The sequence below is a fragment of the Muscardinus avellanarius genome, assembly GCF_963383645.1.
Source record: "Muscardinus avellanarius genome assembly, chromosome: 13".
Taxonomy (NCBI): Eukaryota; Metazoa; Chordata; class Mammalia; order Rodentia; family Gliridae; genus Muscardinus; species Muscardinus avellanarius.
Window position 1 is genome coordinate 60,660,597 of NC_137799.1, and position 72,089 is coordinate 60,732,685.

The 72,089-nt window shown below is 36.9% G+C and overlaps 1 protein-coding gene across 1 annotated transcript; it reads right to left on the reverse strand.

The window, feature by feature from the left end:
- Nucleotides 1–1,653: 1,653 nt before the first annotated feature.
- Nucleotides 1,654–48,562, reverse strand: LURAP1L (leucine rich adaptor protein 1 like; the record flags this gene model as incomplete). The annotated part of the gene is made up of 2 exons (XM_080709107.1): nucleotides 1,654–2,028; nucleotides 48,269–48,562. The coding sequence occupies 2 exons, from the start codon at nucleotides 48,560–48,562 to the stop codon at nucleotides 1,654–1,656; spliced, it is 669 nt and encodes a 222-aa protein (XP_080565233.1).
- Between the last annotated feature and the right edge of the window lie 23,527 nt (nucleotides 48,563–72,089).

A 72,089-nucleotide genomic window follows, 5' to 3' on the forward strand; every position in this document is an offset into this window, starting at 1 on the left:
AAGAAAAGACTCAATAAACTTACTACTAGAAAACACAGACACAGATGTCACTCATTAGAGAGAAATTAGTTTATATTTTTATCATGAGCTTAAATTTGCATTCTCATCACATTTCATTATTTTATGTAGAAATTAGCAAAGAAGTTATTGAGTATAAGTGTTAGGAATAAGACAGACTCAAGTTCACATTATAGCTTGGACACTTACTGGGATATTTGCCACAGTTTGTGTGTGTGTGTGTGTGTGTGTGTGTGTGTGTGTGTCTCAGTTTCTTTAAACATAGAATACTGACAATCCTATGAGATTATTGTGATGGAATTATACCCAGCAATGTATGGAAAAAATTAATAAAATATATACCCTGATAGATTTTAATTGGAAATTAAATAATTTATGTCTTGGAAATAATAAGTTGACAAGTGTGAAATGAGTATATAGTAACAGAGGAAATTTGGAGAAAACACTACTTGAGAATGGACATTTCTCATAAGAAAGAACACTCTGATTCATAGTGGAAAGTGTTTAGTGTACGAACATAAATCATAACAAGGAATAGTTTGAAATCCTAATTAAGTTGCCCCACTAGGAATTATCAAGATAAAAGAAATGGAGAGTATTGAAAACAGCATATCAAAATTAAATGTTTTCACTCACTACATGAGTAAACTGACACATTTCTAGTATCATTTTAAAGAAACTAAGATTATTTATCTACTTCAGGATGAAAAATAATTCATATTGGACTTCATAAATGAATAATGATTCTGCTTCCCTACAGTAAGAATGTTTTTTATCTAGACCATCTACCATCCATTATCTAGATCAATCCATTTATTTGCATATATGCATCTATGGTTTACACATCCTATCAGAATTGCAAAACATATATAAAAATATTTAAAAAATCTAAAAATACACTTAAAATTAGAGAATATTTGCCTCTAATTACCTTCATATCTAATCTCAATTATTTCTTTAAATTTATAAGAAAAATACATATTATCATTCAAATAAGTCTAAGATTTTAGTTTTAATGACTGATGTCAAAATCCTAATCTACAGAAATAAAAAAATGTGAGTTGAACAGATTTCACATAGCTGGAGGCTTCCAAATGACTGTCATGTAGAAGTGTGTGACTAACAGTACTGTTAATTATACATTAGGCTGTAATGGCCTAGAAATAATGCCTAATTTTGTTCCAAGCATACAAACAGTAATATAAGTCAGTATCTTCCAGAAGATAAAATATTTTATCATTTAAGAACACAACAACAAAATAAATAGTTATCAGACTTTGGTTTATTGTAAAATTTAGCAAAGTATTTATTGTAATCCCTGACCCCTTGCTCTGGAAAAAAAAAGCAAAACCATAATTATTGCTTATTCTTTTCTCCCTACTTTGTTTGTGCTACTGTAAAAGAAGGGAGGAAAGTTATTGTAATAAATAAAAATAGAGACGCAACAGAGAAAAATAAATCAGTTTAAATGAGAAATATTAGGAGCAACAGAATATCATTAAGCAGTTTTAAAAATAAGCTTCTATTAAAAGGTTGCCATATTAAAAAAAATCACAGCAAAAATATAGCAGCGAAGAAGAAAGATACATACATACAAGTTAATTGCACACCAGTCCCATGCAAAAAACTGCATTATTAGCTAAAGCAGTAGTACTCAGAATCCAGTTTAGGGTGTTTGTGCATGGCCTGTGAGTCCTCTATTATGGACCCATCACTGAACTGGTCCAAGTCTGAAGGGGTCTGATGGCCTGGGACATCGTCTGCCAAAGTGTCCAGATAGCTGCCCACTGAAATTCCATCCAGCCCATCACTGCCATCATGTAAGCTGTTGTAGCTGCCGTGTAAGGAGGTGCTCTGACTCTCCAGTAAACTGCAGAGGCTGCCGCTGAGGCTGCTACCTCGGCTGGTGATGGTGGCCTTCTCGTCAATTATCCACTTGATGGACTCGATGCTCTCATTGATATGGAGCAGCTGGCGCATGAGCCTGACATCGATAGCTCGAAGGTTAACCTAGGGGAAAAAAGAAAAAAAAAGTGCCGGTGATTTTATATCCTCATAAAATTTCCTTAAGTCATTTGGATCCACAATTTTAAATTCACAGAATAAAACAGAAGTTTTCTTGATCTCAGGACCGCTTTGGAAATTGGTGACCAATGGTAGGAATCATCACGAAAAAATTTAATTCCTGCCAAATTTATCAGGATCTGAAATGGTCAAACTCGTACTGAATATCTGACCCTAACCAAGCTACCCCAAATGATCATATTGAATTGCAAGTTCTCTGTTAAGAAATGTATTCTGTTTCTGGCCTCATCAAGAGTTTCTCCACATATATATTCAGACATGTGTGTGGATCCTGAGAGATGAAGAGAAGAGGAAATAGTAAAAATTCATCAGCATTATAGATGTCCATATTGAATGATAATGTACCAGGCATCATTATAAAGCTCAGCATTCAATAGTAAAATCTAATAATACTGTATTATAGGCATTATTGTTTTTAATCCTCACTTTTCAGATAATCAAAATAAAACAATCTACTGAAAAGAGTTAAGATTAACAAAAGGCCTATGCTGTTTACCGACTATATTAACATGAACAATGCTTTTACTTTTAAGAAGAAAAAAATTGCTCTAATATTTTTTAATTCAAAAAGTTCTGATAATCTTTGATGATTCAACACAAAGTATATAAATATTTCTGTAGCTCTGATTATTTATTTCAGATATGCTAGTGGGTACCGTGATCAAAACTCGAATATGAGAAAGCTCTAGAATTCCCCTAAGAGCCATCTAAGTGTGTGGTCCTTTTGACAATTCTAAGTTATTTTAGAGAAATCTGTTTCCATAGCCACAACTCAGGATAGATGTCTTTGTCCTACAGTTGAAATGGAACATTTTGTAACATTAAGAGTACAGTGGCCTAAGGAAGTATATGGTTGTAAGAACTCTTATGAATGTCCCTGTTCTTGTTGGAAATAAAAAGAGGTGGATCTTATGAAGATCCCAGTGCCTGGACTGAGAGACAGGGACATTTGTGGCCAGTAGAGGTCCTACTTACATTCTATGTGGTTTTAAAATGAATTCCTGTAACTTCATCAGGGTTAAAACTCAAAAGGCTGGGCCATGCCAATTCTCTCTTTAAGATCCAAGGCTGATTCAGATTTGTGGGTTTATAGAATTATCAAAGGCGCTCATTCTTGAACGAGTCAAGCCACAAGAAGAAAAGGAGCCCATTGTGTTCAAAAGCATGCATTCACGTAAAAGTATTTCCTGGTGAAGAGTTAATCCATAACTGAAGGTGAACTTTGGATTGAGTGAACATGATGAACAAACATTAGGAGAGATGAAATTCTCACTAATGACTCCAATAGATGTGAGATTACAGATCTCAAAAAAAAAAAATCCAAATCTAAGCATAAATAAAAGCAGCATAAAGTACACTTTTAAAAAACTTAAATGTGATGGGATAAGAAGTGGCCTCAGTGATTGTCTCATCTCCTATGAGAAAAGCATTAAGAATTAATTGCCTAAAGAATAACAATAAAAATAAATTTTCTCTATGGTATTCATGAACAGAAGAATGTTAGAATGTTAAGAAACTTAGCAAGCCTTGGGATAGTTCTTAGTTTATGACGGTGCCTCTAGGACTGTGCTGGGGAAGGTTTTCCAGCAGCCATCATTTTCAGATTCACCCACACACTCCAGGTACCATCAAAATACTGTTCAAGTTGCACATAATACAAATACTTACAAATCTCCAGCAATGTGCTTAGGACTACCACAGAGCATAGGAAATAAATATGTGTCAAATGCAAAATTTTTGAGCATACATCTGTAGTTGATAAGCCTTGCTGTGCCCATTATAGGCCTGGTACAATAGCAATCTGACCATTTCTCAACAGCTCCCCAAATGAACCACAGCTGCTTAGGTTCACATCTCCACTCTCTCCCATGAAAATTCTTCAGCCAGTCTCAGCTCTGAGCACGCCCCCAGAAGTCCCCTCGCGTAAAATACTTTCTTCTTATTCTTTCCAAATCCTCCACACTTTTTCAGCCCCACTTCTTCAAGCAGTGCTTACTGACAAGCCTTCTTTGCTGGTCCATTTAACCACTACATTTCTTTCAGATTGTAATTTAAAATGCAGGTTACCATCTTATACTCCTATCAATCATTACATCTTTTAGCCTTTCTCTAAAGAAAAGAGTATCTTGCATTTCTTCCAAATCTTAAGGTCTGTCCTAGGCACTGATTAAGCTTTTGAAATTGTCCTCATTTTATCATCTGTGAAAGTTTAGTCTTTTATAAAAAATAATTATTACAAGTCCCCAGAAACTGCGTTAACTCTTGGGGTTAAGTGTGCTTAGAGCAGTTTTCTGTCATCAATTTTTGTTTTACTTACACTGTAGCTACATCTATTATAAGTTTTTTGTTGTTTTATTGATCCATAAGAATAAAAGAAGAGTGAGGCTATGAAGCAACAAAAGCTTCCTTTGGCCATGAAATAACATATTTAAATGAGAAAATCTCTTGCTTCTGAAGGCAAAGCATTCACAGGCCATTGAACCATTGTTGGGAGGAAGGGGGATGATGAAATAAAATCAGTTAGAATGTGTTGATCTGGCTGATAATGATTATAGATTTGTCTAACCCCATGTCCTCTGGGAAGAGTAAACAGCCTTCCTCCCTGGGAGTGCTGGATGTGGTGGTTCACATGGCTGCTTGCCTACTATCTCACTCTCCAGGTATGGAGCACAGAGTGCCCTCACCTGCTGTACAGGGCTTTCTCCAAGAACTAAGATGCAGTTATTTAACTGATGAAAGCGTGAACAATCCACCAAAGACTTAAACCACAAGTTGCTTCTGTTTCCAGTCTCTGTCCCACCTTTTCACAGTGTTACTCATTTCGGTCTTTGTGAAGTTGGGCCATCAATTAAGAGTAGAGTGCCCTTGCACTGGTGGCATGAAACTTTGCGGTTTTTTCAGCAGGGGTCTTATGAGGTCCCTGAGGATATTGGGAATTGGAACCTTCTTCAGGATCTGAGCTTAAATGCTACCTCTTTGGAGAATCCATTCCTGGTTAATCACGGCATCTGATCCTAATGCCCAGTTTTATGTTATGCTTCAGTGTCTACTGTTTTCTTCATAATGTTGATGACTAGTTGAAATCCTTCTGCTTTTTAATTGTTTACTTTTTTTCTGTCCCTGCCCTACCTCTACTCCTGTGAGCTTGGAGGAGTTACAGAACACAGGGGACTTGGTCTGTTTGAGCCACCACTTTGTGTCAAGACCCAGAAAAGTATCTGAGATCTGTCTAACAGCCAAATTACCAACTTCAATCCAGACTAAGCCATCTGTCAAAAATCTGGGGTTCTGCAATGGGCCAGCAATACGTGGCTGAAGAGGGAGGAAAGCAGTAGTTCAGGAAAGAACATTCCAGTATTGAAACATTCCCATCATACAACCCAATTTCTGTTCACTCACAGCATTTAGACACAAGCAACTAGTATAAGATTCTCCCTAGCTTCAATGTACAGAGTTCAAGATAGGATCTCTAAACGGAAGTGGACTTCAAGGCATGAGTCATACTCCAAACACTACTCTGTTTGCTCAGAGGTGATAATGGGTTCTACCACAGCACAGGTGTTCTGTAAATACTTGGTGAGATGACTGGAAGAACAGGAACAAACAAACAGGACACGTACTCCTCTCCCCAAAAGGTTTGGACTTCCCTTACCCACATCTGGTCCTTATAGTTTTTTCAACCTAACTCTCATGCTTCCAGAGTGTTGCATAGGAAGTATTTTATTAGCTGAAATTTTATGTCATTTTTTTAATAAGTGATGAATGGGGTCTTTGGGAGAATTTGAAATGAGTGAATACAGGTTATGAATTTGTATGATGGAATCCAGGAAAGAGTGTGGTCAAACTTTTGTGATCTTTGGGCAAACTGGTTCAGCATATAGGACTTCAGTTTCCTTATGAGGTATGATCAAAGAAATAAGGCATTAAGTAAAAAGGAGATGAATTGGGAAGGAAAGGGAAAGTACAGTTTTTAAATCTAGAAACTTTATGATCCTTAACCTTACCTTACAGAGTCTGGGCTCTTTCTTAGACAAAAGCCATTAATATGCCACATTTTAATTATAATAGCCCATCTGGCCTGTCCTTTTCTTATGTCCTTAACAAGCTAGGCCTACACTTTTTAGTCCTAATGAAAAATTTTTACATATGAACTTCTGGGATTCTTGACAAGCCAAAAAAAAAAAAATCTCCAAAAAAATTCTCACATTTGTCAAACCTAGCACTCTGTCTTCATATCTCAATTTCTTGGAATCCTTGGCAAAGAAAAAAATTCCAAAGAAGTCTTACCTTCTGTCAAATCCAGGCATCACCCAACACCCACCAATGAAACCCACTCCATGTTACCTCACCCCTTCAACGTGCCCCCTGCTACCTCTTCTAGTAGTCTCATATAAGAAAAGGATTGGCAAAAACCTCAAGGGCCTCTCACACCCTTGAGGAGGCCTGTGTTATCCCTTGAATGTGTATCCCCACTTTTCCTTAATAAAACTTGCCTTTGTCTGAGTAGCATGTGCTGGAATTATTTTTGACACAAGATCCAAGGACCTCGAAGGTCCTGAGGTGAATTTCTCATTCCCAAACCTGGGACCTCCTCAGGACTCTCCAGAGATGATTGTATTTTCCCATAACACTTATGCATGAAGAAAAACCATGATTTAAATTTGAGCTGTAATAAACCAGAGGGCTCAATGAAGATGGTGAGGCTGTTCTATGAACAAAGATAAATTCTGCTCAGTGAAGAGTAAATTCAACTCAGGAGCTCACTACATATACTGTCTGCATTTCATAATGAGGTTTGATATTGGATATTATTTGAGAAGATTCAACAGATGAGATAATCTTAGGATTTCCTTATATTCTGACATATTCTCTGATACTTTGTTTTTCCTGTGGATATTTGATTACTAAATTATTTCTGCTATAAGAAAATTACTCATACTTTTAGGAGACAGAAAAATCAATTTTGCTGACCAATAGTTTCAAGAAAAGATGTAGATAGTGGAATATTTTGGCAAAAGCTAGAAGTTGGCGCTCTGTGTGAATTTTAATGACCTTATCAGAAATTATTTGGTAATAATAATAATTTGTGCTCTCACTATTGGGTTTAAATAAAAGACATGTTTGTGATCCAAGACAAACATGCATATCATCTTTAATATGTCTATAAATTAACTGAAAATATGCACATGACCTACTGAATGTATCTTCCAAATAGGGACATTTTTTCACTCTCTCTTGTTATACTGGAGACTTGGCTAGCACTATGTAATAATAACTCTCATAATATCTTCTCCCATTATTTTTTATCCTTATATTATAAATATAAACTAAACAGATAAAAGCAAGACATCCCCCAGTTATGCATTTCTACTACAAAATTCACAGGATCTATGGTATAAATTCTAAGTGTCCTGAAAATTGTATTATGAATTAGAAGAAAGAAAGATTTCTTTGCAAGTCTATAATAAAGTAAATGAAGATAGGGGAAAAGATTAGATTTGCCTCTTACTGTGACATTTTAACTCTAGTTTCTGATTAGGAGAAACCAGCAATTATTTTCTTTTAGTGTTTATTTTCTACTTTGTAGTTAGGGAGAGTCTAATTATGTCAGGATCTCTTTTCTGGACATATGTACTTCCCACTTTTCTAATCATACCTAATATATATATTTCAAAGCATCTATATAAACTGTAAAGATGCTTGTAATACTATTTTTCCCAGTTTACTTGCTCTTCTTTCCCATAACCTCCTCATGGCCAAATCTGCTTCCTCTCCAAATTCAATACATCCTCAATTTGATGATCACAGAAGATTTTCTGTCTACCCATCCTGAAAATTTCTGGCAGTTTTAGTAATAGCTATATTTACAAAGCACTCCTCTGGTGTCTCGGAGGATCCATAAGGATATTATCATCTTTCTGCAGTAGGAGAGCCATTATACAACATTTCTACCTACTGCTTTTGATTTGGAATCTTTGGGAGAAAAGCCTGCAGCCATATACAAGTCAGCCCTCCTCCTTTTGGAAAACTTTCCTTTGCTATCTCAGTCGGTTTAAAGTTTACAGCAAAATGTCTTTCAAATTGGACAACAGAGGATTCCATTTTTATATCAGTCAGCTTTGTCTTCCTCCATTGGTGTTGTTTATAGGTGAAATCGAGCAATAACTAAAATAGTTTGCTCTTTCCCCAAAACTATATAGAAGAGTAATTTCCTCAAAGACTAAATTACACACATAAAACTACTGTCAGCAGCACAGCTCACTGATGGATGTTGTTTTGAACACATAGAAAGCCGCATCTGCTTTATTAGAAAGGGGCCCATACTCCCCTGAATTTTAAACCCAATTTCCTGCCACCAGGCCTATTCCTGAGTTCCATAAGTCTTTGGATTATTAAAGTAAGACATGCAGATTTTTAATCTCATCTATGAGGTTCTAGGTTGACTTTTTTCTTAGATACCTATAATGCTAATTCTATATTCTAATACAGTAAAAGTTAGTTCCCTGAGTGCTTCAAGAAGCATATGCAGCTGGGCGTGGTGGCGCACGCTTGTAATCCCCGTGCTTGGGAGGCAGAGACAGGAGGATCGCGCAGGTTCGAAGCCAGCCGCACTGGCGTAAGAGACCCTGTTTCCAAAAATAAAATAGGTCTGGGAGTGTAGCCCGGAGATAGACAGGCTTCCAGGAACCCCAGTACCACAAAAAAAAAGAGATGCATATGCAAAGTATAACTGAGGCTAATGTGATAGACTATGAATCTCCTGAACTGAGATTCACTTAGGATGTTATAACAAAAATGTGGACTCCCCAAGTTCATAGCTGGGACCTAATAGGTGTAGAACACAGAGCAGATAATTGTGTCCACTGATTCACCGTAAGTATTCTGCATGTACATATTTCCAATTAAGAACTTAAAGTAGAGTCGGGAGGCTGAGAGAGGAGAATTGCAGGTTCATGGCCAGCCTCAGCTGCTCAGTGAGGCCCTCTGGAACTTAATGAGTGGTACTTAAAAAAAAAAAAGGAAAAACATAGGGCTGGAGGTTTAGGTTGGTGGCAGAATGGCCCTAGATTCCGTTCTTAGTAATGCAAAAGAAAAAAAATTAAAGTAGTACTTTCACATGGAAGACGAGGGCATGATAATATGCTTCTCGCGGATCTGTAGTGGCCACATTTACTTTGTAAGGAAAGGTTTCAGGGTAATATGTTGATTATATATTCACCAACCAGATCCTGAGGAAGAATATATATACACATATGCGCACATACTTATATACTGTGTTAATGAGCTTTCTGTCACTGTGACAAAATACCTGTCCAGTAGGAGATAACTGAATTGCAAGAAACACTGACCATTGCATTTGCTAAAAAGTAACTGAGCTGGGCTTGGTGGCACATGCTTGTAATCCCAGTACTTGGGAGGCTGAGACAAGTGCATCACGAGTTCAAGCCAGTCTCAGCAATTTAGCAAGGTTCTCAGCAACCTAGTGAGGCCCTGTTTCCAGATAAGATATTAAATCAGTCTGGGGGTATAACTTGAAGGTAAAATGTCTCTGGGTTCAATCCCCAGTGCCAAAAAAAAAAATGTAACCAAGAAGCAAATAAAGTTAAGTGAGAAAGCAGCTCTGCAATAGAATTAAGCTTTAGGGCCCTGCTCCAAGAATAGGGATCTCTAATCTTGACCAGTAGACGGATAATCTAGAAATTTTATTATAATTCAGATTTTGATGCCTACTTCCATTACTTCTTTGCATTTCTAACAAGTTTCCAACTGACAACCAATTGGATAGGCAGCCTCTAAAATATCTCCCAGTTACCTTCTTCTCTTGATATTTATATCTTCATGTAGTCTCCTGCTTTTCATTGCAGACTGACTCTTTTGATTCATTTCTTTTTAAAAAACTTATAATTTTTTATTGGTGCATGATAGTCTCACATCATAATGTGGATCATGTTGACAGGGCATATATTCACATAGTATTTGGTGTCCCCCCACTTCCCCTTTTCCCTCTCTCCCAATACTGACTGTCCAGGTTAACAATGTTATATTCACATGTATACACACATTCAAATGTAGTTTTTCCATTCATAAACATCAACCTTCTTCCTCCCCTACCCTTTCTTTCTGGCTTTGCTGAGGTTTCCCCTCCATTATCTGGAGTTCCTCTGGTATCCCAAATACTCACTAGCTTGAGCATATTAGAGAAAACCTATGTCCCTTCTCTTTCTGTGCTTGGCTAATCTCACTTAACATAATGTTCTCTAGGTCTTTCCATCTTCTTGTGAATGACATGATTTTGTTCTTTTTTATAGCTGAGTAGAATCCCATTGTGTGTATTTCCCATAATTTTGCAATCCATTCATCTGTTGATGTAGACCTAGCTTGGTTTTATATTTTGACTATTGCGAATTGTGCTGTTATGAACATATTAATTCCTTTGTCAAGAACATAATATGGCAAAAGTGATGGGATGCCACTTCTGAAAAAGATTAAAATAAGACTGTAGGTTCTGTCTGGTTTTCTGTCTGTCTGTCTGTCTGTCTGTCTGTCTGTCTGTCTGTCTCTCTTTCTCTCTGTCTTCCTCTCTTTCTTTAGCCCCCACCCTATTCTTTCTCTGGGAAGACAACCCACATACTGTGAACTACCCTACTGCAAGATCCATATGGTAAGAAACCAAATCTCCACGCAACGGCTAGGAAGGAAAACAACCCACAATCTGTAACTGGGCACTAAAGTGAGCTTGAAAGTAGATAGATGGATCCTCCCTGAATTGGGCCTTGAGGTGACTCCAGTACCAACTGGCACTTCTGTACCTAGACTTCTGACTCAGAGCAGGTGTGAAATAATATATACTTATTGTTCCAGGTGGCTAAATTTTGTGGTCCTTGTTACACAGCATGAATAGCTAATACAGTAATACTATTGCTAAATTGATTACATTATGACTTTGTAAGGGCCTAAAGATGTTCTCCTAGATAATTTACAGTGGTGTATCCTAGACTACTGTGTCTTTGGAATGCTACTCTTCTGATACATTGCATTGTACTTTGAAAACGGTCATAAATAAATAGTTAAGTATTTATTGATGGAAACAAAGAATGTTCAAAGGAAGTCAAGGTGGCTTCTTTTTCTTTCTTTTCTTTCTTTCTTTCTTTCTTTCTTTCTTTCTTTCTTTCTTTCTTTCTTTCTTTCATACTGCAGACTGAACCCAGGAACATTCTACATCTGAGCTATTTTATTTTTAAATTTTGAAACAGGGTCTCACTAGGTTGATGAGAGTCTTACTACTTGCTAAGTCTGTCCTAGAATCTGTGATTCTCCTGTCTCAACCTCCCAAGTACTGTGATTATAGGCATATGTCGCCATGGCTTCTTACACTGACAAGAAAATGAGAGATGATATGTTTGGTGATTGGTGATAAAAATGCTGCTTACAATGGATGTCATTTATAAATAATTTGAGGGTCATGAAATAGGCCTGATAAGCTACATTTAGATAATAACAGAACAAACCTGAAAAGTTTAGAACACACTAAGATATACTGATACTACTGTACTTTCAACATTCACAACTTTATTAAATTATAATCATGCTTTTAAAAATTTCTCATGTAATTTGAAAATCTTCTTTAACTTGACTTCAGTAGAGGCAGAAAGAAAAATAAGATGGGAATAAGAATTACATTTACTGAGTTGCCTCCTATGAGCCAGATTTTCCCTATAAATAAACTCATTTTCTTAAAAAAATGATCCTCTGTAAAATATTTATTTTGAATAGAAAAATATATATGAAGCATTGGTACTTTTTGCAATCTCTTATTTTGACTTGCTCTCAATAATTTGATTATTATAAATAATCAAATTATTATAAATTAAAATGCCTTTATGGTGTTAGGATCCATTTTTTTTGTATGATGCCTAAACACTGAATAAATATATACATTTGGGAACCTTTGGGTTGGACTCTCCAGATGCGAGAGTTTCTCTAGTGGTGAGCAGTGAGCTAATTCTCACTAACTGGAAGCAGTGATGTGCAGAGCAGCCAATAAGTACCATTTCTATATTCCAACACTCGATAACTCCCTTTCTAGTCTAATGATTTATTTAGTCTCTACTTTTAAAGATAGCTTTGGAAAAACGAAAATATCTGCCAATTTATTGTGCGCTTCCCATGTGTCATACATCTAGCTAGGTGCCTTCAATATTAACTTATCTAATACATTCAATGCCATTATCACAACAAATCTATGCTGAAACTGATTGCTATTCTCATTTTGTTTCTCGTCTGACATGGAAAAGGCTTGGAAGTGATTGCTTCTATCTTCTATGCAAGAAAAGAGCTGAACAAACTGAAAAATCCACAACTATTCTTAAAATAGAAAAGCTACATCACAGGGCAAATTGCAGCCCTGGAAGATGGCAGGACAATCAGAGAATCACAGCCTACTGGAAATGGAAGCCCAGAAGCAGAGGCCCCTGGTAGAGCCACTAGGGACACAATAAACTGCAACTGATACATTGCTGGGGGATCAGTGTGGACTCAGAGATCGTAAGTTAGAAAGGAGCCCATTTCAGGCGGACCTCCTTTCTTCCATGAGTTTTAACTCCAGAACCCCTGGTAGGTTCCATTATCCCATGTGTTTCTAGTAGAAGGAAAGAAGTTCTGAAATACACTCAGATCTCATGGTTTTCCTTAGCAACCCTGCCATTAAGGGAAACAGCCAATTCCAGGGACTAAAAGGCACAGTGTAATTCACATGTATTTATTAAAAGTGTCTGAGTAAATTTAGATATTTGTTGTAAACACTATCATATGTTCCTCAAAACAATGAGTGCTTATAGTTTGGAGTTTGGTTTTAGGAACCTTTTTTGGGGGGGATTACTAGAGGTTGAACACAGGGGCATTGTACTGCTAAGATTTTTTTAATTATTAATTTGAAACAGCGTCTCACTAAATTGCTTAGTGAGGCTGGCCTTGAACCTGTAATTCTCCTGTCTCAGCCTCTTAAGTACTGGAATTGCAGGTTTGTACCACCATACCTAGCTAGAAACATTTTTTTATGAAACTTTTCTTTTTTAAGGACATGCCAAAGTCACCACAAATCTCAGAAAAAACTTTTAGATTAGATAAGTAATCTTTGCTATCTGGCCAGATTACATAGAACAACATTTTTTTGCTTGTAAAAGCAAATTAAATTATTTTATACCAATTATTTGTTACAACATGAAAAAATAATTCAAATTTTATATTAATATATTTAGCATTAATTTATTTTCAATAGTCTTTGATATTTAACTTTTAATTAAATTATCAAAACTGAGTAAACTTTACTAACATGTTACATATTTCAATCATTTATTTTTGTAATTACTAACATATAATATAAATCAAATAAAAGTGGATTTTTTTTGCATGTTTACTGTTTTCCATATCAGTTCAAGTTGCTTTTATTATCTTTATTCACATTCTAGAACTAACAGACTTTTTAATTAAGAACAAAACCACTCTCCTCTTTATCTTAACTATGCTTTGGGGGTCTCCACAAGGGCCATTGGATGTTTGCCTTAGATGAAGATTGCTAGATGGCAACCATGCAGCAATCTTAGGTGATGAGTGAGAAAACAAAGAGAAGCATTTGCAAATCCAGGTGAGCTGGATTTAGGAAATAGGTTGTACTTGTCACAGTCTCACGGGTGTTAAGATGAAAAAAGAGAGAGAGAAGAAAGAAAGAGAAAGGAAGGAAGGGAGGGAGGGAGGGAGGAAGGAAGGAAGGAAGGAAGGAAGGAAGGAAGGAAGGAAGGAAGGAAGGAAGGAGAAAAATCTTCCAGGTGAACTGAACTCAGTATTTTTCCTAATGGACTAGTTTACCTCTGAATTTCTATTTCTATCACTACCCTTTTTATCCTGATGGTTTCTTCAGGAGTGGAATAAATCTTTAGCTGAAAATTTTATATTTGTATGTAATTTTTAACCTTTCTTTAAAATGTACTGGTTAGAGTCAACAAACAAAACCACAGACATAAATCTTAGAACTGATACAATCGCAGATGGGCTCAGTACAGTGTAGGCACTTAATCACAGCAGAGTTGCATTTTCAAACTCCTTTGTATCATCTGCATTCCTTCTAGCTGTTGCTAGACATTCAACTCCTTGTTAATCTTTATTGGTTCACTTCTTATATGGTATTCATTAAAAATATCACCCGAATTACATAAGACAAGGTCATACACTAAATTTCATTTTTCAAGTATGACAACATAAGCTTTGTCTTTCCAGTGGGAGCCACTATGAATTCCATGAGGAAGGACTGGATTTGGACTTTATTTCTAATGGATTTATGTCTCTGATGATCTGTGTCTGAAAATATAGATGGGAAAGAAATCTTAAAAACCACACCAAAGTGATTTTCCTATTCTCTTAACAACCAAAACAATATATATGTGACTTAATGTATGGGGTGGAGGTTTCTCCATACTCCAGGCAAGCAGCCATTCTGCAGTACACACCAGCTGGGTGTCCTCCAATTCAAATGAATTCTGATACTATCTTTCTGGAGATAGCATCATATCTTGCCAGTTAAGGGCCAAGTCTCCCACATCCTATGCCAAGCTCCAGGCTGTTTTACCTATGCTTCTGACCAACCAGCTACAAATCAGGGTTTCAACTTCCCTCTCTTTGAGTTGATTAATTTTCTAGAAAAACATAAGGATCTCAGGGAAATACTTCACTTACATTTATCAGTTTATTACAAAAAAAATGCTACAAAAGATTCATGAAGAGATTCATAGGGCAGGGCATGTGGGAAGAAGCATGGCCTCTCCAGGTGTGCCAAGCTCTAGGAATCTCCACATATGAACCACATATAAGTTCTCTGAACCCTGTCCTTTGAGGCTTTTATAGGGGCTTTACTACATAGGCATAACTGGTTAAATCCCTGGCTAATCTACCCTCATCCCTAACCAGAGTGAGGGTTTGAAAGTCCTAACCTAATTCTTTTTTTCTTTAATTGGTACATTGTATTCATACATCTGGATGGGATGCAAGATGGTGAAGACATACATATACATATCACTCAATTAGCCCTTACTCAGTTCCCACCCCATTTTCTTCCCCTCCCTCCTTCCCATGTTTGGGTTGATGATTGGCATTGATATCTTTGTTAAAGCACATCATGTGCATTAGAGAATTTCCCTAACCCTCTAATTCTGCACTGGTCCTGCCATGGTGACTAATCCGCATGCCAAAGCCACCTAGGGGATGCTAGCCATCAGTCAAATTCACAGCATTTGCTATTTTGGTGATTTCAAGGATTTTAGGAGTTGTATGCCAGAAAGCAGTGCATTATTTCATAACATCACACTGATTCAGCATATACCAAATATTAACTATTGTGGTGATGCAGTGCAAATAATCTTACTTCACTGTTTACATTTTATTCCTACAGCCTAATGATATATCTGGCACCACAGATTATGAATGACCAAAAATCTATATGCTTTTATTTTTTCCTTTAGAAATTGTCTTTTTTTTTTATTTTTATTTTTAAAGCTGGGCATGGTGGTGCAGGCTTGTAATCCCAGCATTCGGGAGGCTGAGACCAGAGGATCGTGGTTCATGGACACCCTCAGCTACTTAGTGAGGCCCTCTGCAACTCAGTGAGACCCTGTTTCAAAAGTAAAGAATAAAAAATAGGGAAGGGGGTGTAGCTTAGAGGTCGGATGCTCCTGGGTTCCATCCCCAGACCCGCAAAAAAAAAAAAAAAAAAAAAAAAAATTGTCTTTATTCATGTGACTGTTCTGAACAATTATATTTTATTTATTTATTTATTTATTTATTTATTTATTTAACCCTGGGGATTAAACCCAGTTGCATTCTATCTCTGAGCTACAACCCCAGCCTGATTTTATTTCTTATTTAGAAATAGGGTCTCACTAAGTTGCCGAGGGCCTGCTAAGTGGCCGAGGCTGGCTTCAAACCTGTGTTCCTCCTGTCTCAGCCTCCCAAGTACTGGGATTACAAGTATACACCACCACACTCAGCTACAAGTATATTTATTTTAAATGAAAATACATTAGTCAAGATGGCAATGCCTAAAATATATTCTTTATTCCAATTTAGTATTCACTTAGGTTTTCACTTGAATTGCAGACAGTTTCACCTGGACACGTGAGAGTGTGCACTTTTGAATGTGATGTAAATTGTCATGTTTACATCTGCACTGATTCAGTTCAAGCAAAAATAATATGCAAAAAACTTTAATTCAGAAATAATAGGAAATTTATTGCTTATTTTTCCCTATGGTCTCCTGTTACCCAACTACCCTTTTATTGTGTAGTTTAATGGGAATGGCAAGGCAACCTAAAACTGGTTTTCATCTTGGTTGCATCAGTAACATAACCTGTGATTTATAACACGTCTCCTTATGTCCTCATGCTTCCATTTTTCTGCCAGATGAGAATATTGGGGATCATCTTCAAAATTCCTTTGAGTCCTAAAATGCCTTGGCTTACTAACACAGCATGGGAGAAATACACGACAGCTTACAGTCCCCAAAGGGGAAAAAAAAAAAAAAAGGTAAGAGTCACCCATGTGCCCAATAGGACACATTTGGAATGGTCTCAGAGTTTGATTCTGGAAGATAACCATATTGGTATAAAAGGTATCATTAATATGGACTTTTCAAGATAGGGAAGTTTTCAAGATAGGAGAATGGATATGTTGGTGACAATCAAATCAAATGACAAAAAAGTTTACATAACCTCTTTCAGTGCAGTGATTCTACCCTGTCCAATAATGTTAATTTCTTTCTTTCTTTCTTTTTTTTTCATGTTTCTTGAAGATAATTTTTCTTTTTTTTTCTATTGGTGCACTGTATTCATACATCATAGTGGGATACAAACTTTTGTAGACATACATGCACACATCGCCCAGTCAGCCCCCACCCGATCCCCACCCCATTCCCTCCCCCTCCCTCCTTCCCATGCTTGGCTTAGTGGTTGACATCTAGTATTATAGCAATTTATCCAAAATTAAAAATGATAATCTCACATAACAGTTTCATTTGTCTGATACCAAGCTTTTGATGACTTAAAGATAACATTTCAATATTTCTTTTTACTTTCTTTCTTACCAGAGAATTTTTTTTTCTATTTTTTTAGGTGAAACTATCATATATTTATATATTTATTTTTCAGAAAAAAAATCTATCCTAATATGGAATATGGACTCTAGATACCCAAAACAATCTTGAAAAAGAACAAAGCTACAAGATATATATTTTCTGATTTCAAACCATATAAAGCTACAATAATTGAAACAGTGTAGTACTGTTCTAAAGGCAGATATATAAACCATTGGAGTTAAATACAAGCCTAGAGCTAAATTCTTCCCTATATTATCAAGTTATTTTTGACAAGGTTTCCACAAACATTTGGTGGTGGAAATAATAATCTTTTAACTAAATATTGTTGAAAAATAATAATTACATGGAAAAGAATAAAATTGGACCCGTACCTAATCCCATATACAAGTATTAACTCAAAATAGATAAAAGACCTAAATATAAATCTTAAGACTATAAACTTTTAGAAGAAAATCTGGGTCATAAAAACCTCACAACATTGAAATTGGCAGTGATTTCTTGGATATGATTTCAATGGCACAGGCAACAGAAGAGTATACAAACTCCCTAAAAAATAAAAAAAATATTGTATATCCAAAGACAATGTAAACAGAGTTAACAGTTACTAATAGAATTGGATAAAATATTTCCAAATGCTATATCTGAAGGTATATTAATATTCCAACTAGAAATCCTAAAAATTAACAACAATAAAGGTGAACAATACAATTTAGAGATAGGTAAAAGACTAACATAAATAATGAATCTCCACAGATAACCAATCTTAGTTGTCTGTTGGATGGAAAATCTTGTTTCTCTGGTTCTGGTGTGTGTTACCTATTTCTTCTTTGTAGTTAATCTCTTTGAGTATTTTCTCTAGTGCTGGTTTTGAAGACATAAATTCCTTCAGTTTCTGTTTGTCATGGAAGCTTCTTATTTTTCCATCTAATTTGATAGAAAGTTTTGCTGGGCAGGAAATTTTTGGCTGGAAGTTGTTTTCTTTCAGAGTTTGGAATATGTTACTCCAAGCCCTTCTGGCTCTTATGACTTGGTTTGGGAAATCTGGAGTGATTCTAATTGGTTTCCCTCTGAATGTCACTTGGCCCTTTGTTTTTGTTGCCTTTAAGATTCTCTGCTTGGCTTCCACATTGGTCATTTTGACAATTATGTGGCGTGGGGATCCTCTTCTCTGATCCTGTCTAAAGGGAGTTCTATAAGTTTCCTGGACCTGTGTATCAACCTCTTGCTCTATGTTTGGAAAATTTTCTGCTATTACTTCCTTGAGGAGATTGTTGATCCCTTTGGTATCACTTTCTTTTCCCTCCTCTATTCCAATTATTCTTAGGTTAGATCTCTTAAAATGAGCCCATTTTTCTTCAATGTCAGATTCCTGCTGTTGGATTTTTTTTTTTTTGTAGATTAGAAACTATGCATTCATTTTTGGAAGGATCATCTTCTAAGAGCGAGATTCTGTTCTCCATGTGGTCTAATCGGTTGTTTGTGCTTTGAATTGAGGCCTTTACTTCATTAATTGCATCCTTTATCTCTTTTTGGCTTTCTCTGAGTTCTTTTCGAAGTACCTCTATCATTTCTACAATTATTTTCCTGATTTGATCTTCTAGAAATCTCTGATTTTCTGTTTTATCGGGTTCTGATGTTGTGGGGTTGTGGGCATTCATTGCTCCAGTGTTATTCCTCTTTCCCATGATTTCGGAAGTTTGTGCCTTCTCTGGGTTCTTCTCTTGGGTCACTATGACTTCACTTAAGGTGCTCTGGATCTCGAGTCTGTAGTATCTCAGACCCCACTACTCCTTTACTGGGTAGTATCACAGAGTCTCCGACCCAGGGAGTCGATAGAGGCTGCTTTAAACTATGGGGGGTGCCAGGTTGCACGTTCTCCTATGGTGTGATATCTCTGCCACCACCACTCCCCCACTGGGTCAAGTCCCAGGGAGTACAGTACTGGGATTTCTCCTCTGTGGCCCGCAATTTGACTCACTGTTCTTGAGGTCACAGATGTAGCTGTACTGGATTCGTTGAATTTGGTGCTGCTGCCGCCGGTGACAATATCGTGCTGTTGCTACGCCCTCAGCTGTGAGGCTGGCTTATTTCTTCTTGGTTTTGAATTCCACTTGAGTCCTTGCAGGATGTGCTGAGCTCAGCCAATGGGAGCTTTAGATGTTCCCTGCGCTGAAAAATCCCGCCTGGCTGTTCCACAGCGGCTCACCTCGGCTTGCTGTAGCGGTCAGGTGAATTCGTCGCTGCCGCCGGCAGTATGGCGCTGCTGCCTAGTCCTCGGGCGTGAGGCCGGTGTATCTCCTCTGTGGCTCTGAGCTCTGTTCTCAGTCCGCTTTCTCTCCGGAGCCTGGTGATTTTTTTGTTTCTCTGGTGATGGTGTTTTCTGGCTATGAAAGGCGCTGATTTTGTGGTACTGGAGATTGGTTGTTAGCGGGGCTCTTAAGCCCCGCTTTTCTTGGTTGCCATCTTCCCGGAAGTCTCTTTCTTTCTTTCTTTTTTTTTTGGTGGTACTGGGGTTCCTGGAAATCCTTCTACTTCCGGGCTACACTCCCAGACCTATTTTTACATTTTTATTTGGAAACAGGGTCTCCTTAGCCAGCGCTCGCAGCTGGCTTCGAACCTACACGATCCTCCTGTCTCTGCCTCACAAGCGCGGGGATTACAAGCATGTGCTACCACGCCAGGCCTTAAAAATCCTAATTTCTAAGGTGACACAAGAATGAGTAATAAAGGTATGCTGAATAAGCAAATGAGTGAGAGAAAGGGAGAGTGGGTACATAGAGTATATATATTGTAATGCAGGAGAGAGTAAGTATGGATTCATTTTTGCTGAGGAAAGAAATCCTCTGTCAGTGAAATGAATGTGGATTGTTCATATCAAAAAGAACATTATCACTGGTGTCCAGAGTGAGGAAAATAGTCAAAGTTCCAAAGATGTGAACGTGCATTTTGTGCTTATAAGGTGGCAAGCTAACTAGAAGGGCCAGGGTCCTAGTGTGTGGTGAGAAGCAAAGGCAAAAATGGAATTTCTGGGCATGACATCAAGAGTCCAAAGTGATGAGCAAGGACAACCCTGAGAAATGGTGTGACAGTCCATTCTGTGAGCGAGCTCTCCACATTATCCTAAACAGAAACTCTTTTTTAAATAATTTCCACTTTTATGTCTAGTTTTTAATGGTTTCTTACTCTTTTTTCATATTTTTATTGGTGTGTTGTAATTATACATAATAGTGAGGCTCAAAGTGATACAGACATATGTGCATGCAGCACGTGGTCTATTTGCTTCTGCATTTCACCGCATTCTCCTCTTCTACCTCCTCCTACATGCACATTTTAGTGAGCTTGGAAGGGATATCTTCAGACATTACCACTCAACGTGTTGATTTACAGCTGTGCTGTAGGGTACTGACTGAGTTGCACTTACAAAAGCTTAGGGGTTTTTATTAGCAGCTCAGACCCATTCTTTTGTTGTTGTTGTTGTTCTAGGTAAAAAAGCACTTCTAACAACAACAAAAGATAACAGAGAAAAATAATTTGGTTTTAACAGGAAATTAGATGAGGACTACAGCTTAGATTGATACATACAGGCCACCTTTATTATATAAATCTCTTTCTGAAATGATTGCTAACTTTTCTAGTACTGAATTTTTTTAAAAAGTAAGTACTATTTCATTCCTCTGAGTCCAGAGAGACAGGTTCATTCTCAGAAAGAATCAAACTGGGAATACAAAAAGAGTTAATTTGTATATAAGAAGCATGGCTCTTTTCCGTTTCTCAGTCAAAGAAGAAATGAAGGAGAGTGCTTTTCAAGTATATGACACAGAAAGGCCCAGAGGGCTTGACTCCAAATTCTTATTCTGATCTCCCATTTCCTTCTCATAAACCCAGTCTTACTGTTCTTAAAATTCTCATGGCAAATATGTTCTTCCTCTTGCATTTTGAGTTGTTCTCACTATTTGGGGATATTCTTAAATATCTGTGAAGTTTGTTTATGTCTACTTGTTTTTAATGGATACAAAGGAACTTTGCTGCATGATTTTCAAATGCAGTAAAACTCACTGTTCCTAATTTTAATTTCTAAAAGTACTTTATGTTTTAAATGAATCCATTTTGAAGTGTTCTTAAAATAAGATTTCCCTGTTAAATCATATCCTCAAAACAATTTAGTAAAATTAGTTTAGGAAAAAACATTAAGTGACAAGTGATTTTAGAAGCACATGTTTACCATTAGGAAAAATATATACATGTATATATGAATTGGTACCCTAATATAAGAAACAAGAATACACATTCATAAGATATACTTTAAATAATTGCTAATCCACAAATACCCATGAGCAATTTTCTTAATATACTTAATCATATTTAAAGTAATATTCTAATTCTGGGCTACTTTAAAGAGTAGCTAGATCAAATTAGTTATAGTTGTGGAATGGTTAGATATTCTTGGGTTAATGAGGGTATGAGATTTTTAAGATAATTATTATAGATACCACATTCTCTCCTTATGCAACTCACTGGAAAAAATAGTTTTATACTAGAGATAAAAATTTTGATATTTATCAGTTTGTAAGTGCCCTAAATATTTTAGTTGATTTTATTCCTTAAAAATCAAAATTTACCCAGGCGTGGTGGTGCACGCTTGTAATCCCCATGCTTGGGAGGCAGAGACAGGAGGGTTGTGCAGGTTCTAAGCTAGCCGGGCTGGTTTAAGAGACTCTGTTTCCAAATAAAAATAAAGTATAAAATGGGTCTGGGAGTATAGCCCGGAGGTAGAAGGGTTTCCAGGAACCCCAGTACCACCAAAAAAAAAATCAAAATTTAATATATGCCTAGTAAAAATTGGAATAGGAGGCTTAAGTGTTTGTTTAGGCTTGGTAAAAGAGACTACCATACAGATATTATTTTTCCATAATAGAAATTACTAAAATATCAAATATACATGTAATCTTACAGAAAGAGTTCACTCAAAGCTTGCTCTAAATCTAAATTGAACTAAGGAATAAGTATTTTTTTCCTTTTGAGTCATTATGTTTGGGCATTATTATTATTAGTCATAGTAGTAGTAGAATTAGATAAACCCTTATGAAGTTCCAAATGTAAACAATGTGGTAAAATGGTAACCCCAACAGCTTAGGATCCTATTAAAAAAACAAGATTTTTCTCTCTAACAACTGGGATTAAAATGCTTTTTCTTCCCATTAATTAGTTCTTTGATATTTATCAGTTGGATACGTTACTTAACATTTTCTTTACATCAGTTTTCTAATACACAGAAAGATGTATATCATCTACTCAACAATGTTGTTGAGAGAACTGCATGAGAAAATGTGTGCAGGTATCATAGAGCCTGGCCTAACAGTACCCAATTAAATTTAGTTGTACCCTTTACTTTTAAAATGATTTAATATAGTCAAAAGGCACACAATAGTATTATGTCAAATTAAATAATCTACTGATCTAGTATATAAGCTGGGCGTATATTCAGCATTCAGGAAGCTGAGACAGGAGGATCATGGTTGACAGCCCACCTTAGCTACTTAGTGAGGCCCTTTGCAACTCTGTTTCAAAGTGAAGAATTAAAAAAAAATAGGTCTAGAGTATAGCTAAAAGGTAAAATTTCCCTGGATTCCATTCCCAGTACCACAGAAATAAATAAAATAAATAGATAAATAGAGATCTAGTATACAGCATAAGGACTATAGTTAATATTGTATTAAGTAATTTGATGGGACTGTTTCAAAATAAAAAGCAAAATAGAGCTGAGAGTATAGCTCAGTGGTTCAAATGTCCCTGGGTTCAATCTTCATTATCACATACATAAAATTTTTGCATGTCCTTGATAGTATTTTGCTCTGAAGAATACATGCATACATTGAACAATTGGAATCGATAAGTTCATAAGTGATAATTTATATGCAACAATGAAAATATTGCCTAGAGCCGGGCGTGGTGGCACATGCTTGTAATCCCAGCATTAGGGAGGCTGAGACCAGAGGATCGTGGTTCACGGACAGCCTCAGCTACTTAGTGAGGCTCTCTGCAACTCAGTGAGACCCAATTTCAAAATAAAGAATAAAAAATAGTGCAGGGGTTGTAGCTTGGAGGTTGAATGCCCCCTGTGTTTCCTCCGCAGACCCGCAAAAAAAAAAAAAAAAAAAAAAGAAAAAAAAGAAAGAAAGAAAAAAGAAAAAAGAAAACATCGCCTAGAGATAAGCATAATAATTGCAAATTTCTAGTGCTAAAAGAAGCTATGATTAATGATGGAGTCCGACTATCACATTTAATGGAATATATGGACACCCAAGATTGATGACTTCCCCAAATGTTATAGTCACTTAGTGCTAGAAATAAGACTAATTCCTCAGTCTTCTGATTCCAAACTGATATTTCTCTAATAATAAAAAACTAAAAATTTTATTATGGTAAGATTTTTGTAGTACTAATGTTAATATTTTTCAACACTATCTGATGACAGTTTAGGATTGGATTAAAATTAATATCTTTTTAAAGAAAGAAACAATTGTACAACATGGATTAACCAGTGACTGGCATGAGCACGCATGCATGAATCAACCCTATTATTTTTATGTCATGTACACTGAGACACAGACTTAAATATTTTACAAGCAAGAATCATTCTTAACATTTAACTAATAAAGAAATGATATCTGAAGATGTTACTGTTAGCCAAAGATATGCACTGATTAAAAAACGGTGGCTGAAATACAAATAGATTTCTGATTTTTATTCTTATTTTTTAATATTCCTTATATTAGAAAATTACTGCTGACAAATTAAATGGTTTGCAAATAGCTGTTCTAGCACTCCAAATTACCATAGATTTTATGTTAATTTATCACTTTTGGCTTTGAAGGGTCACATAAAAGGATGATAAAAGCAGATGTCTGGCATATGGCAACAGATGGGTCACTACATTTAAGAAAAACTACTGGGAATAGCATAACTCAATTTTCTCAATTTCTATCAAAAAGGTAAAAAGGATAGAGAAGTCTAGGCAATGCAAACTTAATTGGGTCCTAATTTCCCCGTTTTTAAGTGTCCTGTTAAAATACTGGATTTACAGTTTGCTAGTATATTTCCTGTCAGAGTGTCATTCATAGCCTGGTAGAAAAATTCAGAAACAAAAATCAAAGACCTGTATGTAGGATCCTCTACTATCACTGGCAAATATAACCACTGGTGGCAAGAATTATTGAAGCAGATGGTACATGATGAATTCATCGGGACATGTCCAGACACCAGACTTCTAATACCAGATTTTATTATTCTTCCTCATATGATGCCCTTTCCTAACATTACACGGAACATTTCACCTATGAAACATTCATAATTGTATATTATTATTACACACACCTTTTACTGAAAATTAGAAATAAGAATGATGCTTAAGTTAAAGCTTTAAGTCAAAATCCATAAAACGCTGCAGGGATATCTTTTTTTTCCCCCAGAGATATCTTAAGATGGGATGCTGGACCTCAGACCTAGCACACATTTTTAAGGACTATTACATTATTATTTGGAGGTGTTTCTATAAATGAAATGCATAAAATCATGAGACAAAAGTGAAAAGAAAAAGTATATATATTTACATGTATGTCAAACTAATAGCTCAATTTTATTCAATATAACTGTCATAAATTTAGCAAGGTGATACCAAATTACATGCTTTCCTTAGTTATGAATTTTCTAAATACAGTTCTACTTTGGTTGATTTGATTACTCTCTCTAGGAAGGTATATATAACTCTTAAATAAAGCATTATAGAACTTGCTATATGAAAACAAAACTCAAAAGCTTTCCCTGAGTTATAGTATAAAAAAGATAATCAACCGGGCCTGGTGGCGCATGCTTGTAATCCCAGCATTGGGAAGGCTGAGACCTGAGTGAGGATTGTGGTTCGTGGACAGCCTCAGGTACTTAGTGAGGCCCTTTGCAACTCAGTGAGACCTGGTTTCAAATAAAGAATTAAAAAAAAATTAGGCCTTGGGGTATAGCTCAGAAGTAGAATGCCCCTGGGTTCATCCCAGTACCGAAAAAAATAAAAGACAAAGTTATAACAACAAAAACTTAATATTTAGCACAAACCATCACCAGTATTTGAAATGATTTGAATTAAAATCCTATTGGATATAGCTTAAAAAATATTATCTGTGCTGTACCTAAATTCCTCTTATACTGAACCTGTTTTTTCTTCTGTAGTGTCTACCCCCTGATTCAGAAACAGATGTTTTACAAACAACTAAAACTTGACATTCATATTTCCTAACATTTTGTATCTGTTACTTTATTTGATTCCCATTGCTGCTCATCAATAAGAGCAGCAGCATCTTTTTAGGCTGGTTTGGCAACTCTAGTTCACTCCTCAGGAAATAAGGTAAGGAGCAGCTAGAGGTGATGTACTAAATTCTGGAAAATAAGTGCAGCTCTCCCAACTAAAGCCCTCTGGTTGATGGGAGAAATAGAAGAGATCTGGCAGCAGTGTGTTTCAGAGATAGTGAAGGTTTATGTCATTGATAAGATATGCTGTTTTGACTTTTTCTTTATTGTTTCTGTTTTGTAATTTCACATAGGAAATTTGAACTAACCCAAGTTGGCTTCCCGAGTGACAGTAAAGAATGCAAATAATAACAATAGTCTAAGTAATAATAGCCAGTCATTAATAAAGCTTTAATAAAGCTGTAGTGGAAGACTTGAGGACAAATATTTTGCTATACTTTCTTTAATGCAATCTTAATAGAACCCCTAAATGCAGGGGGATATTATTATATTCAAACTGCAATTTAGAGAAATTCAAGCTACTAGGAAATGATGGAGCCATGATTCAGGCCTTGATACACCTGCTCTGAAGCCCATATGTCCCCCTGCTTCCTTGCCTTCATGTAAGAGCTTAGAAAACACAGCATTCACCCACTCATTAAAAAAAAAAAAAAAACTACTAGAGCTTTAAGTCTGGCAAAAGAAAGATAAATAAAAAATTGGAAAATCATATTGTAAAATAAATATTTTTTCCTTAGAAAAATTATGAAAATAATCTGAAATGTGAGAGAGATACAGTAACATATAAGAAACAAGATAAATATACAATCTTAGCAAAATATATATAAAATAGGATATTATTATGGCAATGCAACTTCATTGTAGCAAAATCACATAGGAAAAATTTATAATTCAATGTCAATCAGAAGGGTAGGCTTTATACAAAGTAAGATCTAGTTACAAAGTATAATTTGACAATGTAAAAAAATTATGGAAGAAAAACACTTAAATAAAATATAAAGGTATAATAGCCTCTGGGCAGTGAAGTCATGGTTTTTGTTCCCTCTTTTATTAAATCTTATGTACTTTCTCAATATTTATCAAAAATTTTATTGTCTTAATGAGAAAATATTTTTAATTGATACAAATTTTAAAAATAAGAGATTTTTATCAATGGGTAATCATACATAAGTGTCATTTGGTTGTCTAAAACATTTACTTTCTTTGTTGTTTAGAAAATTTCAACATAATAATAAAGGCAACTTTAATTTATTGACATCATATTGTGAAATCATAAAATCTGCTTAATAATGAAATTATATCTGGTAGGGATAAAACAAACATTTTTGAAATATTTATATCATAAGCAAGCTTAATGTTCTTACTCTCATTCTATTCTTGTTTCAAAAGCATTTTTGTCATTTTTTTTATTTTACTGCGTGTTTTCATTCCTCAGTAATCAACAGTATGCTTTCTTGTTTATGACTAGTTCAAAAGTACAACATCATTTAAGGATACTATAATAGAAAACACATGAAAATTATTTGGTTCTCAAGAGAAGAATTATATGAAAAAGCAAAAGAGTAAGTTTACTAAAACATAACACATGTAATACAACTTTCATTAGATAACTTCCCTAAATAAAAAATGCAATTGATCATTACTATTAAACCATATTCAAACTTCTAAGCTTGGCATTCAATATTCTCTATTAAATAGAATTATTTTACCTTTTTAATTTTTGTGTGTGTGTGTGTGTGTGTGTGTGTGTGTGTGTGTGTGTGTGCGCAGTACTGGGGATGCCATCCAGGAGCATTCTACCTTTGAGCGACACCCTCAACCCTATTTTTTATTCTTTATTTTGAAACAGGGTCTCACTGAGCTTCAAAGGTCCTCAATAATAAGCTGAGGCTGGCCTCGAACCAAGATTCTCCTGTCTCAGCCTCCCAAATGCTGGGGTTACAAGCGTGCACCACCACGCTCAGCTCCTTTTCGATCTTGTTTTCATTAACTTCAACATAACCATCCCATCTATCTCAATCATTCTTGCTGCAGTTTCCTAGTATCATTATCCCCAAGTTTGCTCAAGCTATTTAAGCAAGGTATCCTTCTTTCTAACCACTTCTAACTGCTATGCTTATCTATAATCATTTTGTCAAAGAGCTAATCTATAAAATTAAGTAATTAATTTACTATTAATTTAGTTCTCCAATACTGAGCTCTTACACTCTGTTACATCCTAGATACAAAATAAATTGCACAAGGTTCTCACTATGAGAACTGATAGTCTGCTGAAGGATATAAAAAAGTAAAATAAAAATAAATAACCAAGCTAAATAAATGTAATCAGTATTTTGACCTGAGAGATAACAAGTAAACTATATAAAGTATGAAAAAATGGGATGGAAAGGAAAGCAAGGCCTGGACAAAAAGAATGACACAAACCCTAAGAGGCAGAGGGACTCAGGGCAAGTCAGAGAGACTGATGAGGCTCAGGGCAGAAGGCTAATGACTAGCTTCTATGCACGATATTATGTAAATGAATATGAACTAGATTCTTTCTTACAAAATTACATTTTATTATACATCATGGGACTTTTGAGATTAGAATTTTCAGTGCCACAGAGATTTAATTGTTTTAGTAGTAACCTCATGTCTACATTGATTAATTTGAGAGTAACCTGAAATCCTTGTCTTCAAATTTCTCTGTATGCTTTCTGAGGCACATCACAGAAGTGGGATATTATTGATGCTTAAAAAAAATGTGATGTAGCCGGGCATGGTGGTGCATGCTTGTAATCACTGAGTTTGGGAGGCTGAGACAGGAGAATCAATGTTCGTGGACGGCCTCAGCTACTTAGGCCCTTTGCAACTCACTGAGACCCTGTTTCAAAATAAAGAATTAAAAAGCCAGGGGTGGTGGCGTATGCTTGTAATTCCAACATTTTGGAGGCTGAGACAGGAGGATCATGGTTTTGCAGACAGCCTCAGCTACTTAGTTGAGGCCCTTGCAACTCTTTCAAAATAAAGAATAAAAAAATAGGCCTGGGAGTCTCTCAGAGGTAAAATGCCCCTGAGTTCCAGCCCTGGTACCACAATAAGTAAATAAGTAAGTAAGTAAGTAAATAAAAATATAAACAAAGAACTTTAAAAAAATAGGGCTGGGGGTGTACCTGGGAGGTAGAATGCCCCTGGGTTCCATCCCCAACACCGTAAAACAAACAAACAAACAAAAATATGTGATGTATTCATCTGATACCTGTTACAGAAACATTTCTAGAAGCAGGGATTGGGAACAATGTCCAAAATAGATATTTATATAGTTAAATAGTATGCAGCTGAGAGTTTCCATCTGTTTCTGTGGTCAAACAAGAAATGAGTATTTGGAAATATGTATATTTACTATACATTCACATTAGCAGTATTTAACTGGAACAAACAAGATATTTGGCTGGGGTAAAATTAATTTAACATTTTAAGCCATCCAGTTGGAGAAGCCCTTGTTAGACTCATTCTCAAGTGTATAAATGAACTTGAAACTCTTATCATATACTTAAGCCATTTTATTTGTCCTTGGAAAAGTCAGTGTACTTGAATAGTTCAATTTTTGTTTACAAAAGACTATTGGGAAATTTTTATGTAGAGAATAAGTTTTCAAGCTATTTAATCTTACTGACACAAAATCAGCTCAATGATGTTTTAAAGAAAAAGGTTACAGTACATTCCTCCTTAAGGATTGGGTGAAATCCAAATAGAATCAATTTGTCTGAAGATTGAATGCAAACAAAAATGACCCCACACTTAATGCTATGAAATTGCTGAGCACTCCTAATAATGATGCTTGGACTTTTGGAATTAAAGTGCAAATGGAAATGTGCTTCCCCTATTTATATTGTTCGCTCCATGATACCTGGAACAACCAGCTCAGGAAGTGGGAGAGCTTGCCTCATCTTTATCTGCTGTGAAATCTCTCAATCTCTGTATCTCCATTTCCAGTTCAGTAATGTAAGCATTTGATATTACTCCTTGAAGACTTAATTAATGGTTAGTGATTTTAAATAAAAGACAGCTACAGACTCTAACAGTAATTGTTTCAACCCACTTGCTTATTAATGCCAGTGAAGTAAAATGGTTGTGTTATGATTATTTAAGAGCATGAGACACAGAAAGCAGCGACCATTTGTGGGTTCAGTATTTTTAAAAGTACTGAATATTAACAACCATTTTCTGAACTCATTAAATAAATAAAAGTGTTTGTGCTGGCATGCTCTTCAAAGCATGTTGGTTTTCCATGCGCTGTGTTAGAACTATCATCCACTAAAGAGATTCCTTTGAGCTATGACTAAAAAGAATGACATTTGAGGTAAGTTTTTGACTCTCTTGAATATAGTACATGATGTTCATTAAGATTTTCTCAGAATTTCTAATCTTGTATGTGTAGAAGCATATATAATATTTCAATTTTCATAGAGTGAAAACAGTCAATTGCTTCATTGAATAAATTTCCCCCTAATAATGAAACTAGTGTCTTAAAATTCTACTTACAAAAATAAAGTAGTATCTTATAATCCTACTTATAAAAACAACATTGTTGGAAAGAAGGATGATATAAAACCACTGCCATTGAGTAAATAAACAAATAAAAAATGGTTGATAGAAAACACAATTTAAATCAGCCTACTTCTATGTCAAAGACATAAATAATAAATAGGTATATTATTGATAAGAATTAACTCAATTAAGTAACAACCTAAATCAATATGGATAGTTAAGAAAAGAGCTCTGTTTTACATTCAGCACACTGGTAGGGAACACAGAAATAATTTTCCTGTGGCATCAGATTACCCCAAATTAAGATACATATTAGTAGATGTTCTGGTGACTTTATAATTTCCTAGGCTACCAAAGGATGATGCTTGGAGAAAGGGAGATGAGGCAGAATGAGAGAAATTTCAAAATTCACTTCTAAGTCCTTATTTAAGTTTGATTCCTTTTAAGACAACATGTAAGATGGGTCAATGAGCAGAAATTCAACATTTGCCAAAACTGTCCTTGTTGTATTCAAGTTCATTTTTTCCCGTTGGCAAAAACACACATATACAGAAGGCCATAAATCTCTTAATTATACTGACTTTCCTCTCACATATTTATCCTGTCACTCCCAAGCTATTTAGAAATTGCTAAATAAGGAATAATTGAAACAAGAACTGAATGCAGGCAAACAGAAAAAGCAAATTTTAAGAGTGAAGAAATAAGTTAAAAGTTAAAAAGTAAAAATATCATCGTTAAAAATTCAGTTAAAAATCAATTTCATTTTTCAGGTTTGTCAGGACCATAGTTCCTGGCAAACATTAATCATAGCCAGATTTAAAATAAAATAAGTGAATAGTTTTCAAGAGCTAATCCATATATGGAATTTATTATCAAATATAATCCCCAAAGGGTGTTTAAATTAAAAACAATTTTAATATAGTTTATGGTTATAGTAGAGCTTGATTCACTAGTTCTTTGGCCAAACAACTATAGAATCAAATAAAATATATCATTAATGACATATTGAGCTGATACTACATTCTAAAAAATTTATGCTACAAACATTGTGTTCAAATATATATTGCAATTGTTATATTCATTTTCTAATGGTGATCTTATAATTTTTGGACTGAGGATAGACGATGTAAGTGAAAGTGCGTTATAAGCTTTGAAAAATATGTACAATGCAAAATCATGACTTTTCAGAGTATTTCTGAGATAAAAGTGTTAACAGATCGTTTATTATTCCAGAGTTCTTTTTCTTATTTCTTCAACTAACAAAACCAACTCTTGGAATACTTGCTTTGTTTAAATATTGCAAAGCAATAGTGTTGTGACTTCATCCAATAGCTGAATTACATTTGCTGAATTACATGTGTGGAACCAAATCTTCCAGTGAGTTCATATGAATCAGAAGCTCTAGGTGAAAAGGTGACTTTATCAACACAGAGTTTTTGGCATCCAGCAAGGAAGAAAGTGAGGAGCTGAGGACATGTTCTTCCCACTGGCCCTATTACATTTCAAGTAGACTCACTTGTGTTATCTAACTGAATGCAGGCCTCCTGTTTCTGTGAGGTAGCCACTGGCAGTGCTCTACTGACAAATTTTCTTTTGGGTCTGAACTCAGAGGGGAAAAAATATGTAAATTATTAATACTGACATTAACTGTGTGACAATGTACACAGGAAGGAATACAGAGTTTAAGACCCATAATTATTCTTCCTTGGGGAAAGGGAAATGCTTATTGAAATATTTAGAGGCAAAATGATATCATGTATTCAGTTTTTAAAGCATTTGAAGATTGTTTAAGAAAAGTAGTGTAGTGAGTCAGGCGTGGTGGCGCATGCTTGTAATCCCAGCATTTGGGAGGCTGAGACCGGAGGATCCGGGTTCAAAGACAGCCTCACCTATCTAGGCCCTTTGCAACTCAGTGAGACCCAGTTTCAAAATAAAGGAAAAAAAAATAGGGCAGGGGGTGTAGCTTGGAGGTCGAATGCCCCTGGGCTTCATCCCTGACCCATCAAAAAAAATTAAAAAGTAGTGTAGTTTGTGTGTGTGTGTGTGTGTGTGTGTGTGTGTGTGTGTGTGTGTGTGTAAAGATAGAAAAATGGGGGAGAGAATAAGAAAGGCATATGTAAAATATAGGAGGAACCCAGGTCAGGGTTGTGTAATGAGTTTTCAGCTTCTTCTTGCAAATTTTATGTATAATCAGATAAATAAATTATTATGTATAATCAGATAAATCATAATAAATAAATTTTAAAATTTCTGCCCTCTGTTTGGAATTTTTCCCACAGATGATGTAAATAAAAAAGGCTGAGATTAAGAAGAGTAAAATCCCATGCCACAGAGCTTCTTGAAAGCTGGTATGACTAGTGTCTTTGGAAAAGTGAGTACTTAAGGAGATTATTTAAATACAAAGAAAAAAATATCTAGAAGGAACACAAGCATACAGTTGATGGATGTGTAGCAAGACTAGAATATTTGGTAGACATTTTTATTCTTTTGGTTTTTTTTTGTGTGTGTGTGGTATTGGGGTTTCTGGAAACCCTTCTACCTCCGGGCTACACTCCCAGACCTATTTTTATGTTTTTTTTTTTTTTTGAAACAGGGTCTCTTAAGCCAGTGCTAATGGCTTCGAACCAGCACGAACCTCCTGTCTCCACCTCCCAAGCATGGGGATTATAAGCATGCACCACCACGCCCGGTCATTTTTATTCTTTCTAATCTAGTCCTATTAAAATGTACTTTAAAAGTGGATTGGTACATTGAAAATTCTACCAATTTTAGAATCCTATGATAAACACTCAAGAAACATAGTCTACCCCGTTATATATGCTTAGTTTACCCATATGGGCATTATTTATGTGATGCTTACTATAAATTTGCAACCTGTTTCAAACACCTCAGATACAATGTGTCCAAGTTGCATTGCACTCATAAATTTCCAGTTTTATACTAAGTGTTGTGTCAAAGGTAGTCCAAAAATTCATGGCCTCATGCTACCCAGGTACTATGTTAGGCTCTCAAATGAAATTATTTATTTTCAGATAAAATCATATAGATTGTTCCATATATATAGTACATAGTACTACATATTCTGTTTTTTCTTTAACTTCTTTCAAAATCTCATTCCAGACAAAATAGGACAGCAAAACTTCAACATCTCATCTACGTATAATCTTTGTGCACTTACAAGTGAAGAGAAACCAGTACTTTTGATTTCTATGCCCTGCCAACACTGCTAGTAGCAATGGTTCCTGAGATCAGCAGTATCTCACAAATAGAACAGGCCGTATAACCAAAAAGAATGTCTACTGCACTATTTCAAAGCATGTAGAAAAGTTATTTTTTTAAGTTAATAGTCACAATAACTGGCAGCAGAAAGATATTCATGTCTTTCTTTAACCAAGAGACTAAGTTCCTAGTGCACGACTGAGCTTGGCTAGGGAGAGGCAAAGGAAGCAATGGGTCCTTTGTTCCTCTCCAAAAAAGGAAATGTTGCCAGTTGACTCCTAACACAAAAATCGGAACTGAGATTACGGTATATCTTAATTCACACATTATACAAATATTTAGTCCTTAAATAAATGGCCAGGCTTTAAGGAAGTACATATAAGCATTGATTAGTCACAGACCCTGGCATTAATGTGATTATATTGCAGGAGAAAAAGATAGTGAGTGATATTACTAACCAAGCTGGAATATGGAACCTAAAATTTGACAAGAGAGAAAAGGGACAAATGCAGCCATGTTTATAGGATTTGGTCAGACTTTGTCTACGAAGATCTTTAGTCCCAGAGACTTATAAATATCTTTCAAACAATAACACACTTTAACTGCAGAGACATTTTTGCCAATGCAGAGTATTTAGTCAGCCAATAACTCATTAAGTTTTATTATGTGACTAAAATGACTGATCCAAGTGATAAAATTAAGGTATACATTGTGGCTCCTTGAGCATTATTTTATTATAATACAATTTTATCATCATATTTTAAAATTGAAGTAGACTGAAGTATGGCTTTAGATTCTTGCCCATAATTCCTGTTTAATCCTAAAAAAGGGTATTTGTCTGCTGTGGTATTAACTATTTCTAATCTTTGTTTCTGATTTTTGTAATAACCAATATTCTCTTTTTATTTATTTATTTATTTATTTATTTATTTATTCTTGTGGTACTGGGGTGGAACCCAGAGGCTTTCTACCTCCGGGCTATACTCCCAGACCTATTTTTATATTTTATTTGGAAACAGGGTCTCACTAAGTTGCTGAAAGCCTACTAAGTAGCTGAGGCTGGCTTCGAACCTATGCGATCCTCCTGTCTCAACCTCCCAAGCGAGGGGATTACAAGCGTGCACCACCATGCCCGGCTCATAACTAATATTCTCTTTAAAAACCTATTTGAATGTGTGTGTGTGTGTGTGTGTGTGTGTGTGTGTGTGTGTGTATGTGTGTGTTGTACTGGGGAGTGAACCCAGAGGCATTCTACCTTCGAGGTATACCTTTAATCTGATTTTACTTCTTATTAGGAAACAGTGTCTCTCTAGGTGGATGAAAGTCTCACTACATGCTTACTCTGTCCTCAAACCTGCATCCCCCTTTTTCAGCCTCCCCAGTACTGGGATTACAGGTGTGCACCACCACACTTGGCCTATTTGAACATTTATTTGAGTCCCATTATTTTTATTTGCCATGCCTTGCAAGAAGCATACGGTTTTCATAAATTTCTATGACAAGCCAGTAGAATAATTAGTAAATATCTGATAGTAGTTGTCACTTTTATCACCTTTGTATGGAGGATCTGTTCAGATTCAGCACTAGCTGTTATAGTCCACTACAACTCAAATTCTGATGGATGCCGTGATTATTAATTCACTTTTCCCCAGAGAGAGGGTTGATGTGGCCAGTTCTTCATTGGGCATTAATTATTCTAGGCATTTTTCTGTGCAAGGATCCTTAATATCAAACTTGGTGACTCAGATGCAGTATGTGCAACAAAATAAGTTATTTACATATTTCCACACACCCTTCTAAGAATAAAAAAGAGAAAAGAAAGCAAAAGCCAGCAAAAATTCTAGTCTTATCTTTTTAGTAAGAGTCAAAGAATTAAACTACTAATTAAATGAGAAGGGTAAAGGCACAGACAATTATTAATAGTAAGCACAGATACTTACTATATAACAGGTAGAATCCCAGCTACTTTATATACATCAATCTCATTTTTAAGTTACATGCTTCAAGGCATATAACTAGTAAAAGAGAAGGTGGTGGGTTCCATCAATTCAGTTTTACTTTATTTTAAAGCCTACACCCTAATTTTGTAGTTTTAAAAATTATCTTTATTAATTTATCTACCTATAGTTATTCATAACAAAATATACTTAGTTCAGAGAATCTGGACAAAATAAAAGAGCTCAACAGAAAAATAGGTGTTACCTATAGCCCTACCATCTCATGATATCATTGTTAATATTATAAAGCATTTCATTCCAGGATTTTGTTCCATGCATGCATACATTTATAACCAGTTTCTCTACTATATAAATAATGTTCCAACATAGTTTATATATATATATTTTTTTTTTACATGATATTCACAAACTTAACTACTTGCCACTTTTGATCATTAAAATTATTCATTTTTAAATCATACACAATTTCTAATGCACACATTAGCTGCATTATTATTTCTTTAGAAAAATTTCTATCGTATTACTGTCCACAGAATTGGTAGGCCAAGGAGTATCACTTTTCTTTTTTAAAAATGAAGCAACAACTTAATCTTTAAATCTTCAGCAAGGTAGGTAAGTGATTACTTCTCTCCATTTTGGTCATGTAGGACATTGCCATTCTCTTTTTATTTTGTAAGATAGATCTAAAAGTCTTTTGTTTTAGTTATATACATAAAAACCATGAGATACACAGTAAGCTTTTTTTGTTTTTTTCATCTTATGTCTGATAGAATTTCCACCTTAAATTAGGAATTCAGGGCTTGTAGGCACACATGGATGGTAAGTTTTTTGTTTTGTTTTGTTTTCCCTACATGGTGAAAGATGATTGTGTTTGTCTTCATTAATTAGTTATTTTTTGTTATTACTTTGTTGTTATTGTTGTTGTTATTAATGGGGATCGAACCTGTGGGCATTCTACCTCTGAGTCACATTTCCAGTGTGATTTTATGTCTTATTTGGAAACATGGTCTCACTAAGTTACAGAAGCCTCACTGAGTTGCTGAAGTTGGCCAAAAACCTGCCATCTTCCTGTCTCAGGCCCCCAAGTAGTGGGATTATAAGCATGTACTACTACTCCTGCCTGGAGTTTTTTCTTTCTAAATAACTAGACTGGATATTTAATACATACAATGGATAGAGGAGTCTGGTCATGCAGTGGTCTACCATGGGAATAGGTGAATTTCCCAGACACTGAAGACATTCAAGCAAAGGGCAGTGAAGAAATGGTCTAGATGACCACTAAGGTCTCTCCCCACTGCTGGTTTCTGTAATGATGATGCTCTTTTCTATTTCTGGAGATAATTGATTCTGTGTCTTTCTCTCATTAACAACAATGCTTTTTTTATACAATGCATCTCTGTGAATACTGCTTTTTACCAATAATCTACTCAAAGTCACAGCACTTAAGGTTGTGATTTGAAGCAGTGTGAATAATTATATAATATCTATATTAGAAATAAAATAATTAACAGCAAAGTATTTACTAAGGCTAGGAAAGTAGGTTCATCATGGGTTCATAAGAGTCTCAATTGTAAAACAATATATACAAGCCAGGCGTGGTGGCACATGCTTGTAATCCCAGCCTTTAGGAGTCTGAGACAGGATGATTGAGGTTCACAGACAGGTTCAGCTACTTAGTGAGTCCCTCTGCAACTTAGTGAGACCCTGTTTTAAAATAAAGGATAAAAAAATAGGGCTGAGAGTATAGTTTGGTGGTAGAATGTCCCTGGGTTCCCTCACCAGTACTGAAAAGAAAAACTATATATACAAGCATACATAGACAATTCTATGGCTAAAATTATAGCTACAGGTAGAGAAAAACTATGCATTGCTATTTATGTTCATAAACTAGTATTCATAGTAGTTATGTCTAGGGAATAGAAATTAGGAAAAGGTTATGTGGGAAGCTTATTTTCCACTTTAGATCCTTTTATACTGCTTGTATGTTTAAGCAAGAGTATGTATGTATCATTTTAGTAAAAAATTGTAAATTTTATGAAATTCTTAAAAACATGTAGAAATAGATTTACACCAATAAAAAGTTCATAGTAGCTATTTATGCTTAAATTATAAGTCAGAATATTTTAGGTGGTTTCCTCAATGTAGTTACCTTGAAAGTTGAACTTTATTACCTGGAGGGGCCAACCTCCTTCTCAATGTTGTTCTCAAGTTTTGTTTGGTTGGCACTTCCTAAACAGTAAGTTGATATAAGAAAACTATCAAATATCTTTTGCCAAAATATATCAGAAAATAAATTGGAACAACATCCTTCACTAGTGATCCCCAAGTTGTAACAGACTTATCCCATTGTTTGGGATGCTGATGTGAAAACATTTACATTATAAATTGGGCGCTTTCAGGGTGGAATGGCCATATAATAGGCAAACTATGGAACCAATGTAGGTGTCCATCAACAGATGAATGAATTATAAAATTATGAAAAATATACACAATAGAAATCTACTCAGCAATAAAGAAGAACAAAATTATGTCATTCATAAGAAGATAGAAAGACCTAAAGAACACGGTTAAGTGAGATTAGCCAAGCACAGAAAGAAAAGGGATATATGTTGTCTCTAATATGCTCAAATTAGAGAGTATTTGGGATACCAGAGAGACTTCAGATAATGGAGGAGATGTAGAACCAGGGAAGAAGAACAGGGGAGGAAGAAGGGCGAGGTTAATCAACAGAATGCTCTCTTTGACTATGTGTATACATGTGAATATAACATTGTCAACCTGGATACTTGGTGTTGGGAGGGAGGGAAATGTGGAGGCATTTCCTCAACCTTCTTTCTATTACATGGGTTCTAGCTGAACCAACTTTTAGGATGATGTCTAATCTCTAGAAGCATAATCTATTTGTTATCATCCCAAATTAAAAATTAACATCCTCCTGGGGGCCATTTTGCCTTCTCCATGTGACAATGTATCACCTGATGTTACAGTAACCTTTGATTCAATTTTAGAGGATTTGTGAATACTATAATTATCAAACAACAATAAAAACAACTCTGGATGAATAAAACAAATCTATTCTAATTTAAAAGCTTTTAATTATTTTTATTAAGTAATATATTTATGTTTCTTATGATTTCTATGGACAAAAATCTACATTCTAGAAAGAATTATGTATGTTTGGATAATCAATAAAAAGTGAAAGAATTATATTTTCCTTATAATTAGTAACTAGTTATGGTTTTCAGGGGAGAAATGACAGAATGAAATAAACTCTGACTAGATAAAAATTTCATAAACTATCAAGAATCTTTCTATATTCCCTAACATATCTTCACACCAACCCCATAAGTAGATGAGGAGTGGGAATTAAATGACATAATATATGAAGTTATTTAGAAAGCTAACTGACCTGCTGTACTCATTAAAAAACCTGGCAGTTAATATAATAAAATATTATTATGCAAATTAGGATAAATTAAATCCAAACACACCAACATACATAAATGCCTATGAGCAAATATATTCAGGCAAAGACATGGAAAAAGACCTCAGAGGATTCACAGCAAACTGACGGAAGCAGTTTTCTTTAGGGTTATACCATAAGATGAGAGTCTCTCAGGGAATGAAAATACTACCAATGAGAAGCTTTTGGAACTTTTTGCCATTAAGATCTCCATACATACTTCCTCCTGCTCCTCGCAAAAACTTCCCAGCTCTGACCAGTTCAAAGCCTGGACTTTCAAAGTACAGCTCAATAGTGTTCATGACTTAGGTGAAGTAGACTTTTGTTTTGTTATTTTTATATATATGTATATCTATATCTGTCTATCTATATATGTGTTCGTGTGTATATATATATGTCTCTGTTCAGGAGAGTTTTACAATGAGAAACTACTTATTTAATTTTTATAAGAAAACATTATTTTAAAAACAATACCCAAGAAATCTACTGGTAGTTGTGGAATGAGATTATTATAAAAATGTTCATTCATAAAAAATGAGCATACCATATAATAATATATAATACATATATAATTATATATAATAATGTGGATCCCTCATGAAGCTCAGCATACAGTGGTTCTTATTTGAAAGAATGGCTGGAAATCAAATGCCCTCTACTTATACTTTATCAAGTTACTTAACCTCTGTAAGCCATAGTTTTTTTATATATTAAATGAACATAAAAATAGCTATCATACACATCCATTTGTAGAATTTAGCTCCTTAAAATAAACGATGAATTACTCGAGAGTCCATGGCTAAGACTTTTGAAATTTATGTCTGAAAATATAATGTTGCTTTTCCTTGTGAGTTCTATAAATGCAGTTTACATTGTGCACAGTTTTGAAATGTCCTTCAAGTATACACCCAAAAAGTCACAACATAGTTCTGGGCAAACTGTTTCAGAGAAACATGAAAATCAAGCTCCTGTTGGAAGAACAGAAATTTTAAAATATTGCTCAAAAGATGACATAAGAATTCTCATTTTTTTGTGTTTCTTCTATGAAGTTATTTAAGTTCCAAATTTTATCCTAGAGAGTTTCTCAAGGAACTAAAATGCATGGAAGCTCCTGAAAGTCCTAAGTCATGAACACTATTGTGCTCCACTCTTGTTCTCCAAGCTTTGAATTGGTCAGGGCTTGGGGACTTTTGCTAGGAGTGAAAGGAAGTATTCATGGAGATCTTAGTGGCAAAAAGGAAAGAGTACAATTACTGGAAACCAACTAGCTTTTGGCTATGTTCATCCAAATCTTAAGTGTTTTCAAATCAGGGACTATATTTACTACTTGTTCCTCTGAGGAGAGTTTATGTCAACAAGCATACAGTGTGGAATGTTTAATGTTTTAAAATTTTAGAAAAGAGCAAATACATACATTTGATTCCATTTAATTCTGGGTTCGAACATGACAGTCAAAGAATTATAATAGTGATGATAGCTGAAAAGTGATTGAATAGGCGTGGTCCCAAAGCTCAGATCTCAGTCTGGTGTGATGGCCCACACCTATAATCCCAGTACATGGGAGGCTGAGACAGAAAGATGCCAGGTGCAAGGCCAGCCTCAGCAGTTTAGTGAGACTCTCAGAAAACTAGCAAAACTCTCTTTCAATAAAAAATCAAAAGGGCTGGAGGTGTATCTTAGAATTCCTGGGGTTCAATCACCAGTAAATAAATACTCAGATTTCAATTTCAACCTACCGCATCCTCTTATTATCTTAAACATTAATTTCAATAAAACATAAGGCTTCATCTACAGAATTGTTCTGAAAATTACACTTCATTATTATAAGGCATCAGTAGGAAAGGACATGATGTTTATCTAACAGAGTTTAAAAAGTTTCAGTAGGATAACACATATATACAGTGTTTAATAGAGTGTTTTATATGCACAAAGATATCACTAAAAGTAAACAAATAGTAGTCTGAATTCCTCAGACTTCCTGAGCTACTTGACATAAAGACCAATAGTTTATTATATACTACAATAATCAGCGGCATGCTTAGTACATGGTATGTTTTTAATAAAGGCTAAGTCTAAAACAAAAGTCAACTGCACTGAAGTTGGGAAAGGCCGCACATATCTCTCTTTTACTTTTGCAGAGAAACATGGTCTCAACAGAGGATCTGCGGACATGGGGTGCTGCAATAGTAACTCTGGTAGGTACCTAGAATGTCATCAATCCCAAAGGTACATTGACTATCTAGGGCTATTTTTACAAGACCAAAAGAAGAGTCATGTCATCAACATAATGGCCGTTTTTTACACCATTTTCACTATTTTTGAAAGTACATGTAAGAGTTTTTTTTCTTTTATTATTTCTTTGAATTCAAGAGATGTTTTCATTCTGAGTCCTAGAGCAGTTATAGAACTCGCTCAATGCCACACACTAGCCAGTAAAGAGTAGGATGAGAGTCATAGAGAGGTGGACTGGCCCTTCCATCCAGGGTAGATGGACTAAAATATTTTTACAGACTGAGACCCCTGGCAGGCAGCAAACCCTGTTAATTTGTAACCTAACCTGCATTAGGAGCCCCAGTTTGTCTGGCTCCAAAGCCTGTGAAGATTCCATCCAGCTAGAGGCTTCTCATTTTAGTAGTAAAGGAATAGCCTTGAAAGAAACAGCATAAAGCTAAATTCTCAGGGACCCCAGAGACTTCTGACATGAATCCCAGTTTCAGAAGTAATGTCTTCAAAAAATGAGTCTAGATATAGAAACAAGGATTTATAATGTAACCCATCAATACAGTGGCAAGCAAAATGCATTTTTGTATTATAACAGAAGAAAATATCATCAGTGTAAAAATTCACACGTAATTTACCTTTTTGAATAGTTTGGGTGGTGGAACTTGAATGGAAGATAATCCTTACACTGCACTGATCATTCCAATATACATTCCTAGGTATAGGGTAGGACTCCTTGGGTTTGGGCAATATCATCCAATTAAACATAAATTATCTAAATTATATCTATGAGTTTGTAAAAGAGTGACAAGACTGCCTTTGTCTGCTCTGTTGTCCATCTGTGAGCACTGATTAAGAAAACTCTGTTTCAACAAGATATGTTTGAGGCCGGGCCTGGTGGTGCACACTTGTAATCCCAGCATTCGGGAGGATGAGACAGGACGATTTGGGTTCAAAGACAGCCTCAGCTACTTAGTGAGGCCCTTTGCAACTCAATGAGACCCTGTTTCAAAATAAAGAATAAAAATAGGGCTAGGGGTATAGCTGGGAGGTAGAATGCCCTGGGTTCCATCCCTAGTACCATGCACACACACACACACACACACACACACACACACACACACACAAATATGTTTGTTAGATTAAATAGGTGTGTTAACATTTCATGGGCAAAATGACAGAAGCTGCTGTTTAGATTTCCTCATTTCCATGATGTCTTTATCCCTAATAGTAAGCCCTTAATTTGCATAATAACCAGCACTCTTTATTCATCCTACAAGGCACATTTCCTGTGAGATATTTCCTCAGCTCTATCTTTTTGTCTCAACACTTATATCTGATCCTCACTATGGCATCAGGAACCTGCTGACCTGTTAGTTTGTAATCTTTCTCTGGCCAAATTATATTTCCATTTTATTTTTCAGGTATCTTGCAGGCTCATCAAGCAAAATCCCTTCCACTTTCAAGTTTCTACCTCAGGGTATGCATATGATACAAATCTCCTAACCTACTTTGAAGCACGTTCAAAGCAATGTGAAGCTAATTTAATGAAATAATTATCTTTTTAAGGAATTTTATTTTTTTTTACTACAAAGTAAACAACCAAGAATTTCAAACAAGGGGAAACATGGAAAAGATCCAGAAGAAAATGTGTCAAAAATCAAGTATAAATCCACCATTTTTAAGAATTTCTACACTTTGATGTTCTTTTATTACATTTGTGTATTTTTTCCTGAATGTATGGGTGTGTCTGAGTCTAGTCCTGGGTAGTTAGAAATTTTTATTCATTCATTTATTTATTTATTACAGTACTGAGGATGGAATCCAGGGGCATCCTACCTCCAAGCGACACACCCGACCCTATTTTTTTTATTCTTTATTATGAAACAGGGTCTTACTGAATTACAAAGGGCCTCACTAAGTAGCTGAGGCTGTTCACAAAACCATGATCCTCCTGTCTCAGCCTCCCAAATGCTGGATTAAAAATGTGTGCCACCACAGCTGGTAAAAATTTTATTTGAATAAGAGGTAAGCCAGACGTACACTTGTAATCCCAGTACTTGGGAGACTGAGACGGGAGGATCTCAGGCTCATGGCCACCCTCAGCTACTTAGTGAGGCCTACACAGTTTAGTGAGACCCTGTTTCAAAATAAAGAATAAAAAATTAGGGCTGGGGTGTAGCTCAGAGGTAGAATGCCCCTGGATTCCATTCTTAGTACCACTAAAACAAATCAATAAATAAAAATAAAAAATAAGCAATCAGTTAAGATATTTGACTATGATAAATAAGTAGCTTGTATTTTATTATCCTTTACTATTACTTAGCTGCTGTACAAACTATTGCCCCAAATATAGAATTCAGGGCACAGAATTTTCAAACCGATTTTCCTAATGGCACCACAGTATCAAAGATTGGTAAACCACCTGTATACTGAACTGATTGGGATCCAGAGTGTGAGATCAACAAGTAGCGTATACCCTACTCCAAATCATATTGATTTTTTTAATAGTAATTCTCTATGTAGGCAAATTTGGAAGGTTACATTAGACTCTAATTTCAATATCTTTTCTTTAGTTTTGACTTCATAATGTTAAGCATTTCAGACTTCTTCCAGAGTAAATTGCTGAAAATAATTTCCATGTTCAAACTAGAATGATATATGTTAAAATTGCACTAAAACATTTTGAACATATTATAAAAGAAGATCCCTCTGCAACTAAGTGAAACCCTGTTTAGCTCAGAGGTAAATGTCTCTGGGTTCAATCCCCAGTGCCACTAAATAAATAAATAAATAAATAAATAAATAAATAAATAAATAACAAAAATAAAATAAAAAGATACAATATACAATTTACTGTTAGATGCCAAAACAGGCTTTGATAGAGATTACATTTATTCAGAAAAGGGTTTAGATAGTATAAGATATTCTAAAACAGTAGAATTTAATAATCACATTTAAAGTATCATTCTTAAGACAGTTTTTCAAAATGAATCTTTGCCATGACTTTGTTCCATACAATGGAACAAACCCCATAAACATAGGATCTCTCAAGACTGACTTTTTAAAGTCACCACTTTGTTCTCCAATGCCAGAGGTAGGCTTGGCATACAGTAAGAACTTCATAACTACTTGTTAACTATTGAATGAATCTGTATCTAAACCTCTGGCCACCCCTCCTGATGGCTCACTTTTGTGGGCCCCTTAGCATCATGTGGGGTACTGAGATGTTACAGACGGACAAGAGCTATACTGTATCTTTAGGAGAAATAACTAGAATATTTTGGCCTGGAAAGAGTCACAGTACATGCAGTCAGATGATGAGTCCAAGTTGTTGTTCCATTCACTCATGAGCTATGTGACCTAGGTCTGCTTTCTCAACCAGTCTCTAAGCCACAATGATCTCATTTGAAAAAATGTGGATTAAAATGCCTCTTCTTTTCTAGCTTAACCTTAGGCCCAAATAATATGATAGTGAAATGTTCCATGAACTGAACAGTAGCCAATAAACATTATTTGGACAGACTTTGTGTGAGAGGCCCAACACCTATTTCCAATTTCATAGTATCTCCTCTTTGCTTATTTTGCTGTCAAATTTCCTCATCTCTAAATCGAAAATAAAAACACTTTGCCCTGGGAATATTTGTTCCCTCCCTAAAACATCCTGGAAGTTATTTTGAATTGGCCTATTGTGTCATAAATACACCTGCAAATTTTCTTTTCCATTATTTCCCCTCCAACACCTTTTATTATATTTGGCACTATTTGTGTTGTTAATAAAGGCTTCAGAATTAAGGAGTCTGGCCACAGACATGTCTGTAATCCCATTAATTGGGGAGGATGAGACAGGAGGAATGCAGGTTTGAAGCCAGCTTCAGTAACTAAACAAGACACTCAGCAACTTAGCAAGACCCTGTTTCAAAATAAAATAGGGCAGAGGATATAGAAACAGAACATCCCTCAATTCAATTCCCAGTATCACACACACACACACACACACACACACACACACACACACACACACTTAAAAAGTCTGGCCATATAACAATTTTAGAAGTTTTTCCTTCTATAATCTTTTCAATTTACCTGTTTTATATTCATTTCACAGATTTCTAAGAACAGTGACTTTTTAAATTTTTTTTTTTTTTTTTTTTTTGCGGTACTGGGGATAGAACTCAGGGACTTAGGGACATTGTATCTCAGAGCTACACCCCCAGCCTTATGTTTTATTATTTTTATTTTTGAAACAGGGTCTCATTGAGTTGCAAAGGGCCTCACTAAATAGCTGAGGCTATCTCTGAATCACGATCCTCCTGTCTCAGCCTCCCAAATGCTGGGATTACAAGTGTGTGCCACCATACCCAGCTTATAATGTTTCCAGACAAGAAAGAGTTAGGAAAAATATCCATAGAAATATAAAAGGAAATGTGAGACAATGATAAAATCACGTGTATGTAAAGATTCTTAAGTATTGAAGACTAACTCCCTGCAAGTATATATACCATACTGTTTCATTGGTATATACATCCATTCCAATAGGGAAAAAAGAGACTTAATTCCTGGACATCACTAAAAAGGTTTGTCCACAATTGAGGTATTATTTTTTAGAAAGGAATTCTAAGCACAGTCCCAAAGCATAATTTCGGACCATCCAAAAGAACAACCTATGAACAACTCAAAATAATGAGCACGAGATGTGGGATCATCCATAATTCCAAGGAAATTAACCCAGCACTCATGGTATAAGACAGAAAAGAATATGAAATTGTAATTAAGAGGTTGTAGCTCAACCCTACCTAGTACCCTAACTTGGGGAAGTAAAGAATAGACAGGAAGAACTACAGAAGTGCACCTGTTCTATATCTATAACAAAACTGCCACCTCTACATAGAAACAAATATTGTTCTACAATTGTGCCAAAGGTGGGATTTTTAGCACCCACAAGCGTTGTGTAAAATGAGGGGAAATGGTCCTCTTGGCCAAGGAATATATCTATTTTCTCCATCTTTTAAACTTCCATACCAATGTTTGGAGAACTATTTATTGAACACCTTTATTAGAGTACAGAATTTGTCATAAAACATCTCTTGTGTGATAAATTATTCTGTCTATAGGTACTAATAATTTATTATTATTATTATTATTATTATTATTATTATTATTATTATTAGGTACTGCGGTTCCTGGAAGCCCTTCTACCTCCGGGCTTCACCCCCAGACCTATTTTTACATTTTCACTTTGGAAACAGGGTCTCCTAAGCCAGTGCGCGCCACTGGCTTCGAACCTGCGCGATCCTCCTGTCTCTGCCTCCCAAGCGCGGGGATTACAAGCGTGCGCCACCACGCCCAGCGGTACTAATAATTTAAATAGTAAATATAATGGCTAGTAAGTTTAACAATCTGTTGTTGTTATTGATATCTCTGTTTGCCTTATTTTAAAGCTTATTAAAAGCTGTGTGTGGTAGCACAAACTTATAATCCTAGTAATTGGGTGTAATTGAGAGGCGGAGACAGGAGGATTGTAGGTTCGAGATCAGCCTCAGAAATTTAATAAAATCCTATTTCAAATTAAAAAAAATAGGGGTGTAGACTGGAGGTAGAATACCCCTGGGTTTGATCCCCAGGACCAAAATGAATGAATGAATAAATAAATAAATAAACAAACCTCAAAAGCTCTGGTTTGAGGAAACAGATTTTTACAAAATCTGATTTTTTTTTGTAAAGAAAAATTAAGCTGACTTTTCTTTACCCTATAGAGTTCTTTAACACACTTACCTGAGCATACTACAAATAATAAAAGGCTTATGATGCAAAAGATTTGAGAGCCCTTAATAAGAAGCTCCTTGACTTTTGCATTTTGTATTTTCAGCACCCAGTTAATTACCAGGATATAGCAAATGTTTAATAAATACGTATTGAATGACTAATATGTATAACTTGTATATGTAATTGTATTGAAGCAGTGAAACACGAATACAATAATAAAGTCCTTTGCAGTGCACATGGCATATAAATATATACACACATACATTCACATATAAATACACATATAAACACATATTCACATATAGACTCATTTTCAACATGTGGTATAGTCCCAGGGGGAAGAAAATCGATACTTGAGAGATATTAAACACTAAAATCCTTAGAACTACCTTAAAGTTCTAAGGCAAGGCTTTTAGTGACATCCTAGTGTTCTAACAAGGCCAGGACCTCTGAAGATTGACTTTTTGCACTCATAGATTTGCCAAGATTTTTTTTATGCTTGGAATGTATTCCCTCCTGGGATTTTCCAGATACACAAAGAGAGGAGCCAGGGAAGCTTCTTTTTAGTGCAAATCCCCAAAAGGTCAGGTCATTTTTGTAGGAAATCCTTATCATCCCCTGGGTGACTGTTGAAACCTTTCTCGGCTCCACCTGGTTGAAAATACTGTGGATTTGTGGTCATTTTTTTCCTAAAGGATTTAGAAAGAGATCACTTCCTCCAAACAGCTCTTCACTGTAGAAAAAAAAAAAAAGAAATGAAGTCTACAGAGGTCAAATGACTGGCCCAAGAGCTCAAGGCAAGTAAACAAACATTTCAGTCTAAGCACATCTACAATAACACCCATTCTCAGATCTTATACCAGTCCCATAGTCCTATTCTTAGTCCACTGTATGCAAACAGCAGAGAAAACAATTATGGATGGAGGGCTGAGGGAGAAGGGTTGGAGATGGTCATTATCAAATCCCTGGGCTCGGAATCACCTGCTCTCCCAGATCAAAACAGTGAGAGGAGCTATTCATAAGCACACCAAGAACGAGTGGGCCACTGTTTACAGAACCAGCTGTGGAGAATCTGCTCCACAGTGGCCTTGAAACAGCTGCAGCTGCCGCATCCTGGGGGTGGAACGAGGGAGGCGGGGCGGTCCTGGTGGAAGAGTGAGCTGGAACCTGGCCGCGCCACCTCTCTGCACGGCGGGAAGCCTTTCTGCAGTAAGTGCATTGGACCGAGCCACCTTTTAAGCCATCGAAAGTGTAAACTGCACAGCAGGCCCCAGACGGGTGCTGTCACTGCGAACAGGCTGCAGGCTGCTGCCTGAGGGGCTGCGGCTGGCAGCTAAATAGATCTGTGCGCAGCGAGGCGGCGCTATCAGAAAGTACACAGAGTAGAGCAGTGTCTGCTGTCCTAGCAAACCGTGACCGAGCAAAGTCCGGGGTAAACCGGCGTCGCTGAAGCCTCCTGCAGACGCGCGCCCCCCTGCGCGCTGCTGAACCCGCATCTCCCACGCGCCCATCCTCCGACAGCCCCATCATTAGCCCCGGCCCCCACCCCCGCGGCTGGAGCATCGCACTCACCATCTCTTGCCTGAGGAGGCGAAGCTTGGCTTCCAGCCTCTCCAGGGCGCTGGAGTGGCTGCGTCTTGGGGAGCCAGAGGTTGGGGAGGACGAAGAGGAAGACGACAGGGAGGGAGGGAAGCTCCCGCAGCTGCTGCTGCTACTGCAGCCGCCGCCGCCGCCGCTCCCCCCGCAGGGGTCCCTGTCCCGGGGAGCCGGCTCCTCCCCACGGAGCGAGCGCACTAGGCTTTCGGGGACTTTGCGCCCCAGTTTCAGCTCCACGTCCCTGAGGTCTGGCAGCGGGCCGTCTTCCATGACTTTTCCAGAAAGGTGATAATGGAGCTAAAACGCGGCGGATGAGAGACCGCCAGGGCCTGGAAAGCGGCCGCGAGATCAGCGGCCCCCTCCCGGAGCCCGAGTCTATTCCCCAAGCTCCGAGGGCGCCGCCGGCTCCATAAGCCCGGGCGGTATTAGCCCTGAAATCAGCACAGGACGCGGCTGGCCAGTGCCACCCTTCGACCACTTACTAAGGTTATCCAGATCGCCTCCTTCTCTTCCTCTTTGGTCACCCTATTGCAGAGTTGAGTTAACTGATATTGCAGAGAGGGAGGAAAAGCAGGTACTGGAGCCCCAAAAGAAACGAGGTAAATGAAATCGGTTTTAGCTTTATGGGGTAAAATTTCACATTTTAAAACTGTCCTTTTGCATCCCTGCGCCTTTCACTGGCACGACGCGAAAGAAAATTAGGATGTGGCCACGCTCCCAGGTCGTTTCATTTTCCAGCCATATGTCTCCAAGCTTTCGGAATATCCTGGATGGTCAGAAATACTCTCTGGTCAGGGAAAGAGGAAGTCGGTCGGTGCTGTCTTTCTGTGGCATGGACGCATCAGAGAGCCGGAGATAGCTTAGCACGACTTCAACATCTTCCTTGATACAACAGGAATATTCTTCTTCCCATTTAGGCCGTTTGATCCAAGTCATTGTGTTCTTCTGAGCCTGGAAACTTTAAACTCCACTGGCAGGTGGACCAAATCAGGGCCAACCCTTGTACCGTATATCACAGACAAGAGGAGCAAGTGAAATTTCCCCACAATCCTGCTGCTTGGAGTGGAGTTTCATTATCTTGCTTAAGTTGAGAGAAACCTGTATTGGGGAATTAGATTTTCAGTTTTCCTGACTAAATCACCTGGAGGCTACAGTCTTTATTTTTTTTTTTTACATATTAGAGGCAGAAGAATGACTTAAAATTTGTTGTCACTGTTACTTCCTATTGCCCACCTTCCTAAAAACAAACTCACCTGGCTTTCAAAGCCTTTCCAAATAGTTGTACACCAATTAGAAGAATGAAGGGATTTAACCAAAAGCTCAAAGAAAATGACAACTGAAAATAGTTGTCTTATCTAAATTATAGTATATGACTTTAACCTAAAATGGACAATTAAATATCCAGAATAATTTATATGGGCATTGAGATAACAGCAGAATTTTAAAGGGGAAGGAGGTGTTGCTGAGATACTTTCACTCTAATTATGGTAAAAAAAAAAGTATTGAGCATAGCTAGTAAAAATAAACACAGTTTTTTTTTTTGATAATTTATCTGTAATGTCGCAACTACTTAGGGGAAACCTGAATTATACAGTGAGATACTCCTACCCAGTAAGTTACTATAAACTACAGAGATGATAGGGTCTGTTCAGCATTGAGTCTGTGATAATCTTAAGGATAGGAAACTATTTTCAATCCAGTAAACTATTTTTTGTGAGTATATTGAAATGTTTCAAAGTTTAGGCCCCTCTATGCCTGGGACAAATACATATTTGTGTTCTAGGTTTCCTCAGGGCTCCTATTCTGGAGAAGTGGCTCAGATTTCACACTTATAAGAACATAGGTAGGTACATCCCTAAGGTGGCTTTTTAGTCATAGTCTCCTCTGGAAAACCTTCTAAAAAGAGAAAACATCAGTCTCTGAATAAAATAGCTCATGTCAGGGAGAAAGCTGCTGAAATTCTCTTGTTAACATGCCAGGAATTTGTATGTTATTTTTCTTTCTCAACAAGAAATGAAAAAAAAAATAGTTAGGTGGCTCACTTCAAAGTTAGAACCACTACTTATAAAATCAAAGGAGAACAAGACTAAAGCTCAACTCACTGATGAAACTATGTTTAGTCCTAAATTTGGAAAACCACAAACTCATAGGATAAGCATTACAGTGTGACATGTCATTAGGGAAGGCTTGCATTTCAGTCAAGAACAGTTTTTTATAAAATTACAAAGTTCAGCATAGAACTGGCTGAGAAAGTCAGTTTACAGATATAAAATCTAGCTTAAATTTGGCCAGTAAAATGTTATTGTCAAGTTATTATCAAAGTAACTATGAAAAAATGGAACATCATCTTTGCTCTAAGTCAGACTGTGAAATTAGTATTTGATACTAAAGGTAACTTAAAAATAAAAGATTTTTTTTGTAAGTCTGAAAAAAATCTTTGGTAGTAAAAATGTGTCATATACTAAAAGTAATGCATTTAGTGAAATATAGAACATGTGTAAAGAAAATCTTGCTTTTGTTAATCCTTTAAAAAATTCTCAGTTTTTTGCTTTATGATACTTTAAGTAACATTTTGAATGCTAGTTGAGCTAATTTTCAGGTCATACTAAAATCATAAAACTCTGTGTGTGTGTGTGTGTGTGTGTGTGTGTGTGTGTGTGTGTTTAGTATTAGCGATCCCATGGGTGTTCTACTTCTGAGCTACACCCCGAAACTGTGATTCTCCTGTCTCAGCCTCGCAAGTTCTAGGATATACAGATGTGCCCACTGTGCCTGGTTGTGAAATCATAGTACTTTCATTTGGCCTATAATTCTTGTTGTGTTAACACTATCACTACTGCATTGTTTCATTTTATCTAAGGACATTTCTTACCCCAAATATTTAAAAATAAAAATCTTTTTACCTTTTGGTTTTAAGTATATCTTTTGCCTGTTTTCAAGATTTATCTATGAAAAAAAATGTGAGAGTCTACCAAATGCTGTTGGCCTGCTATGTTAATTACAGGCCAGAGTTCATTGAACAGAGTTAGTTCATCAGAGCCTGCAGTAAATGTTTCCAGGATGAAGAACTGGGTCAGGAGCAAGGTCAGCCATAAGTAGAGGAGAAAACATAGGAAGAACAGATAAAGGTAGAGAGAAACTCTCCACCCCTCTTCGTAACAATACTCCCTCCTGCTTCCCACCCATCTTCTGTATCCAGCAACATCAGAAACTCAGGGTGACACCGGGCTCATGCTTGTAATCTCAGCATTCTGGAGGCTGAGACCAGAGGATCACGGTTCATGTACAGCCTCAGCTACTTAGAAAGGCACTTCACAACTCAATGTAACTCTGTTTCAAGAATAAAAAAGACTAAAAATTAAGGCTGGGGCTGTAGCTTGGAGGTACAATGCCACTGGGTCCCATCCCCAGTACCCCCCCCAAAAAAAAAACAGGGTATTCCCCAGGCCTAGTATACTGAAAAGCAAATTATAAAAGTAGTTATTGTATTATTTGTGTTTATGATACAATTTTTTTGTATTGTATTTCATGCTTCCTTTTGAGACTATCTTAAGTATGACCTAGATTTTCTTTCCTTTTTTATTTAGAATGCATAAGATATCTAAGAATAAATGTTGAACTATGGACATTAAGAGACTGAGTTTCTTCTCTGGTTGGATGATTATGTTCACAGAGGAGGAAAGAGAGCCTCATATTTATTTTATATATGAATAATATATATGAGTAATATAGTAATATAATCTTATATATTACACACACACACACACACACACACACACACACACACACACACATATATATATATATATATATATATATATATATATATATATATATGAAGGAGGAGGAGGAGAAAGAAAACCCTGCCAAAAGTAGTGGTACATGTCTGTAATCCCAGTACATGGGAGGCTGAGATAGGAGGATCACAGGTTCCAGGCCAGCATGCTGTAATTTAGCAAGACCCTGTTTCAAAACAAAAATAAAATAGGGATGGGGTTATAACTCAGTGGTAGAAAACCCCTGAGTTTGATCCCCAGTACCATGAAAAAATAGAAAAGAAAAAAGAAAAACCCTGGTGGTCAATTAAATAGTAACATTGTTGAACTCAGATGATAGGTTTTCAAAGACTGTTCAGTCACAACAGCCTGAGATGATGCTTGCTTCCCACATCCCACCCTTCAACCTTCCTCGTATGTGGCACAGGACTTAACAGCACAAGTAGACTCAGCAAGACTTTGTGTGGTGTAGGTAACACCACTCCTTAATCTGCTGCTGGCGTTGTGGTTAAAAGAAGAAAGGCCTTCCACCTTCTCTCTGGCACTGATTGAAAGCTTGCAGCATTCCGCACTCTGGCTGGCACAGAGTTCAAGGGCTGGGGCAGAGAGTCTAACCTGAGACTCCACTCCCCACAGTGCAGAAGAATATCAAGCAGCCAACAGCCTCAAATTACTCTTAAGAATTTTAGGAAGCAACCATTTAATGGGTATCAGGTTCTTTGAATCTTTGTTTTAAGTGCGTCGACCTGCTGGTTCCTGTAAATATTTTTGTTCAGCTTATAGACGGAACAAGGAAGATGTTACGGCAAAGCCATAGACTGTTGACTTGGCCCAGATATGGTTGAATTATATACCTGCTAAAGCTACTTAGGTTTTATCTGCCCGATAGAGTTATTTAATTTACCTATAATTTTGTAGTTTACTTGCGTCTGATTTACTTAGTAAAATCATAGTTAATTACCAACTTGAGCAAACAGTGCACATATATGTATATCATAGCCATTGCTATCTATCACTATCATCATCTAACATCTTCTATGTATCCAAAACATCTCCCACTAAGACACACAGAGCTTGTGAATAGTACTCATTGAAATCTAATTAATATTTATAATCAGAGCTAACCACCTCCCTGAGAGATTTAGTAGACTATACTAAAAGTAGGTCACCAGCATCTAAGTCTCTCTTATCCTTTCGTCACAATCCCTGTCAAATAGCTTTGTCTTCATTATGTGTAATACAGTCCTTTATTTTTTTTCTCCTATTTTCCTGAGCTCTGATTTTCTACTGCAAGGTTCAGAATACAGATCTCTTCAGCTAATCTTGGTCTGTTTCTCGCTAGCCATCCCAATTTAGTTATAAAATGGACTCTATAGTTATTTCAATGCCATGTTGGTAAATATTTACAACTGGAAATTTTGCTGGAAATACAAAAAAAACCATTGCATACGACAGTTTTCATGTTATGAATACCCACACCATGGTTGATATCAAGCCTTGATGTGTATTGGGAAAAAATGTGTATTGGTATACCATTATATAGTGTTTCCTTCACACAAATAAAATAAGGGTATGTAAATTACTAATAATAAATTATTTATGTAAATGAATATGTTCAAAACATAGAGAGTAAACTATATTCAAATAATTAATAAGTGATGATGAATTGATTATTTATTACTTTTCTTTAGTTTAGCTAATTTACAGCTTATACAACATAATTTTTTAAATGATGGCTGTGTTTAGCAGTAAGCTTGCAAAATTCCTGAAAATTTAACAATTATCTCCTGCTTACTGATATGGACTGACTCCCATATGCCTCTCTTTAAAATTAGTAAAAGATGATCATTAATTATGGTTAAGAAAGGAAATAAAATTCAGTAATGCAGTTTTAAGTCTAGGGGATCAACAAAGCCATAATTGGGGAAAAGAGTTCCAATGATAGAAGGAGGAATACTAGGGGGACTTGTGAAACTGTGTGTATTAGATTCCTGAGGTTGCCATTACAACGTATCATAAACTAAGTAGCTTAAATCAATAGTAATTTATTATCTTACGGCTCTGTGAATAATGTAGAATAACTGGAATCTTCCTTTTATTTCATAATTTTTCATTTGGCAGGGACATAAAGTCAGCCTGAAAAGTTTAAAGCCATGAGGGAGACTAGATAACTTTTTCCTAATCACAAAAATATATTCAAAATGACAGACCATAGTTTACTTTATTATTTATAATCATCACAAGTTAGATAAAAGCAGCTATTAGCTTTATTCTTAAGTGTGCTTTTATAGGCTAGACAACTGATTTCAAGTATAGCCTCATTTTACAATCCAGTGACATAGTCATGACCATAATTCATATAATCCATCCTTGGCATTTTTACCAAATACATTAACAGTGTCTAAAATTGAAGATAGGCTCCCAAATTATATAAATAACTATCAAAATAAGCATTAAAAGTTTAGGAAAATACTCTATTTTTATGCCTCAACTTAGAACCTAACCTAGGCACTTAATTTAAAAAAGACTTAACTGATTTACTTCAGTACTGATTTTTAAAATACAACATGGAAGCAGAGCAATTGGAATTTTAGCTCCATTAAGGGTAGAGAAAAGCAATGGCGACTCCTCACAAGGGCACAGTGTTTAAGAAGTCTAGAAGAACTATGTTGTTTCAGTACAGTTTGGTCCTGCTAATCTGGCACATGCCATAGAATTTTCACCTTAATGTCTTGGCTCAGGTAATGAATCAATGCCCACACATGCAGTATTTTCTGAGTACCTCAATTCCTGCCCATAATTTAGGCCTCTGACTTCTCCTTATCTTTGGTGTTGTAGGCTTAGAAAGATAGGTACAAATACTTTGCAGAAGTTTTGGAAGAAGAAAATGAGGAATAATTTTATGCACTTTTCCATTTTAATGAACATAATAATTCTATGCAGACACACATATGTTAGCTGGCATTATTTGAGAGTTAAAACCCAAGAACTCTCTGTATTAAAATTACCAATCCTAGTTTTAGGACATAAGAGCATTACTTTACCAATAAAAGGTAGCCCTCTTAAGTCTTGCTGTGTGTTTAATGTGTGTGTGTGTGTGTGTGTGTGTGTGTATGAATTAGATTTTCTTTCAGAAGTAGGTGTGATTCAAACAGAATGCTTTTGTGACCATAATTAGACATACTGCATGTAAAAAGATAAGTACTCTTTATATGTCCTCAAAATATTGAGGGTGATGGCTACTGGTCATTATAACCATTTGACGAAGCAGGAAGAACCTTTTTGAAGTAGGAAAACACTTTAAATTAGAGAAGCACAAATCACTGGGATAAATAACATGGGAGAAACTGAAAAGGTGCTACAAAAGGAGCTACTTCATTCTGAGCGAAGTTTTTTAGAGACTCTTACATGTTTTGTATATTTTATGACCCAGAAAAACACATAGTATTAACTTTCTTAAATAAAATAAATTTGAAGCCTCAAGAGGTAAGATCACTCACCCATTGTTCCATTGGCCTCAAGTAAGAAGGCTGGGATTAACCCCAAATTGGTTTATTCCCAAATCAATGTTGTTTCCATTACTTAAAGATGACATTAGTTCCAGATTATTAAGGAGTTCTATTGATGAATATTTTTGTGTGGTGCTGAAAACTGAACCCAAGATCTGATGAACAGTGGCCAAGTACTTTCCAACTGAGCTGAAACTCTTCATCATGAACATGTTTTTGAAAAGTCAAAATCCTATCATTAATTTAGGTCATTTTGTAGAATTTATATGCCAAGTGAGGTAGAGCTCAAAAATATAATTAATGGAGAAAAAGTACAAATAGGTAAGAGCATTCATAGAATCAATGAATCAACAAGGGACGTTAGAATATTCTAGAAAGCTGCTCCCATTCTTACCTTTTACATTATCTGAACTTTCAGACCCTTCTGCAGCACTGGGCCAAGATTTCAAACTGACTATGCCATTTGGTAGAGCTGAGATCTGAACAGCTATTGAAATTCATAATTTGGCTCAGGAAGTGATCATTCTGAAGGAAATGTTGGGCATGATGGAGCATGCCTGAAATCCTAGTACTTGGGAGGTTGAAATAGTAAGAAAGCAGGTTTGAGGCCAGCTTCAGCAACTTAGCAAGATCTTGTTTCAAAATAAAAAATAAAAAAGGTGGGTGTAGCTCAGAGGTAGAAAACTCCTAGATTCAAATATTCAGGATACCCTCAAAAAAAAAAATAATAATAATAGTAGTAGTAGTAGTAGTAGTAGTAGTAGTAGTAATAGAAGTGTGTAGGTGGAGGAGCAAAGAATTCATAAAAGAGTGCTGTATGGAAGCTTATGTTGTGATCAGGGCTGGGAAAAAGTTTGTGACCTTTTGGCTAGGGAGCCTGCTCCTTGCTAACCATGATGGGGCAAATGCCCAGGGCATGGGAGATTCCTAGGGGAAAACAAAGCCCCAAGTACGTTGCTTCTCTAGAAGATGAAAGGCCAACTTCAAGTGTAATGCTCAAGCCCTCTTCCTTTGTGTAGTCTCCCTAGACCCAATCAATGCATTATTGTTCATTTTGTGGTGGCTGCCCTTCAATTCTATAATAATCTTTGGCTTTGGTAGTTCAAAACTTCAAAGTTTAAGAACGTGCTAAGGTCTATTTAAACTTCATCATGCTCTACCAGAAAGCACTTCCTATTTGGTTTGGGTTTGTGAGTCAATGCTGATCTTTAGGGATCAATTGTGAATATACAGTCAGAAATATCTGAGGCTTCATAACTCAGTTATAGTCTCAAAAACAAAGAGAGAATGAGGAGAGATGCGAACATCTTCAATTGAATGAGTTTTGGTTCTTCTGTGAGAACTGTCATAAACTATAGAGCACTGAGTTTATCCATTTTGTCAGCATGCTATCCATTCCAGACAGATTCAGCAAGCATTTGGTTCAAAGATTTATTAAAAGAATGGTTTGGTTGATATATAACCTGGCATTACATCATTCTGAATTGTGTATGAATAGGGATTAAAAAAAAGATTTGCTAGTTTGCTGGAATGTAGCCTCTGTTTTATAGGACTTAAGTTTCCTGGTGTAATATAAAACCTTTGCTTTGTATTATAGCACCATTCTTAATTATATAAATGTACTTTGGTTAAAATAGTATATAAAGGTCAAGCCATACCAAGGAGGATAACATTGAACACTATTTAAACATGCATTGTTGTATAGGGATAGATGCATGAAAAAAGAAGATAGAAATTGTATGATGTAATATTTCACACTTTCAGTCATTTCCCATATGTCCTATAACAAGCCTCTTTCCTCCCTTTTTCTTTTGCTCCAATGAGTTTTCCATTGAAATTTATTGTCAGTTTCACTCACAGTTATATTTTGTCTTGTTTTATTCTTATGATGGTAACAAAGATACAATATAAAAATGTAAACTATAATTGCTAATTTTAAAAATCCTTTAAATTCTTTTCCTTTTCTCTTTTACCAAGGATCTTTCAACTTTTTCTTTACACTCCCTTCCTCATTCTCCCTCATTTTAATCCTATTTCTTTTTTTACCTATCCTTGCTGTTTACTTCCTCTTTCTCTCTCTCTCTCTCTCTCTCTCTCTCTCTCTCTCTCTCTCTCTCTCTTATATTCAACAACTTCCACTAGAAATGAGTGATGGCTAATATAAGTAGTTAAAATAGATTTAACACTGTTTCCTTTTCATGTTAGCTAATGTTAGCATTACTTACTCTGCATCTCATCCTGTCTTCACACAAACCATAGAAGGTAGATCCTCTTGGTGTGAAGTATTGGTTTAGTTAACCTCAGCAAATTTCTCATAGCTACCCAGCTGGGGACTGGGTTTGATCTGGAGATAAACACCCCTCTACATGAATTCAGAGTCCACATACTTAATTATTGAATATTTTCTTCCTTTTCTTAATCAAGCTCCCCAGAGATCAGGTCCCTCCCTTCTACCTGGCTCTAACTCTTTGTAGATCTGCTATAATTCAGACTGCCATACATCCATGTCACACAGCACCACTCCCTCCCTCTCACCTGCTCAGGGTTTCTGTTTTTCTATTTTTTGTAGGGCAAATCATGTAGGGCCAATCTGCTAAAAGGAATGTCTTGGTCTTATTTTATAGTTAAGAAAATGAAGGTGTTTGGTTGACAGGAAAAAAAAAAATCCCAACCAATCCTAGAATTTTCTCCTCCAGAAATTAAATTCTATGTTCTCTTCAATTCTCCCTTCCTCTTCTCTCCTCTCCTCTCCTCTCCTCTCCTCTCCTCTCCTCTCCTCTCCTCTCCTCTCCTCTCCTCTCCTCTCCTCTCCTCTCCTCTCCTCCTTTCCCCTCCTCTCTCTTTCCTACCCCTCTCTTCCCCTCTCCCTCCCTCCTCTCCCCTCTTCTTCCTGCCCCTCTCCTCCTCTTTCCTTCCTTCCTTCCTTCCTTCCTTCCTTCCTTCCTTCCTTCCTTCCTTCCTTTTTTCCCTCTTTCCTTCCTTCCTCATATGTGCATTGCTGAAAAATAAACTCAGGACCCACACTATATCACTGAGCTATAACTCCAAACCCATTTTATCTTTATGAAAGTAGATAGGGGAGAATAAGATTCTTTTGAAAGATCCAAGAATAAACAAGTGAACCTTCTTTATATGAATCAGGTAAAAATGTATCCTGCCTCTGGTTTCAGACTTATATAAGATTTGGCAATTTCCAAGAATTCTAATCATCATCACTTTATCTTATCTTTGTTATGTGGTAATTATAGTAGCAATTAATGTGCATTTTAATATTTTAGCAAATATACTCAGATTTTAAGAGACTTAAGGAAAATAATAATTCAGCATCTTAAGTATTTTTTCCATGTTTTGCACTAAACTATCTGCTTTGTGGATTTATCCACAACATGAGGTACTTCCTACTCTTCCATGCTACTGCTCCCAGTTTCCTGGCTTTTTATTCCTTTTATACCTTTATTTTAAAAATCCATGGTATATCTTCCTTAGATTTACCTACCACTACATAAAATTCATCATGTCCAAAATAAAATTTGCTGCTTTTCATCAAAACAACTATTTTCTATACGTCCTCATTTTAATTTTAGCACCATTTGTGAGATCAACCTTCATTAAAGAAGTTTGAGAATAGTTGCATTCTCTTTCTCTCTGTCTCTGTCTCCCTCTCTTTCTCTCTCCTCTCTCTTTTACCATTGCATTTGGTAAATCATCAAATATCACTGATTTTTTTCAGTAAAAATTTTTCTATTTTGATGAACCTGCTGTAGTTGAGGTTTATCACCCCATGTTCACATGTGAATCTTAAATGATTTTTTTCTTCAACGTTCCCTTTCTTATCTACCTTACAAGATACTGTTTCCAAGCAGCTTTCCTAAAGCAACAGTTTTCCTTGTTTTAAGAACCTACAGTATGTACACAACGTCAATCAAAGTGTTCCCTATATCAAGTCTCTCTCTCCCCTCTCAACTCTCATATAGTAGGAAGGAAAGGGAGTGAGACGGGAAATGGGGGAAAGCTCATAAAGTGCTGTGTCCCTGTGTGTATGTCACTTGAATGTACGATGTACAAGTATAATGGACAAAAAGAACCTATCTCTCTTGCCTATAGCCTCAACTCTAATTCTTTCTTTTGACTTGCACAGTATGGCCACACAAGATCCCATAGCATCATAAAGCCAGTTTCTTGCTCCAGTTAGACTACCTCCTCATAGGCCCATATCTTGTATATAATGTATCTCTTGCCTAGAATTTCTCCTTTTTCTCATATTCCAGCCCATTCCTCAATACCCAGATTTATTCTTCCTGCTAATTAATTTTCCCTCCTTTCCCAGTTTCTTTTCTCTGTCTGTTACTGTCATATCTACCATGTGTCAGGTCTCCTGGAAGAACACACACACACACACACACACACACACACACACACACACACACACAATGAGATGTGAAAAAGACATGATCCATGTGCCTCAGAAACTCACAAATGAATCCAGTGTACCTATAACATAACAATCGCACAGAAGTGCTGTCTTTGTGGCTGCTCCATTCTGTGACTTCATTCTTCACTAGCAATTATATTTTTATGATAACCATGGGAAAAATAGGGAAGACATTCACTGCATGAAACCAAACATCTGGCTTTGAAGATGTAATAATAATAATATATGGTTACTGATCAAGGGACTTATGATCTAGTTGGAAAAGTAGGTTAAAAGTAGACATTTATAATTTTTAAAAACTCAGAGATGTGTATAGTAATTGAGAAAGATGTGACTCAGAGAAAAGTGATCAAATCAAAGGAGAGAGCTCTAAGATAGAAAATCCAGAGATGAATTCACAGAGCAAATAGAGCTTTCGGCATTTATTGAAAAACAATATGTGGCTAACTATAGTAGTTAGGTAGGGGCAAGAAGTTTCAAATAATTTGATTCTATATTGTCTAGTGCATTTTTTTTCTGTATAGTGTCGTGACCTTCCTGGTAATCTCCTCCACCATGACACATGTTTCATATGATTGGTTTTATCATTTACAGATCTAGAACTGACCTAGGCTATAAAGGACTGTCAGTGGATTATATATTTGCATTACACTTCCGTGTAATAATTATGAACATAGGTGTAACCGCATCAAATTACTCATTCCTTTTACAACTCACCCAAGTTATATAATTTTGGTTTTATAGGTGGGAAAAACCAATACACAGATTGAATATTCTATCATCAAAGACTTTTCACAAAAGTTAGGAGACTTCCCAGTGTAATCTGGCCTCCTAACATTCATACCTTCCCATTTTCTACTAAGATTCTTTGCAGATGTCAGTGAGAGAAAATTATCAGCTTTTAAATGCAACTGTCAGGCTTCCAAAGCATTCATGAATGTTTTTTACCTTCTAACACTGTACACACAGACTTAATGGAGGCTGCCAACAATTGCATGATTCGAAGTTGTCCTGATTGCCCTCGTTAATTACTCTTTATTTTTTTTATGTACCTCCTGCATTTTATTTATTTTTTTTAATTAATTTATTTTTTAAATTGGTGCATTGTAGTCATATATCAATCACATTGGAGTACAAGACTTGAGAGGATATACAAGCACACATCATCCAATTAGCCCTCCTCCAGCCCCCGTCCCATTCCCTCCCCCTCCCTCCATCCCACACTTCTTTGGTGATTTACTTTGATACATTTGTTTATGTACCTCCTGCATTTTAAAGAGGCTCCCTCCTCCAGTATTACATACCCTCTGATTGATCACATTAGTTGCTTCACTATAGGGCCCTTTCTATAGCTCAACCTCTTCCTGTTGCCCTTTTCCTCCTAGTTATTGCTGATTAAGAGAAGCGTCTGATTTATATTTTCTGCGATATTTCTCTGTGCATGCTGCGTTGCAAGTACCAATCCCACTCTTGATGGTCCCAGTAGTGGCCTGGCTACTCAGTGGACTGATCCAGACCTCGCTGGCTCACGCAGCGGCCTTGCCTCATGGGAGGACCCAGTTCTGGTCTCGCTGGCCCCTGAACCGGTCAAACCCCTAAGCTGGCTTTGGTCCCGACCTTGGAGGCCGCAGGAGTGAACTTGCCTCACGCCAGGCTCCGATGCTGGCCATTGGCCCCTGCACCGGTCTAACCCCTTGGCAGGATTCCAATCCCGGCCTCGGAGGCCCCAACACTGGTAATGCCTCACGGCAGGCTCCGATGCCGGCCTCGCTGGCCCCAGCACCGGCCTAACCCCTCGGCAGGCTCTTATCCTGGCCTCGAGGCCCCAGTACCGGCCTTGCCTCAAGGCAGGCTCCGATGCCGGCCTCGCTGGCCCCAGCACCGGCCTAACCCCTCAGCAGGCTCTTATCCTGGCGTCGGAGGCCCCAGTACCGGCCTTGCCTCACGGCAGGCTCCGATGCCGGCCTCACTGGCCCCAGCAGCGGCCTAACCCCTCGGCAGGCTCCGATCCCGGCCTCAGAGGCCCCAGTACCGGCCTTGCCTCAAGGCAGGCTCCGATGCCGGCCTCGCTGGCCCCAGCACCGGCCTAACCCCTCGGCAGGCTCTTGTCCTGGCCTCGGAGGCCCCAGTACCGGCCTTGCCTCACGGCAGGCTCCGATGCCGGCCTCGCTGGCCCCAGCAGCGGCCTAACCCCTCGGCAGGCTCCGATCCCGGCCTCGGAGGCCCCAGCACTGGTCATGCCTCAAGGCAGGCTCTGATGCCGGCCTCGCTGGCCCCAGCACCGGCCTAACCCCTTGGCAGGCTCTTATCCTGGCCTCGGAGGCCCCAGTACTGGCCTTGCCTCACGGCAGGCTCCGATGCTGGCCTCGCTGGCCCCAGCACCGGCCTAACCCCTCGGCATGCTCCGATCCCGGCCTCGGAGGCCCCAGCACTGGTCATGCCTCACGGCAGGCTCCGCTGCCAGCCTCGTTGGCCCCAGCACCGGCCTAACCCCTCGGCAAGCTCTTATCCTGGCCTCGGAGGCCCCAGTACCGGCCTTGCCTCACGGCAGGCTCCGATGCCGGCCTCGCTGGCCCCAGCACCGGCCTAACCCCTCGGCAGGCTCTTGTCTTGGCCCCATCTGGCGTGCCCAGCCCGCGACCCCTGCCCAGAACCCAGCGTCTTACTGGGTCTGGTTTCTCCAGGGGTCTGGCGTGCTACGCGCAGTTCGGCAGGGGCCCAGAGTCCCGCGACCCGAGCCCCATCTGGCGTGCCCAGCCCGCGACCCCCGCCCAGAACCCAGCGTCTTACTGGGCCTGGTTTCTCCAGGGGTCTGGCGTGCTACGCGCAGTTCGGCCCGGGGCCCAGGGTCCCGCGACCCAGGCCCCGGCTTTTGTGCGCCGCGCGCGACCCCTGCCCAGAACCCAGCGTCTTACTGGGCCTGGTTTCTCCAGGGATCTGGCGTGCTACTCGCAGTTCTGCCTGGGGCCCAGAGTCCCGCGACCCGGGCCCCATCTGGCGTGCCCAGCCCGCGACCCCAGCCCAGAACCCAGCGTCTTACTTGGCCTGGTTTCTCCAGGGGTCTGGCGTGCTATGCGCAGTTCGGTCTGGGGCCCAGAGTCCCGCGACCCGGGCCCCATCTGGCGTGCCCAGCCCGCGACCCCCGCCCAGAACCCAGCGTCTTACTGGGTCTGGTTTCTCCAGGGGTCTGGCGTGCTACGCGCAGTTCGGCCGGGGCCCAGAGTCCCGCGACCCGGGCCCCATTAGGCGTCGTTAATTACTCTTTAGACAAAGATATTCTCTAAACATCATTTTCTGAACCCTGCTCCTGAATGCAATAGAAGGCTTTGCCAGGCTTCATAGGGAAGAATTGCATTGGGTTTCTGAACACTTCTGCTAGAATCAAGGCTCTCAGCTAGTTTGGTGTATGTTGAAAACCTGTTTGAATCCAGTTCTCATAATCTATATTATAAAGCTATATCCTAAGATTGTTCAGTGAGTTAAATTAATTTTGCCTAATAACCTTGTATGTGAAAGCTAATCTGTTCTATCACATAGATTTTATTTTCTATGAGAGGAAAGATGATAGCACATAAGCCCCAGATCATTCCCATCTGGAATTAGGAATTCTGCAGTAATTAATTTTAAAAAGGATGACCAGCACAGAATTACTATTGCTGTCTTTTTCATACCCCAAAGGGCAAGTGAGAAGGCTTTCTAGATTCTTTTTGAGTGAGGTTTATGAAGTGGCTGAGCCCTGAGCATTACTCATTTGCTCGGGACTTATTTTTATATACCTAGAAGGACATGAAATGAGTGGAAATTCTTGAAGTGGCCAAGGCACACATTTTGAGGCCCTCAGTGCTGCTAACATGATATAAGGTAGCAAAGCAAACACTTTAAATTAAAGACAGCTGCCAAAGGTTCCCAGAAACCATGGCATGGACTCTGTTGTCATAGTAATCCAGCCATTGTTTGTGTTTTGTTTGATTTCAGTCACACAAAGCACCATTTACTATGAGTTTCCCTCTCTCTCTCTCTCTCTCTCTCTCTCTCTCTCTCTCTCTCTCTCTCCAGAAAGACATGATAATATATTAAGTACTGTATTTCTGCTATTTGGGACACACTATATCATAGCAATTTTGTCCCATCTCATTGCTACAAGTCAGGGAAGTTGAGCAAAGGAGGATTAAACACAAAGGTTTCCTACTATCATGTTTTATTCATACTTTATGTTGTTTCAGGCCAAATAGAATTTGAGAGGTCAAATAGAGGATATGAGGGGAAAAAAAAGACTTGCTTGTATTTAGGAAAGTGGGTGTATGAGTATATGTTTCATTCTCTGTCAGTCATTGCTATAAAGCCCTAAGTCCTTACTCTTTATACTATCAGAATTTCATCTGATATTTATTTCTTTACTAAAAAATAACAGTTACTGTATGCTGACCTACATAGGGAAAAGTATAAAGTTGTCACCTAGGTATCTTCTCAATGAAAAGATTAATTCTCAAAGTACAAGAGGAGAAGTATGCAAAATTAACACCCTACTTGCTTCTACTCAGAAAAGAGGAAGGTTATTTCCTATTTACTTCCAAAATTTAGGTCAGAGAATATCATTCTCTATATTTAGGACTGTAAAAGAAACATGTTTCAGTAGATGTTTAATAAATCTTTAATGTGGCACAAATCTTGACTTGCTTACAAAAAGTGTTGATGAAATCAGATAGGCTTATTATCCTCAATGCCTGGATAGGTGAGACATAGAAAGTTTTAATAATACAGATGTTAATGGCATTTTAGCCATGAAGCTGTTAGCTATGTAATTACTAATTTTTTTTTTTTTTTGCAGTACTGGGGATGAAACCTAGGGGTATTGTACCTCATAGCTACACCCCAAGTCCTGTTTTTTAGTCTTTTTATTTTTGAAACAGGGTCTCATTGAGTTGCAAAGGGCCTCCCTAAGTAGCAGAGGCTGACCTTGATCCTCCAGTCATCCAGTCCAGAATGCTGGGATTACAAGCGTGCACCACCACAACTGGCCTACTATGCTTTTTGATTACTTACTTACTTACTTACATACCTTACTTCAATAAATCTCCAAATAATTATAATTTCACTTAGATGAGGACAGCATATTCCAGATATTTGAAGTAGCTTGCATGAGGTCACCTTGAATTTACACAATCCTATCTGACATCAAAACCATTTTGAGCATGACACCAATATTTCTATTCAATTTCTGGTTTATTGGTAGGTCATTGTTAGCTAAATAGTAATGTTGAAAATTATGAAACCAACCTAAGTGTCTAGCAACAGATTAATAAATTACAAATTATGGGATATATACACAATAGAATTCTTATCATCAATAAAGAACAAAATTGTGTCATTTTCAGAAAAATAGATGTATCTGGAGAACATTATGCTAAGTGGTATTAGCCAGTCACAGAAGGTGATGGGCCATATATTCTCTCTCATATGCAGAAGCTCGAGAGCAGATGGAACAATTGGGATACCAGAGAGGCTTCAGATAGTGGGGGTGAAACTCCAGTGGAGCCAGGCAGGTTGTCTAGGGGAAGGGGGGAGCAAAAATCAATGGAGGAATCAAGTCCATTGAAAATATGTCCATATGAGAGAGAGAATACTAATGCCAACCTCAGTATTCTGTATGGGGGAAGGGGAGGGTGAGGAGGGAGCTGGGGAAGGCCTGCCAAGTGCTACGTGCCTATGCGTCACTATCACTAGAAATACACTATAATGTGAGACTAAAATGAACCAATAAAAGCATAAAAAAGGCTGACTACAAACATTTGTTTACACATTCTCCTGGTTATGGCCACGTAGGGTCTCCAAAGCAAGAACTCTAATTTACTTTTTTACTCCACAGAATATAAAACAAAACCAAAACACCAGCCATTGTGTGTGTATATGTGTGTGTGTGTGTGTGTGTGAGAGAGAGAGAGAGAGAGAGAGAGAGAGAGAGAGAGAGAGAGATTGAGAGAGAGAGAGAGAGAGAGAGAGAGAGAGAGAGAGAGAGAGAGAGATGGGAGATAAGAAAGGAGAACTATCCTCTGCTAATCTTTAGCAAAAATAAAGAAAATAAATAGAAAATAAATAATAGAAATAAAGGAAATGCCAAGTCATAAAAGAAAGTTTTTAACCAAAAAATTTTAGAGTATATGAAAAGTTCAGTGCTAATTCAGTGAAAGTAGTTGGAATTAATGAGATGAGTAGATATGCCATGTGCCCTACTCAGGAAAAGACAAAATAATTCATTTAAGTATTTCTGTGCCTGTTTCAATAAGGATCAACATTTGTGTATTTTGTAAAAGATATTATATGTTATACAGGTATTCATAAATTTGGGGATTTTTAAAAGCTCCAGAATATATTTTTCCAAATGACAAGAGTCTTCCAAAATTTTTCCCCAAACACACTGTGGGATATAGCACCTCAGAAAGTTAAAGAGCATTAAGTGAAAAAGAGAACTCAGTAGTCTAATCAAATTAGGAAATTTTTGTCCAAAAAAGGATTAAATTTCTTTGCTGTAGAACAACTCAGAGTCTTTTATATGGTCAAGCACATTTTAAATCTCCAAGAGTGGATTGGATAGAGTTTATAGCTTTTCTTAAATTTATATAACCATGGAATTCCTTTTTCTTAGAAATTTTTATGAGATTATTTTTGTACATAAAACATTTTTCTGAAATACTTTTCTACAGTTTAAATAGAAACACATACTGCTTATATGCAATTGGTTGTAATAGCTATTTGTGGGTGAAATGGATCTCTATACTTTTTTGACCATTATTATGGTTGAAAAATAAAAGTGTTTTATAAGTCATTCTAGATGATCATTATATTATTACTGTGCAAGCATGTGGTGAATTTTATGTGTTCATTTTCAATTGGTAAGTCAGAGATAAATTCTAAGAAAATATAATAACTTTTAGTCACTCATTTATGCATCAATTTTTTTTTTTTTTTTTTTTTTTTTTTTTTTTTTAGTACTGGGGATGGAATCCAGGGACATTCTACCTCTGAGCTACACCCTCAGTCCTATATTTATTCTTTATTTGGAAACAGGGTCTCACTGAGTTGCAAAGGGCCTCACTAAGTAGCTGAGGCTTTTGCTTAACTGTAATCTTCCTGTCTCAGTCTCCCAAATGCTGGGATTACAAGTGTGCACCACCGCGCCCAGCTTTTATAAGTATTTTGAAGCTCAGACTATTGTGGATAATGAACCATACAAATTATCTTTCTCATGCACTCATACAAAACTGTCCCCAAAGTCAAAGAAAACAAACAAAAGGTTTTCTTCTTACTTTTGACCTTTTGTATTAGCAGATGAGGTAGGTGGTTTATTTAAGGGTGCCATTGCCTCATACTAGCCCCTTTTTTTCATTTGTCAGCAAGCTATAAAATACAAAATTAAGACACATTCTCTTTTTGTTGTTGTTGTTGTTGTACTGAGGATTGAACCCAGGGACATTCTACTCTGAGCTACACCCCTAGGCCTATTTTATTTCATTTTTTTAAAACTGGATCTCACTAGATTGTTGAGTATCTCACTACATTGGTCTTGAACCTGTGATCCTCCTGTCTCAGCTTCCCAAATACTGAGATTACAAGTACTGGGATTACACTTTGGCAGGCAAAACTCATTCTTTAAGATTAGGAAGTAGCCTATATCCTGTGTTTGCCAGCTTATTTTAAGATGCAAATATTCCCTGAAGAGTATAAAAGTTGAGGCAACTTTCTCTCACAGCCTTATAAAGTAGAAGCTGAAATGAAGAGTATGGGTGGTTAGTCTGATGTTTTACCAGTCTGGTTAGAATCAAAGACAAAAAAAAAAAAAAATGTGAGGGAGTAGGGAGTATTGGCAAAAACGAGGTAGAAAGGCCAGGCTATAGGTCCTGCTATGAAAATTAGTAAATTATGTTAAGTTTCAGAATCACAGAATCAGAGGCTTTAAGGCCTTTCAGAAGATAAAGTGAAAACTTACCACAGCAACTTGTCAAAAGCCATCTGGATAGTTGGAACCCAGAAAATAAGTCCTTCCTCCTGTCTGTGCTTTTGCTTTTTTTTTCTACACCATCTCCAGATAGACTAATACATTTACTTTTTTTTTTTTTTTTTTTGCAGTACTTGGGATAGAAGCCAGGGACCTTTTACTTTCAAGCTACATCCCCAGTCTGATTTTTTTTATTCTTTATTTTGAAACAGGGTCTCACCGAGTTGCAGAAGGCCTCATTCAGTAATAGCTGAGGCTGTCCGAGAACCACGATCTTCCTGTCTCAATCTCCTAAATGCTGGGATTAGAAGGATGCATCACCACACCTGGCTGAATTTACCTTTTTAATAAAAAATTTAATAAAGCATTCCAAGAAAATTTGCAAAAATTATTTGTGTCTACAAAGAGAAGATTTAACATTTCTCCCCAACTCGGATTTGTTGACTACTTCCCTCTGCATTGTGAAACAATTTGTACTTCTTTTATAAACATTAATCATGACTAATGTAAAGTTACCGATTATGTTTTGGCCTGTGTATGAGTAGCTATTGCAAATCACTCACTTCAGCTATATACATCAGAAAATGCTATTTATATATGTAGCCCTTGTGCTTTGTGATAAACTAAGATTTATTTGTTGCCCTTGTATGGGATATAAACAATTTCAATAAGTCATAAACAACTTGTTTAGACATGTCAGCATACAGCTCAGACAATTTCAGACACTCAAACAACTTGTGTGGACATTCCAGCATGAGGCCCAGACCAGCATGCCAGGTGATCACAACCCCCAGATCACAAAACACCTTCTCACCTCTGATAGACTTAATGTTAGCAAAATATTTGAACTACTGAATGAAGTCTGGCAGGATTTGATAAGCCTAGATAAGCTGCCAGACACTGGATAGTGTCCATAAAACCCTATGAAGACACTGGCCTTCCTAGGAGCATGCACTAAGCTTTGCTTATTCCATGACAGTCATCTCGTGTGTATGACTGATCCAGTGACTCGCTCCAGTGATGCTCTTCTCGCTGACCAAGGATCAGTGCAACTCATACTTGCTCCATGTCTTCTGGGCCAACTCCTGAATCTCTGTTTCTATTCCTGGACTTGGTTCATGATTCCTTATTCCCTGTTTGTTTGTAGAGTGTTATTACTAATCATTTGGAGTGCCATAAATATATAGAACTTGTGTGCTGTTTAGCACATTTGTTCGGCCTAAATTGTTAGACTTGTTAGTGTAAAATGTATTGTCTTATGCTCATTCATTGATAATTGGCTTTGGCAAAGCAGCCACTCAGCATCCAAACTCATCTTAACTTTACATAGACAATTTTCTAATAAGTTCTGTGTGCTTTAACCTTTTAGTGCTGAATAAATCTCATGACATGTGGAAAGACACAAATTGTGTGTGACCTGACTTATTGCTCTTAGAATCACATTGCTCATAAGAGCCCCCAATCTTAAACTATCAATTTTTCTTATATTGCAATAATCTATCTAAGAAAATACACATATGTTGTTTAGGTATTTGAGTTGACTCTGCCATTAAAATTTAGGTAAATGTGATTTTCAAAACAGTCTGCAAACTGTATAAATTAATCAATTTTGATAATGAGCTCAACTTCTATACCTCTTTCAATTAGATATACATATGTTAAATACAGATGATAAGTAAATATAAATTCAAGTAAGTAGATTTAGAACTACTAAATATTAAATACATTTGGAAGTACATTTCATCAAGATAATAAAAATACCTTTAGTATTATAAGTTTGTAGGTTGAATAGCTTCATATTTAATACCTTTAGTATTATAAGTTTACAGGTTGAATTGCTTCATATCTATAATTAATATAATGTAAAAACAGAAATTTTTTTAGAATGTATATATTGCAGTTCAAGGTAAGATGAACTACACAAAATCAACCCACCCTCCTTCTAAATAGAGCTAAAACTCTCAACTGAATGTAGGAACAGCTTTCTGAGAACTCTTAAGCGGTAGCAGTAGGCATTATATAAGGAAAAGGAACATGAAGTATAAATGATCTCATGGTGAGTTTCTTATTTTCTTTTGTTTTATATGTTTGTTCATGTACTTCCTGCATGGACTCAACTGAAGCCTAAATCCGGATCTGTGCTCTAGGTAAGAATGATAAACGTTTCAAAGAAATTGTTCTCCTTATTATCTTAGAGACTGGAAGGAAAAAAAAAAAACAAAAAACCTGTATTTCAGTTTTTTTTTTTTTAATCTTTTTTTTCTATCCTACACCTACTTCCCAGCAGCAGTTATTTTATCTTCAAGCTGCAGTTCTGCAGCCTTTGGGGTGGTAGGAGGGCAATGTTGATGTTAGGGGCTGACAGATATCCAAAGTTCTAAGAGAGGGGAATTCTTTTCTCTAGCCAGAGTCTCTATGCAGAGAACATGGAGAGACCCTCCTTTTCTTTTTCTTTCTGTCCTCTTGCCAGTTGTCCTTGCAAGCTACTTCAGAGGCAGGATGTGTGCAGGAGAGCAGAAAGATTAAAGCCTTTTCTCATCTTGCTAGAAGAACAGAAAGGACAGACACCAAGAGCTAGACTACTGGAGAAATTAAGAGGACTAGCCTAAGAAAAGAATCCCATAACATGTGCATGAACTCTCCCGGGCTCACCCCTGAGTCAGAGGTGGGTCAGAAGCTAACCAGCATAACAAACCTTTGAAAACTGAACTGTGGGGTAGATTAGATGTAATTGGCGCTGAGAAGACTTTGGCGAGTAGACTGACAGTGGAGCCATAGTCCATAGCATATGTCTGAATATAGGAAGAATCTAGCCAGCCTGCAAAAACACTAACAACAAATCAGCATTTCTCTTTGACCTAAGAAGGGCACAGAAGAGGTTAAAAGTAAAAGGATGAAGAAAGATATTATCATTTAAATGTCAATCAAAAGGAAGCCAGAAGAGATGAATTCATATCAAAGTAGACTCTAGAGCAAGGAAAACTGTAAAGAATAAAGAGGGCATTACAAAATGATGAAAAGGTCAATTCAGAGAGATGATCTAACAGTTCTAAAGGTGAGTGAGTTAACAACGAAACTTCCGTTTTGACAAAAGTATAAAGCAATTCAATAAAAATTGACAGTCATTTCAGTAAATGACATTGGAATAATTAGACATTCACATGCAAAAGAGTGAACCTTAACCAATGCCTCATAATTACAAAAATTAACGTAAAGCAATTTAGATTTCTAACTTTAAAATGTAAGACTTCAAACTTTATGAAGAAAACATAGAAGAAAATATTTATGACCTTGAGTTAAGTAAAGATTTTTGGATATAATCCCAAAGCATAAACTCTAAAATAAGTATATGTATATTGGAAAATGGCTTTGTCAATATTAAAATAACATCTGTTCTACAAATACTTATAAACAGCTAGGCATGGTGGCACACGCTTGTAATCCTAGTATTCAGGAGGCTGAGATAGGAGGATTGTGGTTTGTGGACAGCCTTAGCTTAGTGAGGCCCTTTGCAACTCAGTGAGACACTGTTTCAAAATAAATAATAAAAAATATATTGGGAGGTAGAATGCCCTGGGGTTCCATCCCCAGTACTGCAAAACAAACAAACAAACAAACAAAAACTTGTAAACAATAAAAATAACTACAGGCTGATAAAAGGTAATTGCAAATCATGTATTTGACAAAGGACTTGGAATATATATTTTAAAACCTCTCAGAAAACTCAAAGTATTAAGAAAACAATTTAAAAAATGGGTGAACAGTGGAATAGTCATTTCAGTAATGAATAAATGTGGAGAACAACACACACACACACACACACACACACACACAGGTTTATCCTCACTAACCATAGAGAGACATAAAACAAATAATAAATAAATCACTGCACTATTGTGTTTTCTCCTGGCAACATGTATCCTGGTTCTTCAACTAAGTTTAGTAAAAATATGGAGCACAGCTGGCTTCTTCTGCGTGCCTTTCTAGTGGAATGCAGTGAAACTGACAATCCTGACCTCAGGCTGTGCAGCTTCTATGAGGGCATCAGGGAACACAGTCTCTCATAATGTGTGTGAGCCACCTTGAA